The sequence below is a fragment of the Ailuropoda melanoleuca genome, chromosome 4, assembly GCF_002007445.2.
Source record: "Ailuropoda melanoleuca isolate Jingjing chromosome 4, ASM200744v2, whole genome shotgun sequence".
In the NCBI taxonomy this organism is placed as follows: domain Eukaryota; kingdom Metazoa; phylum Chordata; class Mammalia; order Carnivora; family Ursidae; genus Ailuropoda; species Ailuropoda melanoleuca.
The window spans coordinates 104,424,621-104,496,709 of NC_048221.1; the positions used below are offsets into that span (position 1 = coordinate 104,424,621).

Consider the following 72,089-nt stretch of genomic DNA (forward strand, 5'->3'; position numbering starts at 1 on the left):
CCGGCTGTCTCATCTCTCATCCTCCCCTCCCCCACCCATAAGTCCAATGACTCACCAGGTACCGTCCAGGTCACTCCTTACAGATCTCTCAGACCTGTGCGTCCACCCTCTTCTCTCTCCTGCCACATTCTGGCCCGAGAAACCATCAGCCCTCGGCAGCATTAATGCAATAAACTGCTGACCGCTCTCCTGCAGCCACACAGGGGCCAGAAAGCTTTCTCGAAAATGCAGATGCAGTTACTTCAAATTCCTCAAGAGCTTCACTGCTCTTGGAATAAAGGGCCAAAGTCTCAACTCGGCCTTCAAGGTCTCTTCTCATCCTAATTCTCCAGCTTCATCGGTGGCACATTTCTTCACCCTGGTCCATTTAAGAAACTAGAGGGGAAAAGGGGACACATTGTGGCATAACCATGCGAGGGGGTAGAAGGCAGCAATACGCAGGAGTGAACTGTGGACACGTGCCCTGGTCTGGAACATCACAGAAACTATGCTGAATGAGGCCGACATTAAAGATGCTATACTAAGTGACTCCCTTCATCTAAATGTCTAGGACAGACACAAGTAATCGAAGATGAATATAGTACACCTGTTGGGTAGGCGAGAATGGAACTTTCTGGGATGATGGAAATATTCTGTGTCATGAGAAGGATGTGGTTACATAGTTTCATCCATTTGTCAGATGTGTTTGGTTAAGAAACAGCCATTTCTTCTTGGATATATGAGTATATCCATGAGTACGTTTTGCCTCCACAAAACAACTGTAACAATAGCTCTGGGGGTCCTAGGGGGAGGAGGTGACTAGAGGTATAGATCATAGGACAAGAGCAGGACAAGAGCAGAATGTCGATCATTTTCAAAGCTGGGTGATGAGTAGAAGGGGTTCTTTATTTTATTGTAATTATTTTGCAAATGCTTCAGTTTCTGGGACGATAGTTCTGAAAAATACACTGGGGGAGCACCTGGGTGGCTCGGTCAGTTAAGCAACTGACTCCTGATTTCGGCTCAGGCCATGATCTCAGGGTCATGAGATTGAGCCCCACATGGGCTCCACACTGGGCATGGAGCCTGCTTAAGATTCTCCCTCTCCCTCTCCCCCGTGCTTTCCAAAAAAAANGCTTAAAAAAAAAAAAAAAAAAAAAAAAAAAATGCACTGGGGTCATGAGTGGAATTTTCATTCTTGGCTTTGTAAAAATGAAATCAGAGAAAACACAACCAAGTATCTCTCCTGCTGCTGTTTGAGCCGCTGGGACCAGAGGTGGTGGAAGTCGGTGGGAGGAGAGAGGGAAGAGATGGTCAGGAGGGAGTGGTTTCACAAGGCCCTGGGAGGGGTGGGGAGAAGTGTGGGGGAGGGAGGGTGGGGTGGGAGAGAGAAGAAAGGGTCGAGAGGGCACTGAGTTTGCTGGTGTAGCGACAGGAACAGAGCTGTGAGGCAAGAGTTGTCTTGGGATGGACGTTCAGGGGACAGGACAGGGGGCCGAGCCAGGCCCAGAGCAGCCTGGAGTCAGGAGTGGGCCCTCAAAAGCATCTCTTCTGGTCGGGTCACCTGCCCCTCATCTGAATAGTGTTCCTGTCACAAAGCCTCAGTTAGACAAAAGGATATGTTTGCCTCATAGAGACCTTGAGGTCTGTCACAGGCAGTGCCTTCCTCCCTAGCCATCGGTGTCAGCCTGGGCTGCTCCCCCCCAGCACAGCAGGAGGCAAGGTCAGTTTATGAGCAATGCCAAGCCCCAGCCAAGCCCAGTGTAAAGAGTACCCTCACATATCCCGTGAGGTACCCTGTGGGATGGGGGTCATTACCCCACTCTCAAGATGAGGAAACATCTATGAGCGGGAACTAAAGACTGACCCAAAGCCCATCACCATGTGTCCCTTGGTCCAGGCAGAACCCTTTTGTGCCTAACACCTGCTCTTTGTGCCCTCAGCAGCCTGGGCATGGTCATGGGAGCTCCAAAAGCACCTGTCTCCCCTGCCCCCCTACATCTCCCCCAGCCCCTCCCAGGGCTCACTGCCCCAAAGACCCAGTGTTCCTTTCCCTCCTCGAGGTGAGCTCTTCCCCTCTCCCTGCCTTTGCCTGGGCGCTCGGCCTGCTGCCTGGCTGGTACCTTCTCAGCCTCCAGGTCCCAACTCATAGCCCCCTCCCCAGGAAGGCCTCCCCAGACAGTCTATCTTCAGGGCCTTCTCCCTAATATGCTGTGTATTTCCTTCAGGGCAGTTACACAATTGGAGAATATCCACTGAAATTGCTTCTTGTTAACAAGCTCCCTTTTAAATGAAAGTAGGATGGCTAACCATTTTCCTGGGTTTTTTGCAGCAGATGTCTTAAATCTCAAGCAAAGAAAAGTAGGCTCTGGATGGGGAAGGGGAGAGCCCTCTGCAGAACCACAGAAAAACACCGCACTACGGAAAACCTTCCATTTCTCAAGTGAAACCCAGGTGAGCTTCTGCCTGGAATCCTGCTGCTGCTGCTGCCAGTGGCGCTGACAACGATTAAGTTGCCTTATTACCTGCTCTAATCCTCGACACGGCCCTGCAAGAGAGTGCCGTTAACACGGACACGGGAGGAAACTGAATCAGAAGAGAACTAAGGTCACTCTGCGTCTAAGATAATTAGACCAATGCCACACTGACATTTTTACAGCCTCATTCTCTCCAAAGTTTGTTACCATGTTCTCCACAGAGCCCATTAAAACCCACACAACAACCCCCACTCCTCCATTTCTCCCACTCTCCCTCTCCCCTCCTGGTCAGGTCAAGAAAAAGCTCCGAAAGCATATTCAAATCAAATGGTAGGTTTATTGGCTGTTACGCAAGGAGGTGGAGACATCTCAGTATCGGACGTTCGGAACCTCGTTTTGGCTTCCTGTTGTATTGCAGCCCAGCAACAGGCAGCCAGGCTGACAATCAGGGACAACAGAAGCAAACTGCGGCTGCTTCACATTGCCATAATGATTCATTCCAGAGGTTTAGGGAACTTCTTGTTTTCTCTTTCATAGCATCTTCCTCTTTTCGAACTCCTTCAGAAACAGAGAAGAGAGACAGGATAAAAAGATTTAAGATTCAGGGGTGCCTGGGTGGCGCAGTCGTTAAGCGTCTGCCTTCAGCTCAGGGCGTGATCCCGGCGTTACGGGATCGAGCCCCGCATCAGGCTCCTCCGCTATGAGCCTGCTTCTTCCTCTCCCACTCCCCCTGCTTGTGTTCCCTCTCTTGCTGGCTGTCTCTATCTCTGTCAAATAAATAAATAAAATCTTTAAAAAAAAAAAAGATTTAAGATTCAAATTACATTTCTGGTCAAAGTGATTCTGAAACCTCTTATCTTTAGGATCCTTTGAACAACCAAAAATGATAGAAGTGAAATGAACCAGGATGAGGGTGTTGAACACAACAGAACAGCTTTCAAATCAGGCTGTGTCAGCTTGAACTTCCGGAAACGAGATGCAGAGCCTCAACTTTACGTCTCCCAAACACAGAGGCTGAGAGACTTTGAACTGTAGTTATTTTCTACAGCAGTATTATTATTAAGAGCTGACAAACTTGACTACTTATGCAGAGCCTTCAAGGCCACACATGAACCACACTGGCCTTTTCAAAAAGGCAATGGAAACAGCTTTGCTTAGTTTCTCCAAGAAAGAGACTAAACGCAGATTCAGTTAAGATTTGAACTGAATGTCAAGCACCTCAGAAATATCTGAAAAGGATCCTTAACAATACTGAAAATCACATCTCTCTAGATTGTAATTAGAATACGACCCATGTGTAGTTGCCTGGTGCCACTTACTGGAGCAAAATGGTAATGCATGTCTCCAAAGTGAATGTAAGCATTCACTTCACCCCCCTTTTCCTGCCCCCACCCCCTTACACACACTCACTAACCACCCGGAATGTGACACATAGTATCTTGCTTCAAAGTAGGGTCATGCAAAGATTCAATAAAACAAGGAGCAAGGCGGGGGCAAAAAAGATTGAGCCAAAACATGGTTCCCTCCTGGGGATACAATTTGTGCCTATTCTCACCATGCTTAAAATGTCTGGTTTTTGCTTCGCTTTTTTTTTTTTTCCAAAGCTATAACCATCATAAAAATAAAAAGAAAGAGCCTTAAATGATCACTTAAAGAGACAGGCTAAAACTCACTGCAAAGAGATTACAGAAGATACCATCATTTAGAACATTTTAAACCATGATGTCCCATTAAAAAGGAAAAGCAAAGCATATCGTTAAGAAGTCTCTCCTCCAGCCTGCAAACGATGGCATCCCAACACAGACAGGGCCCGAAGCTACCGGCTGGAAACCCCCACCCTCTTCTTCGATCCCTCTTCCCCACTCCCCATCAACTCCCTTGTCAGCCAGTTTTCATTTCTTGTCACTCAGCCCCTTTCCCCAGAAAGAGAAACCTATGAGATGAGGGTAGCGATTACCCCAAAGGCCCTCCCTCAGTGAAAAAAAAGAAATGTAAGGCAATGCCCTGCAGTACCCCCAGATGAGATTTCTGGTACTTACGGCCTCTGAAACACTTTCTTGTAGATTGTATTTTGTCCCCCACAAAAGAGCAAATCCCAATGTTTAAAGAAGTAAGTTTTTTCAAATCAGAACATTATTCCTGGTCATGCCCAATTAGGACCCTGGGACGTGAATGGAGCTGATACAGACACTTACGCTGCACACCAGAAAGAAAGAACAGTAAGACCCAGAAGAAAGGACCATGGTTTCTGGGCACTGGTGCGGCCCTGCGTGACAAGGCCTGTAACTTCAGAGCACCCAGGCCACTGTCAGAGCTCACCTTGTAGATGGTGGTTCCCAGCTGTGCAGGAGACATGCTGACCACAACTCCCGCACTCTGGAGGGCAGAGATCTTTTCTTTGGCGCCACCTTTCCCTCCAGCAATAATCGCGCCCGCGTGACCCATTCTCCTGCCGGGAGGAGCAGTTAAACCAGCGATGAAGGACACCACAGGCTTGGCCTTGGGACCCTGGAAAGTGATATTTCAAACATTCTAATGAAGAAGTTGACCAAAACTGGATGTCAAATTCACGACTCTGAAAGGAAATGGCAAATGGCATGGGCAGGGCCCATCACTCATCCTCATGGAGAAAAATCAACACGCACATGAAGCTGTAATTGAAACCCCTGTATTCACCTTTGACATGACTCACCTTTTCATACAAACTCAGGGAAACAATCCTGAGCAAAGTTTTTGTCTGTTTAGATATTAAATGCCACAAGTTATTTTACCAAAATATATATGATTCTTTCATTTGAAAAACAAAAGCATACTAGAAAACATATGTCATTTGTGATAATAACGAATTAAGACACTAGATCAGGTTGTTTTATTTCAACCTGATTTTATGTCTTAATTCATTATTAGTTTACCCATACTAGATTTGCTAGAAGAAAAAGATGAGGTGGGAGGTATATTGGAAAAGATGAAGGACTGGAAGTCGCTAGATTCAATTTTCCGTTGACTAAAGCTGGTTCACCTTGGACAAGCACATCAGCTCTGTAAACCTCTGATTCCTCGTCTATGAAATGAAGTGGCTAAACCAGAATGATGGCCAAGGGTCCTTTCTCCTCTGAAGTTCTATTCAAGTCTAAGGAAGGTCAGGACTAGTTTTATTTATCCATTCTAATACTCAACCGCTACATAGCTAAAGAGCATGTACCAGATTCTGAGGTTAAAAATAAAAATCCACACAGGAAGTAAAAGGATTCCTGTGCTCTGGACTTAAAATACAGTTACAGAAATAATATCAAATTTTATCAATTAGTTGAGATACCAAAAATTTTTTTGACTACATGGCTAAATTTCACAGTGAATGAAATACCATGTTCATCATAGGAATCCAGAGGTAGCAAGGTATCCAGAGAGGCCTGTACGAAGCAGAACGTGAACACAAGCGGAACCTGAGTGCCTTCATTCAGGCACCATCACCTTCCCCTCGGCCAGCAATTCTCAAATCATTTGGTCTTAGAACCCCTTACACTCACAAAAATCACTGAGAATCCCAAAGAACTATTATGGATGTAGATTATATCTGATACTTCCTGTACCGGAAGTGAAAACTAATAAATTATATAAATATTCATTTTAAAATAAGAACTTAAAAACTATTTTAAAAAACATTCTAATAGGAAGTGTGGTGCTGTTTTATATTTTTGTAACTCTTGAATGTCAAATTTAACAAAAGGCAAATGGGTTCTGATATCTGCTTTTGCATTCAATCTATTACGATATGTTCTTTTGGCTGAACTAAGAGAAAATGTGGGCTCACACACATACATGGCTGGAAAAGGGGAAGAATTTTAATAGTCTGTCAGATAATTGTGGATATTCTTCTTTGATACTATATGAACTTCTTCAAGTGGTAATTTCTTAAAGGTTCGTTGCAATATTGGAATCCGAAACCACAGCAATGAACTTTCTGTCCTTTGTTACTTTAAAATCCATTGAATGGATCTTTTACCTATAATGATTTTGTAACATTCATTGGTCAGATGAAAAATACAGGTTTACTGAGTTATGTACATCTTCTAAATGCGGACACATTTCATTATTCAATACCAACAAATCATGTCATCATTATCAGGTTCAATCAAAGTCTTTAGTAGGAGGAAGTCATCGAGTTCACAGTGGCTGGAACAACTTCTCCAAAATATGGATATTCACTTGAAAGCTCAAATTTTATCACCGTCAACAAATACTATAAGTTGTTTTCCTTGCCATGGCAGGTTCACTCTGTTCATTTTTGAGAAAAGGTCTGCCAAATACCCCAGTCTGAACAACCAGTTTGTCTGCCAGCCGTTCTTGAGAGTAAAATTGGTGTTCCATGAGAAAAGCAGCTAGTTCAGCTCACAACTCAATTGGGAAGGTGCTTTACTTCCCACTTCATCATAAAATACAGACTCATGGGTCAGGATTTAATATAACTAGTACTTTTTACTGCTTTTACCTAGAATCTCGTACATAGTAGGTCCTTAATAAAAATTTGTCCCATGAGAACTAGCCAGGAATAGGAAAACATGTGCCAAATGAAATAAAATATATATGCTTAGCTTTCCCCAATAAATTCTAAGCTATTCAAGAGATCCAGAGTTGGGCCTAAGTACATTTTAAAATTCATTTTAACATAGCATCATGTCACATTAACCTAAATCTTTCCTAAAGTCAATTTTTATTTAAATTTCAAACTTTTGAACTTTTCTGAATTTAAGAGACTCTAGTAACATTTTACCCCAAACTTCTGACAATCCTACTTTATTCCTCCTTATCCACCACTTACTGGTGTCTAATGTGCAAGGGGACTGGGCTGGGCACCAAGGTACCAGTCCCCGTTGTCCCTGATACAGAGGCAATATTAAGAATGCCTCGCAGAAGGAATAAGTAAAGGCAAGTGAGAATGAAAACAACTGGCAGGTCAAATAGGACATGGATGTGAAGAAGAGGGTTAGGGAGGTGTGAAGGGACTGGAATCCCATGCTAAGTCCACACTTTATCCTACGTGTAATGGGAAACTGTCATGGTTTAAAACCAGGGGGTCTGAGGCGCCGATGTCTGTTTCAGAAAGGCAGGTGATTTGGGTGGCCGGGAGCCTGATGGCCTGGGAGAGAAGGAAGGGGTGGTGGCTGAGGAACGGGAGTAGAGATTATCAGGAAGAAACTACTGACATGGTCCAGGGGAGAGAAGATGGTAGCTTGAACCAGAGCAGAGGGACAAATTACAGATGATGCTCTGAATCCCAACATACTACTGAGGACAGACATTGGTCACTGAGGAAACAGGTGATGAGAGGGAAGTACAGAGGCTTCTGCAGTTTCTGTCTTGGAAACTACATGAAGAATGATGTTTACATACAAGAATCATTCACACTGAAGGAATAAGCCACAGAAAGTAAATCCAGGGAAAAATTAAGATGAGAAGAAACAGGAGAAAAACCAAGAGGATAGAGAGGATGAAGAAAGCATGGAGGCTGCCGGTAGCCTCTGCAAAAGCGACATCAGGGGAGTGGGATTCAACAGCAGCACAGCAGTGACGAGCTCGTGCGGTGCCTACTGTGTGTGGAGAGCTGTGTTTTTCCAAACCCAAACTTACTGAATTATGTTGCTTCAAAAATTCTGCAGCATTTTCTTCTGCATTACCACCAATTTCACCAATCAATATGATGCCTTCCGTGGCAGGATCATTCAGAAAGATTTCAAGGCAGTCAATAAAATCCGTGCCATTAAAAGGATCACCTCCAATGCCTGAAAAAGTCAGAGTATCAACACCAGGTGAAAATTTAAGGATGAACCATAAAAATCAGGCCAAGAAATGTTGTTTCAACTCAGTTTGCCTCCCCCTCTCACCAGTGTTTTAAAATGTATCATCACTCTTGCATTTAACATTTTAAAAAATCACAAAAGTGCTACGTTTATTTCTGTTGCTAATTATTCCATGAATGCTAAATGGTGGTTGATTTCGGATATTCACAAAGACAACCTTATTTTTGTTTTAGCTCTTTTATCAAGCTCCTTTCCTCCCATGAAATTATTCCCAAACAACTTTTTCAAAATGGGCATTTAAAAAAAAAAAGGGTGTTTATGCTGCAAGGAAGCAAGACTGTCTCTTCTCTGATTAAACACTTTACAAACATCTTTGCACAAAGTAACCATTAGATGAGGCCCCTGCAGAGAAACCACACACAAGTCCTAACACACAAGTCCAAACGAGGGACAGAGTTGAGGGTGCACTGACCCCTCTTCCCTTATATCCAGGGTGGGTGATAACCACTACTTGGATAGTAAAGGAATTGCTCCCAACAGACCGGCTGCCACTTTTTTTATTTTTACATGATAAAGCTGCCCCCTAGCGCAGCCCACCACGCATCAGTCTCATATTTTTACATTAGAAGCGTACTGAAAGCAGGATTGATTTCCTACTCTTCAATGCACCTCTGAAGAACGAAGTTGAGGAAGAGAAGCAGCATTTATTAAGTGCCAACTGTGTGTCAAGTACCATGACTCAGCACATGTTAGACCTGCCATGTCCTAATTCTTCCAACCTCTCTGTGAATTGGGCTTTAGTATTAACAATTTACAAATTAAAGACAGAGGCTGGAGAATATGAATTTTGCAATTCTGTTTCAAACCTTTTCTGATGCTCCATCACACTAAGTTACTTTGTGGCTAAGATTGTGCTTTGTACATAGGGAAGCTCAATTACTGTTTCCAATACTGATTTTATGGATCTGAATCCTAATGAAAATCGTCCAGGCTTTATTTTATAATTTATTATGAAAAGCTATTTTTGAAAGGCTTTTAAAATTTGAAAAAATATTTATAAAAATGAGCAACCTGCCTCGCTTCTGGCAACAAATACTAAAATTATTTTAAAATGTAAAACCTTTTTACTTTTAAAAGTGGTAGGTGATAAAATGTGTAAAAAGAGAAGTTCTGGGGAGCTCAACCGTCCTCAACATAGATTTTTCTCACAAATAAAACTATAGTAGTACAACTTTTCAGCTCAAAGGTGCCTCAGAGGGTTGCCTTAAGAATGAGATGATAAATGGCACAGAATTCAGTAACCGGGAAGCACTGAATGATAGTTTATAATGATAACAAAATGATAATTATAGTATTTAAAGCCCTAACATGAAGAACGATTTCTTCACAACAAGTGAGGGAAGTGATGTTTGCAGGCACCAAGGCTCTTCCGGGGCCACATGTCCCACGATTCCTGTTCCTCGACATGCAAGTCAAACCCTGGCCCGCGAATCTTGAAAATATTTATAGTGGTGCTTCACGCTGAAGCTAATTAAATTCAAGATCATAACATCTGTTTTAACAATGGTTATCAAAATCTCCTGCAAATAACCAAAACAATAATTATTACTGCACCCATTCAATGAAGATACTGCATTATAATAAAATTATTCTATCAAAAATCTCTCACCAACACACAAAGACTGCCCCAATCCAACTTGTGTCGTTTGGTGAACTGCTTCATAAGTCAGGGTGCCAGATCTGGACACAATACCTTAAAGGAAGAGAATTTAAAAATATCAGATTGTGTTCATCTCACAGATTATCATATTACAGATACAAGTATATAAAAAAATCTACCCCACAACTTGTCGTCCAAATCAACAAGTCTACGAATGGTGCATGAATACCTATCTTCTCACTATGAACTCAGGTGTGTGTAACCAGATCCTCTGCACCACTAGGTCAAATGGAAAGACGTGCGTATTGTGGTCACCGCTAGACAGCGGTGGAACACCGTCCAACTGCTCTCTTAGATTAACTTCACCAGACAGCAGCCGCTGCACCACTCGGTGAGGACTGCCCATTCCACACAGAACCCTGCACGGACTCCACAGCCCAGCTCCGGGCCAGCCTACCTCTCCAGACTTATTTCCCATTACTTCCCTACTCCAGCGAAACCAATTTTTTTTTAAAGATTGTATGTATTTATTTGACAGAGAGAGGGAACACAAGCAAGGGGAGTGTGAGAGGGAGAAGCAGGCTTCCCGCAGAGTAGGGAGCCCGATGCGGGGCTCGATCCCATAACGCCGGGATCATGACCTGAGCCGAAGACAGACGCTTAACGGCTGAGCCATCCAGGCGCCCCATAGTGAAACCAATTTATTCCCCAATTAGTCATGTTGGTTCTGCCTAAAACGGAGCCCCTCACCTCCTCAAATGCCACTCTCCTTTGACGTCTTTCCTGATTCCTCAAATACGAATACTGTTCTCTTGCCATCTGGTTCAGTAAGAGACCACCAATGGTGTTTAAGATTCTGTGTCTTCCTTGCTATCCCGTAACCTCCAGGAGCTTGGTAAACAAGACTGCTTCCCCCACTCCTGTGTTCCCAGTATTGAATACAGATCCTGCACAGAAGGAGCGCAATACTTACCTGAATGGATCAAAACTGAAAACCCTTCAATGGAATACAACCATCCTCTTAAGCAAAACCTAATTCCAATAGTTTTAAGGACAGCCAATCACTGTACCCTAATTCACGACAAATGACAATCACTACCACTATCTCCCCTCTGTCTCATTCATCAGTTTTTCCCTACTCTCTGAGCTTTCTTTCCATCTACATACTGTCTCACTACAGTCCTTCCTCTGCGGGACCTTTCATAACTGAGAAGGCTGGGTAGGTAATACCTACCTACCTATGTACTCAGTACATTTAGCTTTGTTTAAACAAAGTATAGGTGGCAATTTCTTAGTTGTACTTTCTGTGTTCAATTATCTAGTCTCCTTTCCACTCCTTCTACTTGATTCTTGTGGTACGATTAAGGTCCAGGTGTCCACCCAACAACCTAGATTACTGGGAAAAACAACTATTTAATTTATTCTAGTCTGGTGATGGATCAGTATAATAGCCAGCGAAAACTAACACCAGGATGTTATCATTCTTTTAAGGGGCTTTCATCTGATTATATAAATGATATGTAAATTATATAAATGCAAACTGCATACACTGAAGGTAATGAAAGCCATGTTTTTAGGGTAGATTACTCCTGTCACTCTTAAAGTATATATAGTAAAAGACACTATCACTTAAAAATACCTATCACAAGGACACTTCTGCTTCTGAAAAGTACAAGTACTTTCCTCTATTCTTCCTGTTAAGTACAACTAAAAACCCTGGGCATTATATGTAAAATAAATACAAATACAAGAAATCACCAGAAGATGAAGAAGGCAAAGTGGCTGGGATCCTCGAGACTTGAGGAATGATACACTGGTGAGCTCCCTGGGTTTTCTTTTGCCTCATGCATCCCAGATATGGAGCCAAAGAAGCCAGCATCCCAGAAACACAGAAGGGTACAGAAAAAAAAAATTTCCCCAAAAGCCTGCTCACTCTAGCAGGAGAACCAAGGACAGCCTAGCAAAACAGAAAACTTTTTTTTTAAAGATTTATTTGAGAGAGAGAGAGCACAAAAGTAGGCAGAGTGGCAGGCAGAGGGAGAGGGAGAAGCAGACTCCCTGCTGAGCAGGGAGCCTGACATGGAACCCGATCCCAGGACCCTGACCAGGATCATGACCTAAACTGAAGGCACACGCTTAACTGACTGAGCCACCCTGGTGCCCCAAAACAGAAAACTTTTGAGATTCATAACCACTCCATACCAACCAAGCACTACAGAAAATAACTGTGCCTCCACCCTCGCTCACATGAGAAAAGGCCAAAAGGGACTCCTAGACTTCCACATGTAGGAGGCCGCACTGAGGCACCCCAACATGCCGGCCAGACTGGTGAAAGAGAGGGCCAAGCAGGCAGTCAGGACTTTCATCTCTGCCAGCTGATAATGAGTTCCTCTTCACCCCCACAATGTTAATTTAGTTATTTCCTCGAGGAACTAAACAAGTAGGAGAATTTTCACAAGACATTTTGAGAGAGGTTGTGATATCCTAGAGGGCAAAGTCATTTGAAGACAGGATTTTAGAAAGACTAACAATAAAAATCTTCAAAGCACTTATGTAGCACATACAAAGGACTTATATCCAGAATATTTATAGAACCCCTTGCCTTGGTCAACAATAAAAAGACAACCCAATAAAAAATGTGCAAAAAACTTGAACCAGTAATTACAAAAGAAGATATATAAACAGCCAATAACTCACGCGACAGTGCTCTTCATCATTAGCTGTAGATTGAGTAGAAACTCAAATGAAAACCACAAGACGCCATTTCACTCCTAGCAGAATGGCTAAAGCGAAAGACTGAGAACACTTTGTGAAGATGTGGGACTGAAACTTTCATCCATTGATGGTGGAAATGTAAAACGAACAGCCACTTCGCAGAACTATTTGGCGATTTCTTAAAAAGTTCCACATACGGGACACCTGGGTGTCTCAGTCGATGAAGCATCTGCCTTCAGCTCAGGGCACGATCCCAGGGTCCTGGGATCAAGGCCCGCATCAGGCTCCTTCCTCCGCAGGGAGCCCACTTCTCCCTCTGCCTGCAGCTTCCCCCTGCTAGTGCGCGCGCTCTCTCTCTCTCGCTCTCTCTCTCTCTCTCTCTCTCTCTCGCCCCCTCTCTGACAAATAAATAATCTAAAAAAAAAAAAGAAGTTGCACATACTTCAAACCTATGACTTAGTGATTCCATGCATAAGTATTTTACCCAAGAGAAATGAAAATGGGTACACAGAAAGACCTATACACAAATGTCACCTTAGCCCTATTCATAATGATTCAAACCTGGAAATAATCCAAAAAATTTTTTTTTAAGATTTTATTTATTTATTTGACAGAGAGAGAGACAGCCAGCGAGAGAGGGAACACAAGCAGGGGGAGTGGGAGAGGAAGAAGCAGGCTCCCAGCGGAGGAGGGAGCCCGATGCGGGCCTCGATCCCAGGGTCCTGGGATCACGCCCTGCGCTGAAGGCAGATGCTTAACTACTGAGCCACCCAGGCGCCCCCCCCAAATGTTCATCAATAGGTGAATGGACAAATTGTGGTAGAATCACACAACAGAATATTACTTAGCAGTAAAATGAAATGAACTATTGATACATGCAAACACATGGAAGAATCCACAGCATGCTGAGCAGGAAAAGAATCTTTAAAACCTCCAAAAAATATCTTCATTGACTCTGCAGAATTATTATAGATTCTTAATCTCATCCAACTCAGGATACAGAACTGATTCACTACAGAATTCCCTGGTAAATTCCACCACAGTTAATTAAAATGAATGAGATTTGCACAGTCACAAATTCTCCTGGCGAATTCTGAGCTTAGGGCAAAGAATTTTTCTTTTTTAATCTATATGAAAAATACTCACCAATTCTTCCTTTCTTGTGAATATGGCCAGGCATGATGCCGATTTTGCATTCTCCAGGCTGAGGGAAAGGAAATCACGGTTTCAGAAAAGTGAAAAAAAAAAAAAAACACAACCGGTAACTAACAGGTAGGTCATAACACAAACACACTTGGACTGACTGAAAGCCAGCTAGCCAGGCCTGTTTGTGTCTTCCACTCACATTGATGATTCCCGGGCAGTTAGGCCCAATCAGCCTCGTCTTCCCCTGGCGCAGCAGTTTGTGCTTGACCCGCACCATGTCCTGCTGCGGGATGCCTTCAGTAATGCACACGACCAACGGCACTTCCGCCTCGACAGCTTCATTGATGGCAGCAGCGGCGAACGGAGGAGGGACATAAATGACAGAGGCTGTCGCTCCTGTCTCTTCTTTGGCCTGAAATGTTACCCATGAAGCACTTTATTATGGGTTAAGTTGTAAACACTGTAAAATGCATTCAATACCATGATTTTAATAACGTCTTGGGATCAGGAAAGGACACCACCAGGAGACACTGGATGTCTTCATTCTTCCCATTAGCAAGTTCACTGCGCTGTCTGAAAAGAGCAGAATCAAGCAGGGCCTCCTCTCTGCACTGCCCCCCTCCCCTGCCCCGGGGACTGCCACTCTGAATCGAAAGGTTCTATGACCCTGTTCCCTCAGGCGAGGGCATGTCAGGAAAGCGGAAGGCACTGCCCGATTCAAGATAGTGTCCTCTCATTCCTGTGGCCGGGTTTTTGTTGCCCTACAAGACACTGCATCACCTATTCCTACAGCTCCCCAGGAGAAAAGGGGTGAGTCAGCTGCTGAGCTGCTTCTGCAGCTCTCAAACACTGTTCAAAACATATCATTCTTGATAAATATCGCTCACAATTTTTACTCTAAATGCAATGTTAGTTAAAAAACTAAAATACAAATGCATAAATGGCCATAGAATGAGAATGTGGGCCAAATATGCATTAGGGTCTACTCTACATCACCCCCCACAAATGCAAAGCACTTAAGACCATCAGTTTGACCTCAGTTCTCTCCGTGGTCTCCCCTTGCCCTCCACATATATCAATACAATGTCTCCTACCCACCTCTATGTGTGTCACGTCTCTTCCAATGTAACGGAAGCTCCTTGAAGACAGAGATTGTCAGTGATCTCTGACTCTCCAAGAGAAACAGTACCTGTTTTCTGAGAGGCCCTGCAAGAGGGCTCAAGACAGGTCTTATTAAGGCCTCACCACAACCCTGTATGCTTAGTATCCCCATCTACAATCAAGACGCCGTGGCCAAAAGACAGTAAATAACTTACACGAGGTCACATAGCTAGGAAGTGAGTGGCAGAGCCAAGATTCAGATCTAAGAATCTCTGATTCCAAAGTGTCTGTTCTTTTCAGTGACAGCAGGGTGCCTCCCTATAAATGTTAAAATATAACTTAATCAAGATATAAATCAAACCTTTAGGAAGGCTGTGGCATGGGCTTTTACAATGGCTAGAGATACTAAGCTGTAGAGCACACAGGTACACCTAGAAGGGACCAAAGTAAAAGGCCGTGTCTCTCAGAATCATCCCTGAATGACACCCCAATCCCCAGAGACCGAGTAGCTTTCTCTACAGTATCCCAAATAAAAAGAGGTATCTTGACGCTAACAGAAGAACAGAGTCAAAGGATGCCGACAGATCATCAACAAACAATGCCAGGGGTTAAAAATAATTTTTTTTTCAAAACTCTGTTCAAGGTGATAACAGAGACAGGGGTACAAAAACAAACAAACAAACAAACAAAAAAACACCTAGGTTGGAACCAAAAGGAGTTAGATCATAGGCATGAAGGCATTTTTCTGGAAAGTAAATCCTGCAGTTTTCTACCTCCTAAGGCTACGAATACTGCCAGAAGCCGACTATGACAACGGGGTCTGTGCTAACAAGCGACACCAGATGAAAGGTATCCATCCTGCTCATTGAGAAAGCTCTTTGTATGTGCTGAACAGGTGAGAAATATAGTATCTGTCAGAGAACTTACAAAACACTGCAAATGTCATATCTATTTGTATCATGATGAATAATAAATGAGTTGCTTAGCAACAAAAACTTTCTTTAAAAGAAAGCAAAAAAGGCTCATGAAAAAGTCAAAACTACCTAGAGGAACAGCTCTTCTCCGTATTTTGAGGTCATAGGAGAACTTAAGGGGTGCAGGGAAACACCAAGAATTTAAAGCAAGAAGACTTTAAATGATTCTTTTATAGAACATATGACTTTAAATGATTCTTTTATAGAACATATGACTTTAAATGATTCTTTTATAGAACATATGATTTTAACTTTTTTTTTACTCTAAAATACAGCACACCTAAAACATACATACACACATATACTACACCCTGTTTTCAAGTTTAAAGTGAAGTGAAAATTCCACATTTGAATATTTGTTTTATCCTACATTTTAGGATCAAGAATACAAATCAACTTCAATTTGAAGTTAGTATTCTAAAAAAGGTATTAAGTCTGTAAATTGTACTTTTAAAAAAATGTGATACTTTAAAACATGCCTCAAAACTATGTTTAAGAAGAGGGGAGGGATACATCTTTTTTCATCAATACATCAGTCCCAAGTACTAAGTTTATTTCCTAGATTCTTTTTTATTATATAGGCAAGATTTTTGTACCATAGTTTCTTTTATAATACTATTATTTTTCTATATATTCATGCAAGTATAGAAAGAGAATGAAGGAATACACACGGAGCTTAATGAGCTCTCTAGAAAGGCAAAATCTGAGACGTGGAAAGCACTATAAAATTTAATTTTACATACATTTATATCATCTGAGTTTTTACAATAAGCACATATTAATTTTGCAACATAGAATTAAAGTTTTGTTCAAAATACTTTAAAAAGTATTAACAGATCAGCAATTTGGGGAAGGGCTCTGTGATTTGTCCGTCTGACTTCATGGCTCAGTTTTTTCAGGCAGGATCTGACTACCATCCTACTTACCCTGAGCCGTGCTAAGTCTGCCACTTTGCAGCTATGAACTATGGGCAGGACCCTTGACCTCTCTGCACGTGTAGTGTCCTTGTCTTCAGAATGGGGATGGTGATAGCACTGCACCTCAGGGGGCCATGGGGAGGCCCGAATGAAGCAATGTCTATAAAGCACCTGGCACGGTGCCTGGCAAACAGCCCGTTCTCAGTCAGGTTAGGGGCTGGATGTTGACACGTGCACTGCTAATATCCTGGAAGAAGAAAGAGTACGGAAAGGAGAAGAAGCCAAATGGAAGCCAAGCTATAGCACTTTTTCTCTTCACGCTGATCTATGCCTATAAACAAGAGGACACAGGCGTGGGAAGGCATCCTGACTGTGTGTGACTGAAGTGAACCCAGAGGTTTTTACTGGGATTCAAATTTCTTCATGTTACTGGATTTTAAAATAGCAGTGACTCTCCCAAAAGGGACACAATTAAGATCTCCAACCAAAATATGCTTGCTCTTCTCCTGCTTTTCTTTACTTAACAAACTCAGTACCATTAATTACCTCCTTCACAGTATTAAAGACTGGTAAGCCCAGATGAGTCTGGCCTCCTTTCCCTGGAGTGGTTCCTCCAACCAGCTGGGTGCCATAATCCAATGCCTGCTGGCTGTGAAAGGTGCCCTGTGGGGGGTGGAAAACACAAGGCTCAGGAGAAATGGCAGGCTGGGAAGCCTGAAGGCAATCTTCAGCAACTTGGAAAAGAAAAACAAATAGATTAACGATTTCGCAAAATGTGACAAACACATATATCCAGCAAACTCAACAACTTGCTAAACCTAGCTTTGAACCTTGAAACAATATAATCCTCTGAAAAGCCAAAACAGCTTTTTTTTTTTTAAGGAGGATCTTTTTTCATTCCATCTTCAAATTTGACTGATGGTCTAAAACACCCGTGTTTACTTAAAAAAAAAAAAACAACCCTCCTTTTCACTGTTCTCTGTCAACTCCTGATGTCCTCACATCCCTCTTTTATGGAGTATAAAATCCATGGTCAGTCGTTATAAACACACAACAACACTGGTTCTCTCACTTCAACTTCCGCATCTGGCAAAACCACAGTCTTGGTTAAACCCAGTCACCTACCTACTCTAAGACTGCACATGTGCGGCCAAGCAGAAGCTGGAGAAAAAAACAGAACCATGATAACTGGTCTTTAAATCCATGATCACTAACCTTAGGTGAGCTTTTAGTGCTGCCCAGCCAATATCCTGTAGTTCCCTATCCGTTCACTCTCCCTCCTCAACCTCGGCACTACAGACATTTGGTCACATGGATTCGCTGTTATGGGAGCCTGTCCCCTGCTTTGGACAATGTTTAGCAGCATCCCTGGCTCCTACTCAGTAGATTCCAGTACCATGCCCTCCTCTCCACCCCAATCAGCTGTTGTGACAACCAAAAATGTCTCCACAAATTGAAAGATTATTTTTCACTAGGCTTCAAGGGCTCTACCTCCCCTTCTCTTTTTCTCTCCTTAGACTTCTCTTTTCACCTAAATTTCTGCTCTTGGTAACCTCATCCCTTTTCACGGCAATAAATATCATCCATATGGCGATCCCTCCCATTCTCTCTCTCTCTCTCTCTCACACACACACACCCATATCCAGCCCAGACCTTTGCTTTGAGCTCTAAACTCACACTGTCGACTGCCTATATCACATCTCCACTTGGAGAACTAGTAGGTATCTCGAACTTAATGTGCCCAAAACCAAATTCCTAATCACTCCTCTCCACACTCCACACTTGGTTAATGACAATTCCACTCCTAACAGACATTCAGACCAAAAACACTGAAGTCATCCTTGATTCTCTGTTATATCTCACATCAGATACACTACTGCCCCACCTTTAAAATATAATTGACAATGTCTCAATCCCTTCTACTGCTACCACCATAGTCTAAGTCATCATCAACTCTTGACAGAATGTTGCCCCTGGCTCCCTTTCACCTATTTCCAACACAGCAGCCAGAGTAATCCTGTTAAAACATAAGCAAGATCATATCATTCCTCTGATCATACCTCTCCAGTGGTTTTCCACTTCGTTCACAGTAAAAGCCCAACTCCTTATACTGGCTCATAAGTCAATATTCAACCTACACCCTCACATCCAAACTCCTTACCTTCCTGGCCTCATTTACTGCTCTCCCATTGCTCATTTCACTCCAGTCACACTGGCCTTATGGCTTCCATACACAACAGGCACATTCCTGCCTCACGGCCTTGCTCTCCCCTTTGCCTTGAATGCACTTCCCTTCATATCCACCTGCTTTATTCCCGTATCTCCCTTAGATCTTGACTAAGGTCAGGCTTCCCCTGACCACCTGACATAAAATCTTCCCTCCCCCAACCTGGACACCACCACAACTCCACACACAGTCACACATTTCTATCTCTGGTTTATTTTTTCCATAGCATTTATACTTTCTCATCTACCACATAATCTAGTCATTGATTTTGTTGCTATGTTTCTCTCCCTCCCACCACTAATGTGTAAATTCCACGAAGGCAGTGATTCTGTCTACTGAGAGGTGGCACCTAACCCAACACGTGACACACAGTAGACACTCGATGAGCAGTTGTTGAAACCGAATGGATCTATGTGGTCATTCTACAGGGACCTAAACATGATGACCCAACTACTCAAGTTCTATTAAAGGCATAATAGTTGGGGTTAAGAGGGACTTCAGAAATTTTTGTTTTGAAAGCTAACGTTCTCCTTTTAAGCAGTGCTATTCAAACTGTAGTCTGTAGACTCTAAATTTCAAACCTCATTGTTACCTCTACACTAAGAGAATCTTAACTAACAAATCTGAGACAAGTAAGACTCCCAATTACTTAAAAAAAAAACAACAGTGAATGAGAAGCAATGTACTTGCAGGTAACTGAAAGACACTGAAACCAACCTTGGATTTCAATATTTAGACAAACCATCACTTAATTCAGGAAGCAGAGACAGTTCCAAATATTGCTTACACCATGGACAATGGTTCTTTTAAAAAAAGGTCAGAGGTTAAGATGTCACAGGATCATATAAAATTTAGCAAACAAACAAAAACATCACATATAATAAGCTTATGTGGAGAATTTGGATTAATCAAACATTTGATTATATGCCAACACAATTAACATATAACCAAAAAGGGACTGAATATGGTTTTAATTGGCAGAGGAATGATAAAATGTACTTCAAATCTTAAATGAGCATCAATTTTCTTTAGAATATATAGATGTTGAAGTGATACTCATAAAATATATGGCTATCAAAATAAGTAAACCAAATACCTAGGAACAAAACTTCAAGGTTTTGGGTGTTCCTTTTTTTGCTGGTGTGGATTGTTTTTTTTAAGATAGCAGAGGAATAGAAGAAGAAAAAGTCCAGTTATTTCAGAAAAATAACACATTTTTGTGTTCAATTACTTCAGAAAAAAGTCAAAAAGTGAAAGGATATTTTATATGAAACAACCTTCTAACCAAATTCATAAAAAAAAAAAAACCTACAGAATTTTAAAGCAATTTAAAAACAAAAGTTACAGAAATTTGGATATTTAGGTATTATCCTATAGATCAAAGTGCGGAAAACTATGGCCTAAAGGTCTGGCCTGCCACTGGTTTTATAAACTGTTTTATTGGTATACAATCACTCCCATTCATTGACATATTGTCTACAGCTGCTTTTGCTGTTACAATGCTATTGAGTAGTTGATACAAACTGCATGGCCTACTAAGCCTAACATTTACAGTCTGGTCCTTTCCCAGAATAAAGTTGTAGACTCCTGCTCTAGATACCAAAATACCACAGAATGGACATGACAACTCTTTTAATTAGAGAAAAATCATTAACTTTTACATCACACACAAAAAATCATTAACTGTTTTTATTTTGCCATGTCTTCTTTTAACAATGAAAGGGATACTCCGGGTTAAGACTCAGGGCATCTTCTAATTGATTTGGTAGCACTCCTTTGCTTTAAAAACATCCGAATCTACACTGGTGGAACAACAAATTTATACAAATATTTTAAAGGGTAACTTAGCGATAGCTGTTAAAATTTTAAATACACAGAACCCTGACATTCATTTTTCTTTTTGAATCTACTTCATAGATTATATATAAATGTAGCATATACATTATAGAGTAAAATGATAGATATGATCATTTTATGGTGTTACGTTGTATTCTACTGTGGAATCACATTGCCAATATATTTAAAACTTAGCAAATTCTACGATGCAAGCAGGGATAGGGAGAGAATGAATATAAGTGAATGAGAACAAATTAAAACACTTCAGGCAATTTTGCCGGCTAGTCCCCTCAAAGACCATTTGCCTAGAGAGAGTGTAAGATGAGAAAAGTCAGTGTGCTGCTGCTTCTGCCCATCTCCGTTCCCAAGAGCCTCTCTGGGCTGGCGCGTTTCCCCACACTGATCCGTGTTTTACTGGGCACATTTTTGCAAAGGGCCTAAACGCAAGCCATTTACTTTACCTAGTTTTTAATTAACCAAACAGTAATCTACTCCAAAGCTGGAGGAAAACCCGTGGTGTTAAACTTGCTGAAAAGAGAGTATGTGGGTTTCCAACATAACGGGCTCCAAGAAGGGATTTTCGAGGTAAGTTTAAACATAATTTTCTTTTTTTTTNATTAACCAAACAGTAATCTACTCCAAAGCTGGAGGAAAACCCGTGGTGTTAAACTTGCTGAAAAGAGAGCATGTGGGTTTCCAACATAACGGGCTCCAAGAAGGGATTTTCGAGGTAAGTTTAAACATAATTTTCTTTTTTTAAAAATTTAATAATATTTTTATTATATTATTATAAATTATATATTTATTATATTATATGGTAGTCACCATACAGTACATCCCTAGTTTTTGATGTAAAGTTCCATGATTCATTATTTTCATCTTACACCCTATCACACCGAAATCCCTCCTAAGATACAACTCCATTGCTGTACTGTATACTTTTCTGCAACAATCGTTTAACTTCTGTGATTATTAAAAAAATAGAAAATAGTTAAATATTTCTGTATCTGTAAGATGCATCTTTACAAAACATCTTGACACATACCTGCTTACCAGTGAAACCCTGGCAAATAACCTTCGTATTTTTATCAACATAGAGATGTTTCCGGGAAGCTATATAGGAACAATGCCGAATTCCATTCTGTTGCACTGAAAAGTAAAGAAAATATGACACATTGTAATTTCTCCAAACTTTTGGACCATGAATTGAACTTAGCGACACACACACACAAAATCCTCTAAGAGAGGGGCTATCTTGTGGTCATGGCAACTTCAAATGAGACACAAAGACTACAGAAATAGAAAAACAAAGACAACTTCCTATTCTCCAGAAGCCCCCCTTTACCGAGAACCACAATATTGCAGCTTGTTCTAAATGTACAAAGAAAAGCTTAAATTTATAATTGTAATTCCTCAGAAGGAAAACTGGGGCTCGCCAACAAATGGCTCAAAATTAAACCCAGGGACAGGAAACTAGGTATCACTTGTACTAACAATGTTTACAAAACAGCCACATCCTTTGCCCATTTTACTCAACCTTTTTTTTTTTTAAGTTATTTATTTTCTTAGTAATCTCTACACCCAGTGTAGGACTCAAACTCACAACCCCAAGATCAAGAGTCACATGCTCTTCAACTAAGCCAGGCAGGCGCCCTTTACCCAACCTGTTTCAGTTCAACATCTATAAATAATAGGTGAGCAAATAAGAGAACTTGTAGGAACTACTCTGCAACTCATTCCCCAAAATATTAAATGTTAACATTAAATATTAAGATTAAATCTTAAGTCAGAGAGAAAGCTTGTCTAATATGTATAATCCAAAGTTACTTAATTTGGTATCCTCTGATGTTAAGACACCAGAACTTACATATAGATGAAATAGGGAAAATAAAATAAATAGATGAGGGAAAGACATGTAATAAATATCTTATTTTCAGCAATCTACCTCAATGAAAACTGAGAAATCTATGTAGTTATTTACTACCAGCTCACCGTATTTCAAAAGTCAGTAGAAAGTAGGGCATGATGAATTAAAATTCATNTATGTAGTTATTTACTACCAGCTCACCGTATTTCAAAAGTCAGTAGAAAGTAGGGCATGATGAATTAAAATTGTGGGNAGCAATCTACCTCAATGAAAACTGAGAAATCTATGTAGTTATTTACTACCAGCTCACCGTATTTCAAAAGTCAGTAGAAAGTAGGGCATGATGAATTAAAATTCATCTACTTTCTGACTACTTTTAAACCTTCATTTCAGCCCCATGTTGCCGTCTCTGTAGCCCATCCCTGGCCCTTCTGAACTGTCAGGCCTTCCTCCTACCGCTGAGGTAGCCCATAAGAGCTAGCTCCAGAAAAGAATCTCTCATCACATATTTGTCTAGGGTCCATTCATACTTTGTCTTGAATCACTGCCTCACGGCCTCCTAAATCCTCAGAACTGAGGTTCCATCATCGATTGTATCTGGCCCTCTGGGCACCTCTCAAATTGTCTTCCACTCCCGTGTTGACGTCAGCTTCTAACAACTTTGAATTTTGGAATACCCTGTACCTCTAGGGAAGAAACAGGCCAAGATTTCACCCTTACCAACTGGAAGAGTGTTCTGTGTGCACACGGATCTCCTGGGTAACAGACAGCTGAATTCCTGGACTAGATTATGCTGAACAAGGGGCCATGAGGCGGCACTGAGGGTCAAGTCCTGCCACAGTGAGCACAGCTAAGCACTTGAACCTGGGACAAGAGACACTACAAAGTGAATTTGCAGTGTCAGGGCCCACCCTAGCCAGTGTTGTCACTTAAGGCTCATTCTTGCCTGTGGCTCCCACTTCTCCCAGCTGGAAGTATTCCTGTGTGCTACGTGTGGAAGTATTCCTGCTGCTATTCCTGGCAGAATCTGTCCACCTGTCCTTTCCATTCCTGGAATCTTCAATACATGGTCCATCTATCAGGAATTTTCAGACAGGATAGCAGATTTGATTATAAGATCCAATTAAAGATATCTGGAGCGCACACTTGCTAAAAGGAAATCCCTGCTTTTTGAAGGTAAAGTTGGGCCTCCACAAGTATTCTTATACTCACTCTTACGAAAGGAGCAATCAGACAGTTCACCTCTCCTTCCACAGGGGCAGGAGTGGCCTGGTCATCCTGAGAAAAGACAGGTCTGCCTACATCCATAAAGCATGGCTCCATAGCAGAACAACTAAGATCACTCTCTTCTACTCTACTCCAGACTTCCTAGATCAACCCTATGGAGCTCAGGACTTCACAACCCAAGATCTCTGGTACCCACAGAAACTGCATCAGGAAGTGTGATGACTAGCAATTCACCTTCCAGTTTCCTAGCCATTTGGTACCGCTCAGCCTGTGCAGTGACCCTGACACTCTAAACCTCTGTGGAAGTCGATCTGGGGAAACCTGCCATGTGTATGTGTGTGCACGTGTGTACACGTTTGCATGTGATCTCCCATCTACCATATAAGCCCAGGCTCATAAGACTTAGCTGCAGGGAAGCTAGCACTAATAGACTATCATCACCTTTGGCCCAAACCCAAAATCTATATTCAAACATAAGAAATTCCTGATCATATTCCTGACAAGAAACCTACATGATGCCAGACCAGGTACCACAGGTACTGAAATGAGAGGATGCTAGAATAATCACACATATCCCAGTTCTTAGAGTTGTCATCATTTGTTTATTCAATCAACATTGTGGAACACCTATGCCAAGTCACGATGCCAGGTATCAAGGATAAAGTGTTGAATAAGACAGTCTCAGCCCTCAAGGAACTCACAACCTACCTGAACTGACATAAAACAGGCGTAAGTGCACAGTGTGAAAAGTACTGTGGTAGGAATAAGCTGCGGACATTTGGGGCAGGTACACTCTCCTGCTCTAAGTAAGTCTGTATGTGTTGGGGGTGGGGGAGGGTTTGGGGAATACAGCCTCAGAGTGGGTAGGATTAAAGGATGGATTCCTTACTGGGGCTTCGTCCAAAATGAGCCCAGGACTCCCNTTCGTCCAAAATGAGCCCAGGACTTCCAGCAGGACTTCACTCCTAAAATCCCCGATACTTGACCTCCAACCTCCTAAAGAAAGTGAAGAGGTTGTTTGGTTCCTGGCCATGGCTGTAATCTCTCCACAACTAAAAACTCTCTTCACCTCTGCCCTAGTCCCAGCCCGTGCAACCCAACTTGGCCCCAGATCAGCCAACCGGACACCTGTGCCTGTATGATAAAGATCAACATGTCACAGGAGATCCTAGATAAGGAACCACTGATTACAGTCCTCTTTTTCTGCTCTAGGACTGAATGAGAAATGCCGGCAATCAAAATGGCCTCTGGGGCACCTGGGTGGCTCAGTCGGTTAAGCATCTGCTTTCAGCTCAGGTCATGATCTCAGGGTCCTGGAATGGAGCCCCAGTCAGGCTCCCTGCTTAGAGGAGTGTCTGCTTCTCCATCTCCCTCTGCCCCTCCCCCCATCCTGTTCACGCTCTCTCTCTCTCAAATAAATAAATAAAATCCTTTTTAAAAAATGGCTTCTGAAACCCAGAGGAAAACCTGAGGCACCCGCAGCAAGCCATGATGGTACTCGATAATCACCACAAATGCTCTTTTAATCCCAGAAATTCGCCGCATACCAGATGAACCTGCCCTATCCCTGGCCCTTACACCAAGCACACTCTCCCAGCTACCATGGCTGTGAGGAGGACCTAACTGTACAGGCTGACTGTAGACTACAATTCTCCTCACCTTAATTTCTGCCTCCTCTACAGCTTTAGGATGGAAATAATGCAAAATATGCTTATACTCCAAGTCAAACCCATCAAATTCTAAGTTACTTGTACCATTTTCCTCATTCTTCCCTACTTTATAATATACAAGTCCAGAATCACAGGTTGGATGCTCCCCATGAAAGCAGCCGGTCCTCAACCCCACCCTTGCACCTGTTCACCTTCCCTCCCACAATCCCACCACTCTCTTTCACGTGGGCTGGTAGACTGCAAACTCCTAGCTGCTGTAAACATTAAATCTGTCAGACCAGCTCTTTGCATTTTCTTTCCCTACTTGATTTACTCTCCACCCAAACCAAATGCCTTAAGTAATGAAAAATGGCCTCTTCCACCTCTGCTGAAGAATGCAAAGTAGTTCATGGTACAAACCTTCAATTGTCTGTCCACTGCTAAAAGATGTTCAATCATATTTTGGTTTTAAATACAAACCTGACTCTATGATAAAACTACAAAGTAACTAGAATAAGTTATTCTGGAAAGCCAAAAATCAAGAACATAGGGCATACAACAGTGGTCAAACCATCTTGCAAATATCTCTCACATTTCAATGACAGAGTCAATGTACTCAACAACTCCGAGAATTTCACTGGCATTAATTCATATAAGTTCACATTTAAATAAAACACTGCACAGTGAGGAATCCTTAAATCCTCACATGACATTCCCGACTTGTGACTATAATGGGAGGTGTTTAGGGGATCTGAGATTAAGAAGAATGGAACCTGCAAACACTTCCATGTGGTATATAGTACTTATGCCACACGCCGTATGTAGAGGGGTGCACACATTTTGTTACTTTGTTTACTCCATTATTTCTAAGAAAAATTATTTAAGTTTAGTTCAAGATTATTTCAAGTATCATCTCAATACTCTAGAACTTCTAAGTGAAAATACCACGGCTATAAGGCCCACGTCGTGTACATCGTGGTGTCTCCCATATGGTACAGTGCCTTGCAGAGTTGGGGTACAAGAAATGTTTCATTGAATTTTAGGCCAAGAGATGGTCTATAAAAAACACACATATATTAAGCTAAATGTCGTAAGTTCCATCTCTTTTTTCCCACTTAGGAGAAAAACCTACATCAATTTTTGTGCATGCAAAGATCATAGGTCGCCCTAAAATTCTTAGAAAGATTGTACAGAAGTCCAGCCCTAAAGGCTATTAGCAATCCTCAAAGCTCTTATCTTAATCTAGTACAAATTCTATACAAACTTTTTTTAAAAAATAATAAAATCCAGAAGCACTAATGTAATACAAATGGACTATTTCAACAAGAGAGTTAAGGCGGTGACAGACCAGGAAGAGTGTTTTCATAACATGTAACAGACAAGGAATTAATTTGGGCAACATGAAGCGCCAACAAGGTAGAGCCCAAAGCCTAACAGAAAAGCGGGATAAAGGCCATGAACGAGAAACAAAGCTAAAGACAGACAAATGATAAATCAATAGATGATGAAACACCTAACTTAACTAATGTTAAGAAAATGAGCATTTTAATTTAAATATTATGGCAGCAGGAAGACCTGAGGTTGGACACCAGGAAGAATTTCCCAATGATGAAGGTTGTTGCTGCCACACCTTGGGCCACCTCCAGGGAATGTGGTGGTGTCGCCTTCTCTTCAGGTTCTTAGGAATCAGCGGGCCTAAGCTTGGGACTGTATCCCAGGAGCATCTGAGAACTGCTCTGAGGAGTCAGACAGGCCTGGGCCTGAGTTTATGCTCTGCTGCTCACCAAACACTGAGCTGGGACAGATCTTTCGATCTCCCTTAACCTCAGTCTTCCCATCTGTAAATGGAATAACAGCTGCCCACAAGGATTCTGTGATGTTGATATGAGATGAGGACTGTAAATTGGGTAGCAAAGTAGAGGGTATGCTCCCAATATTGGGTTCACATCCTACATGAACAAAAAGGTAAACCATTTCCTAAAAAAAGAGAACATATAATTCATATTTTAAAATCAGTTCAACATTGAGGCACCTGGGTGGCTCAGTTGGTTAAGCATTCGACTCTTAATTTCCGTTCAGTCATGATCTCAGGGTTGTGAGATGGAGCCCCGTGTCGGGCTCTGAGCTGAGCATGGAGCCTGCTTAAAATTCTCTCTCCTTTTCTTTTTGCTCCTCCCTTCCTTCCCTTTCTTTCTCCCTCTCTCTNAAAAAAAAAAAAAAAAAAAAAAAAAAAATCCAACGAGAAATGTTTTATATAGTCTTCATGCATAGCCTATGTTTATCTATAAATATACTAATCCATGTCTACATACAACATGCGGTATGTACACACATACTTGTAAATTTTTACCATATGAAACATTTTTAAAGGTGCAGCCTCACTGTAAAAAAAAAATGGGGATATTTATACTATGTACCTCTTAGGTGATATGAGAATTAAACGAGTTCATAATATTAAGAACACATAGAACAATGCCTAGAGTACAGCGAGTGCTATTTCACTATTAGCTATCTATTATCATTATGATTACCAATGCGGAATGAGAAAACCATACTCCTTTGAGGTACTCTTTGTGCCAAGCTATCTGCCAGGTACTAGGAATTCATGAGCAAACAAAATGAACTCAGGTCCTACCCATGTGAAACACCCTACCCTGTAAGACTGCTAAATATTAAACAAAGAAACACGAAACTACAAAAGTTGCAAACTGTAACAAAGCCTAGGAAGGATAAGGCCTTCAAGAAGGGTGATAAATTTGTATCAGTTAGCTACATGCTGAGTCCTCTTCCCCAAAGAGAGCAATGGCAGCATTTGTGAGATGGCTATGGGATGCACGTGAGGTATGGCCAGAGAGCGCAAGCCCAGATGGGACTCAACACACAGCCTTATATGACGAATACTACACTCCCAACCAATAATCTGAGACTTTGTTCATGAAAATACTCCTCTTCCAACGTCACCTCACAAACTGTGTCCTTGTTACTCATTTATTTGTGCATGCACTCATCAATTTAATAAGTGGTTATTTATTAATCACATGTATTATGTATACATAATATATATAGGCTATCGCAGTCCCTACCTATAGAACCTTATAGCAGAGTAACTCAGCAGCCACTTACTCCCAAACCCCAAACAATCCACTGTTCAAAGGCAAAATTATATATTCATTTAACATTTACTTACAAATGAAGCTTAGTTGGCCAAAACTGTCATATTTCATCAAATCTAAAATATCACTTAAGTACTAGTAAGTACTAGTAAGAAAGAAAAAAAATGCTGCCAATTTATTGTGGATACTATCAATTGCGACACATCCCAATTTTAGAAATGTTATAATGTTAAAAAAAAAAGTGTGTCTATAGCAACAACATCCCTTTCCTTTAGTAAAATGAAACTGTTCTCCTATACTTACAGAAATTATTTTGAACATCCCCAATTATTTTTCTATAAAAGAATGAGTCTGAGGTGAGAAAGTCAAATTGCCTTCTCATGGCTACACTGGTACATTTAGATTAAGACCATTCTGTACTTCTGAAATAGAGATTTAGTTCTTGGATGCAATGGCAACAGACACACTGTTGAGGGTCCCCTTTTCCCAACTACACTTCTAAATGCCTGATTCCAACAGTGGCCTACAAAACTTGGCAAACACATGGAAAAGGCAGGTGGCACCTTTGAGCAAAACAACAAGGTGGCCAAAAAGGAAAAAAAAATGAAAAAGAAAAAGAAAGGAAGAAAGACCAGATCTTCAAAAAAGGAGACTCACAGTATCACACAATATGTAATACTAGCAAGGACACTGAAGAGTCAGAAGATCTGAGTTCTAATACCCATTCTGATATTGGCCAGGAAATTTCTGGGTTTATTTCTTCATTTGCCAACAGATATGAGACCAGCCGGATTGTAAGGTTCACTTTCTGGCATTAAAACACAGTAATTCAGAGGCCCAAAAATACTGGCTCCTGTTCCCTACTTACTCTACAAGACCTAATTTATAGGAATTCCTGGCTTATGTTTAAAATGACCTTGCGTAGCTTTATATTTCTTTTTTTTTTTTTTAAGATTTTTTTTATTTATTTATTTGACAGAGATAGAGACAGCCAGCGAGAGAGGGAACACAAGCAGGGGGAGTGGGAGAGGAAGAAGCAGGCTCACAGCAGAGGAGCCTGATGTGGGGCTCGATCCCACAACGCCGGGATCACGCCCTGAGCCGAAGGCAGACGCCCAACCGCTGTGCCACCCAGGCGCCCCAGCTTTATATTTCTTGAAAAACTTTACTATCTTAACTTCAAGTGTGCTTATAAAATCCTTAAACTTCCTCATGGATGAAATCTTCCCTATTTTTCATTTTATTTTCTCTCCCTACTTCAACTGGATTCTGTCCCTTTTTTCATAATCTATAAAACTGGTTTAGTTTGTTTTTTTGGCTCAAAAACTTCTAAACATTCCAACAGAGACGTCTACAAGCGTCTGGAAGACGTCTACAAGCGTTTGAGTTTTGTTTTTGTTTTTTCTAACTCAAATCAATATTGCAACACTTGTGACCTTTAGCACAAATGTACCATCAACTGAAACTTAATAAAACAGAGGTAACAAAACTCCCTAGCCATCTCCAAGTCTATTACTAACCTTAGATCCTAAATAATTTGTGACCACCCTTTTAAAAAGTTTGTAAGGTGATATCGTTGTGGTTGTTTTCCTAGTAGGAGTGGAAATGGGCTTAAACGTGTGGCATGAGAAAGAGAAGATTTGGGGATTTAGGTTTTTCTGCATTAAACACTATCGTCTGTAAGCCCTCTAATACAGGAGATAACTTAGTTTAGATCTCAGACCTCTCAGACCCTTAATAACACATTAATCACATGACTAGGATAAATGAGGAGCACTCCAGTATCAGAAAGCTAAACTAGATGATCCTTTAAGGCCTCGTAGCCCTGAAAGTCTAGAAAACAAAAAACAAAAACCTTCTAGTTCTGTAAGAAAAGGATTGCTAAATATTGCGAAGGGCAGATTAAAGATTCTGATTCTTTAGACACTTTGCTAGACTCTTCTACTACTGAGAGAGAGGACCTATCTGAGGCTAGGATTTTTCAGAAACTCGGATGAGCAGGACCCCAGGCAAGAATGACATGGTTGTAACAAATCCCTTTTTCCCTTCTGCCTAGGACACCTTCAACTGTCCTTTAAATTATACAATAAGAATCTCCAGAAAACTTTCCCAAATAAACCCAACTTCTTCCTATTTGCCAAAGTTACCTAGCCATATGTTTGTCCTCATGTGGTCTGGTAAGTAAGGGCAGCTATTGAGTGCACACTTCTCCTTGCACACTTTTGGAATGTGATCTTCTCAAGAAATAAATTAACTCTTGTCCAATATTCAGTACAAGCAGAATTGGGAGTAAAGTGTAAGAGAGGAAGACAGAAGAAAACGAGCTTTAGTTGAGTGTATATTACATCCCACATGCCTTACGTAAATTGTTTCAATTATTCTGTACAGGAACCCAGATTATCCTGTACTTCACCATTTCCAGGATGCGCATTTTTTCACTTTTTAACATCTCTTAAATCTGGATGCATCTGACAACTAATGGCGTCTCACAATTTTAATTAGCGATCATCTTCTACTGTTAGTAGTAGACAAAATAATGGTGCACCTTACAAGTGATGGTGTCTCAGATTCATTAAAATATTATTTTTATGCAACCGGAAACAGAAATTGAGAAACGGATTAAGAAAAGTGCCCAGGGTTATTACACAGACTGTAAGGGACTAGCCAGACTTCAAACGTGATTTGGTTTGATTCCAAAGTCTCTTTCTATACAGCCTTCCTAACACAGAGACTTTGAACACAGCAAGAATTTTCAACAGTCAGCGTTATTCAAAAACTAGCAACCTTGGGTATTCTAAGTTTTCAGGAACTGAGGAGTTCACACCGCCTGGTGGAGACACTGCAAATAGTTGGTTCAAGTCCCAGCCAACCCTAAACTTCTAGGAGTCTTCTGGGCTTTGCTGACTCTGGGGTGCAGAGCCCACCTTTCTGCTAAGCCTACAATCTGCAGGAAAAACAAACAAACAAACACAAACCAGAGACAGCCTTACCCTCTCCCCTCAATTTGCTACTGAGACATTCCTCCTCCTACCTCTCAATCCTGACACTCACTCTCCCAGCTGAGTTAATCCTGGACCACCCCACCTCTCACTCCCAAACAGGGACAGTCTAGATGCCGCCCCCATCCGGCCAGTCATTATCGCGGAGGGTAGAGCATGCCCCCCAGTTCTGCAGGGCTCCCACACCCGAATCTTGGCTCGGCCACGCTACTTAGGCCAGCTGTCCAGGTCATGTCCCCATCCCACAAATCCAGCAAAGCTCCTTCCACCCCAGAAGGTCCCCGGCTTGGAGCCGCACTCTCGCGGCTCCCAGGCCCCCGTCAAGGTCCGGCCCCGGAGGGCCCAGCCGCGGCCTGGACCAGGACGTTGGGCCCGACGAGGCCAGGAACTCTCGGAGGCCTGGAGGAGAGAGTCTCGGCTGGACTCACGGAGGAAGGAGCGCGATAGGAGGCGGGCGGCTGCCAGGCCGCTGCTGCCAGAGGCCATGGTCGCGGTGACAGCGGCAGCAGCAAGACCTGCGGTCATCCACCAATGACACTCCCAAGCCCCCGAGGACCTGGCAGGGGCCGAGGCTCGAAGAGGAAGTGGGTGGCCATAGCAGTTGCCTGAATGAATTTCCCGCAGCGGAGGCCTCTTCGCCGAACACTGGGGATCGCAGGTGGAGGAGAAAAAAGGTAGCTGGACGTAGAAGTGGATAACAACTCAGCCGTTCCCCAGAAATATGGCTTTGATCTAACATTAATTACAACGGCAGCTTAGGGAAAACTCTACGCGAGGCCTGTCGGCCCGTAAGCATTATGGGAAATGTAGTTTGGTGACCTCGACCTGTTTGTAGTTTAAGTGGAGGTTTGCGGGAGGCGGAGCGAGCCGCAAAGAGGGTACGCATACCCAGGCGATGGGGTGGCAAGAGAAATGAGGAGCCCGTGGCGTGGTGCGAAGAGCAGTGCAGAACTTTCGTGTCCCTAAACCAATCTGCACTTTCCTTTAGCTCGCTTGGCACGTGGAGAGGCTCATACTCCTCACCGGCCCCGCCCTCTGAGGACCTAGAAGAATTAGCGATGGTAACAAAGTAAGTTCATGCTATAGTCCGATGAAGGTAAGGAAGTGACGAGAAAGACCAAAAGCTACCTTACTTACTTAATTTCTTGGAATTAAGAATTGGAGTTTTGGTTAAACAAGCTATGATACAGCCTCTGAGTAGCACTAAGTGAATGAGTGACTCTTTCCTGGGGATCCTGGAGAACTGAAGTTATAGATCAAATGTGACTGCTCCCTGTTTAAACAAACCGCCCACTCCTGTAAGAGCTTTAGAAGGAATCTCAGAGTCCCAGAGTCAAAAGGTAAACAGGAGATAGAGTAATCCATCTCTCTGTCTCCAACCATGTTCCTGAGATTCCTCATCGTACTCATAGTGAATTACGATCCTAATTTACTGAAGTAGTAATTATAATTTACACTGAGCTGTCTGATGTGTGAGTAGGATTACCCAACAGAGATTGCCCAATATTTCCTCTTTGACCCAGATACTGTCAGCCCCAGGTTGGACTTGACTACTCAGAATTCCCTCCTTCATCTAATGTATTGTGTCCTTGCAATCATTTATTTAAATACTATTAGTGGTTTCCACACAGGCCCAGTATGAAGACCCATTTTCAATAGCAAAGTTCTTCCTGAGCCTTCACATTATAATAGTTATATTTTCAGTTTTAGTTAACTGGTAAAATGCATGATGACAAAAAAAATATAATTCTGGTATGATTTTAATGAATTTTTATTCCCACAAGGACAGGGATTTTAGTTTGTTTTGTGTACTGATATATCCCCACCTGGCACAAAAAGAGAACTCATTATTTGTTGAGGTATTTGTTGAGCATTATTTGTTGAATTGATAGATAAGAAATAGTATATACATTTATTTATTGAATCCACACACAATGTTTGATGGACCTGAGGGTATTTCAGTCACTCACAATAACTACACCTCCACCGTAATTCTATAGCTCATTAGTGGGAGACAGTTGCAGTAGATAAAATTATACTACCCATTTTTATATGCAGATTGATTTTGGAGTCAAACAGATCCGGATTCAAATTCCAATTCTGATGCCGATTTATGTGACCTCTGGGTCTCAGGCTTTCTCACTGAGATGGGTATGAAAATCCTTATCTCATAATAGTGTTGTGAGCAGTTAATGCATTAATATGTAAAGTTCTTTGTACCTTGTAAACATTCAGTAAATGGTAGTTACTACTGTTAAAGATGAGAACTTTCTTCTTCACATGGCAGGATGATGTTTTGAAGTTTTTAGTGATGTGAGTAGCCAGATGTGGAATAGGACATTTCCATTTATATCAGAACTTTAGCTAAAGCCCCAAAGCTGAGGGCAACAGGACATAAGTAACTCCACATTCTAAGGAGGGCAGCCTAGGAGCTACCTCCCTCCAGATTTTGGTAAGAGGAGGTCAAACTTATCTTTGGATTCTCACACTCACACCCTAACAGCTCAAATAAGCAAAAGACTGGAATTCATTGAACGAGGGAATTCTGGGTCATGAGTTGTCCCCTGAATGTTCCCCTCTTCCCTCACCCCCAGACAAGTTGGTGGCAGAGGCTCCTTACAAAAAGGACTGGCATTAAATCCACGCTAAATCCCTGCAGAACCCCAGAATCCATGAGCCTACCTCAGTGCCCGAGAGCAGATAAAGTCAAAGAGCGCTCAGGAAAACTTGAGTTTGGATGTCAGACTTAAACATACAGACTGATGCCTGGTTTCTGACTGGAGAACTCAAGGCTGGAGGCTGGCTAGAGCAACCTCGTTTGCAGGCAGGGCATTGTTTGGTATGGTAAGATGTGTAATATTCCCATGGGTAAAACTGATTCCAGAAAAGAAAGCTGAGCTTCCGTCTAAGCATCCTCTGCTGGGGATTTCCTCTCCATCTCTCTCTCTCTCTCTCTCTTTCTTGGGGGCAACAAGTTCCTGGTCTATGGACCAAGTTACCTTCCCCTTCCAAATTCATATTTTGAAGTCCTAACCCCCAGTTTGACTGTATTCAGAGTAAAGAAGTAATTAGGGTTAAATTAAGTAAGTTAGAATTAAACACCAATGTTATTAGTGTTCTTATAAAAAGAAATACCAGAGAGCTCCCTCTTTCCACCATGTGAGGACATAGTGAGAAAGCAGCCATCTGCAAGCCAGCAGGAGAATTCTTACCAGGACACGAATCAGCCAGGACCTTGACCTTCGACTTTCAGAGCTCAGAACTGTGAGAAATAAATCTGTGTTGTTTAAGCCACCCAGTCTGTAATGCTTTATGGCAAACTCAACACACTAATACAGCCTGCTTCATATAACCTTTTTGGTGATTCTTTTGAGTACTCACCTGTCTCCACCTTCAAGCAGAGGGACGAGGGCGAATCAACACCTAAGCTCTCCTGCTCCCTGCCTCTTTCCTAGCCTGGGATCCTTTTCTGGTCTTGGAAACATTAACTCATAGTTTTGGCCTAAATCTAAGTTGTTTTTGTCATTCTCAGGGGCTTTCAGAAGGTACACATTCCTTTCCTGGGCAATGGACTGAGAAGACCAAAAAGAAATTGATGAGGGGAAGGAGTAGAAATATCAGGGAGATGGGGCGCCTGGGTGGCACAGCGGTTAAGCGTCTGCCTTTGGCTCAGGGCGTGATCCCGGCATTATGGGATTGAGCCCCACATCAGGCTCTTCCGCTATGAGCCTGCTTCTTCCTCTCCCACTCCCCCTGCTTGTGTACCCTCTCTCCCTGGCTGTCTCTATCTCTGTCGAATAAATAAATAGAATCTTTAAAAAAAAAAAAAAGAAATATCAGGGAGAAGAGGGTCCAAGAATAGAAGATACTGGAAGGAAAAGCATCAGTTAATATTACAGATTACCTTCCTGCTACAATGTGGACGTGCCGAAGCTTTGTGTGTGCTCATCTAGGCAGTCTGACTGCCCCATGGAAATGGAACAAAAAGAACCTTCTCCAGTGCCTTAGTTCAGGCTGCTTTAGCAAAACACCACAGCCTGAGTAGTTTATAAACAACAGAGATTTATTTCTCACATTTCTGGAGAATGGATGTCTAAGATCAGGGTGCCAGCATGGTGAGGTGCTGGCAAGGGCCCTCTTCTGGGCTGTCCTCTTAATAACCTCACCTGGCAGAAAGAGGGCAAGACAGTGCTCTGAAGTCCCTTTTATAAGGACCCTGATCCCATTCGTGGGGTTCCACCCTCATGACCTCATTACCTCCCAAAGGCACCACCCCCTCCTCCCATCATCATATTGGAGGCTAGGTCTCAACATAGGAATAGGGGTCTTGGCCTACTTCTGCCACCTTCTTTCTGGGGAAAAAACAAAACCACCAGCTGCCTTCCAAAAGGAGAAAAGCTGCCTCATCCTCGGTGATACAGGCACGCTTGAAGAGAAACATATTGTAGCCAAGAGAGGCTGGGGGGGCCTTTGGGGCCAATGATCCAGCCTGAGCCCTCAGGCGCCACTGTCGGTATGACTAATCTCTTCATAAAACAAATGTAGAGAATAGGAGCTTGTATTCTTGCCCTTACTTATGGAAGATGGCATAGCACAAATCAGAAACACGTGACCTCAGACACAGCTTCAGCCTTTGGAAATGAGTCAGAAAGACTGGGGATTATTTTCATCTCAAGTGCAGCTTCAAAGAGAGGTAGAATCGCACAGCACAATCCTAAGAAAGAACCAGCTAACACCACAGGCCGACTTGAGCAGAGACAGGCTCTTTCCCTCCCCCCTTACAGGGACAGGCAGTGCCACCATGGCTGTCCTGAGGGCAAAGAACTTTCTGAAATGCACTTGCATGGCCCTCCTGAAACCTTCTTACACTTCTTTGAATGACTGATCCACTCAGCACCTGCGAAGGGGAGATTTCATCTGCACTGGATCCTTACAGGAGTGTCAAGAGCTTTGACCTCCCCTTTAGAGGAAGTGGTTTCCAAATAGAATTTCTTTTCCCCATACTTGAGCCCTATTGCAGAATTCGTGCCTTCAACACCCTGGACAAAGAGTATCCTGGGACCCAGCTCCTGCAGAAGGGTAGGGAAGAGAGCAAGGTTGGCAAGAGGGAGAGGTCCAGCTTTGTGCGGGTCCAATAATAGTCTTGGCCAATGTCCTTCAGAATGGCCTTGAATTGGGCAAGATGGTCAGGCTTCTATACCCCTGCATGGATTGTCACCAAGGGGTGAGCAGCTCTGGGAAGGGTATGATCATGTGGTATGGTTGAGGCAGCCGTCTGTGTTCAGGAAATTCCTGAAAGGGTTGGGGGAGCTGAAGACTCTCTACCAACAGCATTCCCATTAGGAGGGCAGCGTGTCCTTCACTGAAGGGGCATCTGGGTGGTGCATCACAGTATCCACCAGAGGCCCCTTCCAGGAGAAAGTCTGATAGGAAAGCAAGAGTCAGTCCTCAGCAAAACCATAAAGAAGACAGCTTGGTTTGAGTGTCCCTCTTTTCCCCTTCTTTTGAAGGCTGACTCTTCTCCTTTTCCCTAGATAGCCAGTGCTCTCACGCTGCCCAGTGCTGGACCCAGCCATTCTCTCACCACCTCTAAGAACTTTTCAGGGCAATGCTGTCTCCTAGGGATTAAATACACTAGGACTTTGGCCTCCTTTGATAGTCCCTCCCAAATTACATGTTTGTTGTCCATTTTAACAGAGATTGCCAATGTCTTCACACAAATGAGCAATTCATGTTGAGCATTTCTGGAATTATATCCAGGAAAGCTGTTTTTCCGCCTGTCTCTGATCCTTCTAGAATAACTTTCCTTCTTCATCAAGTACATCTTCTGGAAGTTCTCTCTCTCTCTCTCTCTCTCTCTCTGTGTGTGTGTGTGCGTGTGTATTAATTTTTTGTAGCAGATGAAAATCCAGAGTACCAGGAGAGAACAAGATTCCCTGAGACTCTGGAATGTAGCTGAAGACATTGTGACATGTGTCCCACTCTGCAGCCTGGTAGAGGGGCAAAGAAGAGTCCCAGTAATTAGTACTAAAAGGAGAGAAAGCAGGGCTTTGAGGTCTATGGAAAGGAAAGAAGAGGATTCTTGGGAAGCTGGTTGTGGCCTGAGAAAGGAGGAGATCCATGTTCCTGGAAGACCAAGCACTCCACAAAAAACAACTCCGACAGCTACCAGGTTATGGTGACTCTGGCCCAGGCTCCATCACTCATCTGTGGGCAGCATTGTCATTGCATGGAGCTACGAAGCCTGCCTTTTCCACCGGGGTTTCATATATTTGTGCAAAAAGAGACAGTGTTGGGCTTTGAAGTCCAATATCCCAACAGAAGTTGAAAGGAACTCCGTGGACCCAAAAGGATGCACACCTTTCAATCCATTCTGGAACATTGTCTAACATGCCCTCCAAATTATTCCTTCATTCTCTAGAAAGATGAACCTTTATTTAACTTCTTTCATGGTTAATACAAAAGTAATATACTTGTTCATTATAAATTTTGCAGGTAATTTCTACTTTGGGATTTATTCTTTTCAATATCTTCCATGTGTTCTCCAAGGTTAACATTATTTTTATAACCAGAAAAAAAAATCGATAGTTTTTGTTCTTTTATGCATGAAATGATAGGATTAGGACCCAAACTGTGTGAAGTTCTCTGTTAACTTGTAGATTTTTGTCTGGTAGAGATGTAAATTGTTTCTATCTGGCAGAAAACTCAACCCTCAAAGTTTATGTTATCATTACCCTGTTGGATATTTCCCAGTTGTATATGTCACTTGGAAATCTCTGTGCCTCACTTTCTCTTATCAGTAGGGATAATAATAGTACCTATAGGTTTGTTGTGTGGATTAAATGAGATACTCCACATAAAATACTTAGAAAAAAGACTATAATCAATAGTAAACACTCAATGAATGTTGCCTGTTATTAGAAGTTCATTTAACTGAAAAATCTAGGGTGTATCCTTTAGGTATAGTGTGAGTAAGTCATGAGGTCTTGTGTCTTCAGAATTCCAACCGAACCCTTCACTAAGAGCTTGTGTCTGTCCTGGTTCCTCTAGCAAGAATGCTGGGACTACGTGATTGGACAGCCGTGGGTGCAGTCTTCAGTGCAGGGGCCAGTGGGGCGGGCAGCAGTGGGCAGCAGGTGTTCCAGGTAGAGGCAAAGGCACACAAGGGACTCCATACCCTGGAATCTGTGTCCTGTTAGCATGGATTAAGACCCTAAAGTTGTACACAACCCCAATTGTCCTGCTTATCTCTGCTGCATGATTTTAGGCTAAGACTTTCAAATGCTTAATAACAACTAACATGGTATCTTTCCTTAAAAATGAGTCTCTATGTACTTAGCCCAAAGATAGGCAAGATGAAATGGTAAACAGGAAGGAAACAAGATTTAAATTGAAGAACAAATGAAAATATCCTCTATGTGTCCACCCAGTTCTGGTGCAGGGGACACAGCTAACAAACATATGGAACAGAATATACATGGGCTTCACCGTCAGACAGTCCAGTGCTCTGCCCTGGCACTCACAGCAGTATCAGCTTGGAAAAATCGCCTCCTTTCTCTGAATCTCAGATTCCTCAGTTATTTTTAATGAAGTTCAAGGAGCGACTGCTAAGGTCTGCTTTGTTGCCAATGTGCAGAAAACAGCAAGGAGATCTGATTTTCTGTTCCTCTTGATGCTTATGACAGTCTGAAGGGGACAAAAAATGCTCCAACTGGCTGTTTCTCTGACAGAAATAGGTGACAGTGGTCCAGGCTGTGGAAGACCATGTTGTCAGGCAACACTGATTGCCAAGCCCCCCTTTCCTCCCAAGCAGTGTCCCAGTGACCCTGGAGTACTGGTTCAAGACTAGTCCACCTTACAGATCCACCACCCTCTGTTGCTGGTGACCTGCAATTCCCAAACGATTGTCGCCCCTCTACACCTGCCTCTAAGAGAGGCCCCACCCTACGATCCCGGGGAGGTCCACCCTACTCATCTAAGGGAAGCTGATTCCAAAAGTTCCCAGGTGATTTCTTGCCTCTGCTTTTGCCGTGACGTAGGTGGCAGTTCTCTTGCTAAAGAAGGGGAGAATACCACCCTCCCCCCCGTACACATGCATACCTTCACAGATTTAATCTCTGGGGAGTACATCTCTTGTACTGCTTCCACAAACCATACATTTTTTGCTTAAAATATGGATCATAACACCTCCCTCCCAGGGTTATCATAAGGAATAGAAGCAACAATATGTACGAAAAGTACATTGCACACTTCCTGGCACATATAAGCTCCCTGGTACTGTTAGTTCACCTCCCCTCTGATCCAACTAGTTATTTTTATGGTGGTGATGTCTCTGGGTAAAATAGATGATCAAAAGTTTTGGATCTTCCTGAAAGTGACACAAAACCAGTCAAGCACTTAATGTATCAAGCTATTGAATATGATCAACTCATTTTTAAAAAGATAGAGAGGGGCGCCTGGCTGACTCAGTTGGAAGAGCTGTAACTCTTGATCTCGGGGTTGTAGGTTTGAGCCCCATGTTGGGGATAGAGGTTACTTATAAATAAAATCTTTAAAAAAATAAAAAATAAAAAGAGAGAGTGCAACCTGTTGCCTCCTGAGGAAGCTGACGGTGGGTTGTCTTCCTGGAGCCTTAAGCCCACCTGGGGGATCTGTGCAGCCCAGTTGTCCTCACTCATGACAGGAGCAACCCCAGACCCACAGCTCTGTTGTTTCCAACAACTACTGTCTGGAGGCCGCTCCTCGGAACAGACTTGAGTGTCACTCTCAGGGCCTGGCAGGTGCGGCTCTGAACGGCACTCCAGGTTTTGCAGTGAGTTTGTTCTTGCTGTCAGAGGCAATCACAGTGTTCCAAGAGTACAGCTTCCGTGTAGAGGCCGAGGAGAGCCTCCATACCTCCCTCCCTGGCTGGCTGGCTCCTGCCAGCAGGATTCAGGCCCCCAAGAGGAAGCAGTTAAGAACACAGGTGTCAGACACAGGAGAGGTGGCCAACACAAGGCAGTGAGGGCAACAGGTTTTATTGAACTCCAGGTTCTTCTCGCACTCCATTCTATTCTGAAATTTAGTCAGAACTGGGGAAGCAAAACCTCTGTCATCAAAAACAATATGTGAACGCGAGTGAAGAGAAATGACATGCCCTAAGTCATGTATTTAGAAAGGAACAGATCAAGGATTATCACAGACATCTCTTAATCTTGTCCACTCTGAGTCAAAGCAACTGTTGGAGCCAACAGGAACCACTGGGGCACTGGCTCAGGGATGCTTCTTCAAGATCTAAGCTATCAGAATCTCACAAGTGAGGCATCTCAGGAATTTATATTTTTAAAAAGCTCCCCAAATGATCCTCATGTAGCCCCTGGCATGTGGCAGCTCCCTGGTTTTGACCAGCAGTTCTTAGGAGTTCATACTTAACCCCCTGGTTGTACTCTTTGTGCCATACTCTTGAGCCCGGTGAGCTGGTACTGAGGACAACAGAATGTTGCAAAGAGAAACAGTGTTTCAAAGTATTTACCAATTGAGAAACAATTAGATATTGGCTCAATCGTGTTGCATTATTCTCTCTATCTCTTTGATGCCCTCCCCCCACCCCCATATACAGTCATCTGGCATGATCATGAGATGTCAAGAAAGAAGACAGCAAAGTCTTTAAGTTGTTTTTTGTTTTTGTTTTTAACTTTTGTTTTGAAAGAATTACAGATTTATGGGAAATGCAATGATAGTTCAGGAGGTGGAGGATGTCTTGTTACTACTGAATGGTGGTGAAAGTTCCGGCTTCCCACTTGGCCAATTCTGACACCATCCAGGAAGGGAGGGGGAAGGGTGCCTCACTATTGCTGGGTGGGGATGGAAGTCCAGCATACCACATGGCTTTCACCAATACCCTTTTGGGGGAGGGGGAGCTTCATTATTACTGAGTAGGAATGAAAGGGCCAGCTCCCCACCAGGTCTTCTTTGAGGGGGCAGGGGGTACCATGAGCAAGGATGGAAGTTTAGGTCACCCCCTTGGCCTTTGTTGACAGGCGTGGGGATGGGCCCTGTTTTTTCTCCATGTTGTTTGGCTGGGGTAGAGTGGTGTCTTTGTTCAGAATACTGTAAAAGAATACCATAGACTGGGTGGCTTACAAACAAGAGAAACTTATTTCTCACAGTCTGGAGGCTGGGAAGTCCAAGATCAAGGGGGCTGGCAGATTCACTGATGAGCGCTCACTTCCAGGTTCATAGACAGATGTGTCTCCATGTTCAGAAATCTTCAGTCACCATAGGATAAATGTTTGTGAGATACTAAGTGCTAAAAAAGAAATTAAAACTGTGTTTTTACACAATATCAACTTGGTGAGATAAAGTAAAAAATATTTCATCTTAACTGCTAGCACTTCACCTCAAACTCTCTTTTCTGCCTCATTTCCCATTACAGACATTAGCTTATCCTACATGTATCTTTACACTACTCAATCTCTCAAGCATATCCTAACATTTTCACAATTCTGTGACTTGTACCTTTGCTTCAATTATAAAATAAAAGGATACCTTGAGAGGTCATCAGTGGTGAATAAGCCTTAAATGATACCAAAATAAACGTGAAGTTTTAGAAAAATGTAAGGAGCTATTGAAGTCTCCCCCCTGACGTGGGAAAGAGGATACGAAGCCAAGGGACAGGAAAGAATTCTTGAGATGTCTTTGGTGCAAAAAGGTGGTTGTATTAAAGCACGGAGACAGCACCCCTGGGCAGAAAGAGCTGTAGTGGGGTCAGGAGGAGTGGCCCATTGTATACTTTCAAGTTGGGAGGGGGTTAGGGACAGCATAAGCCTCCCAGGTATTTTGGCAACAAGGTTTCCAGGACCCTGAGGGGGCTAGCTATTGTTGGGGAAAGGTCATTTTTTACTGTTTGGTAAACTCTTAGTCATGAGACCCTTCTGATGTATATCCATGGGTTATATGCTTGGGGGATGATTGCCAGCGTGTGTCTTGAGGGGTAGAGATAAAGGAAGTTTCCAAAGGAATTTTTGTATGTTAAAGTAGACTTACAAGATCCTGGGGGTCTGGCAAAAATTGCCTATTGCCCTTAGCAACGTATTAACAAAGAGCTGAGTCCCTAGAGGAATGTCACTCTGCCTGTTTCAAGTACTTGTAAATGGGCTGTAAGCAGTAAGGAAATTTAATAGTTTTTCTTCGGCCTTTGTTTCCGACATCACCCCAGCCCCTTTTCAGCTATCCTCACCCCTCAGTCTGCAGACTGCTTGCCTGTCTGTTACTTCCTACACCTCAAGCTTCCTGCTGTTTACTATAACCTCCTGCCACTTGGGTGCAGTGGGGGAAGGGAGGGAGGGGAAGAGCACACTGTGATTGCCCAAGGCCTTAATCTGCCTCACCACTTTGAGCTGGAAAAAGTAAGGAAAGGGCCTCCAAAAGGAGGTGCCTAGAGCTTGATAAGTAGCTGAATTATCTTGTCTACTGGTTAATAGCTAACTGGCTTGCCTCCTTTATTGCCCAGGCCGACTCGGCTATCTTCCAGGGTTGCGTGGCTGTTTGCCTTTCCCATGGCAAGAAAGGAAGAGTTTTCTTTCACTGCAAATGCAATATGAGAACAAAACATTGAGCAGATAAAGGACAAAGATGCCAAAGGAAACCTGTTCTACAAAACTATCTGGATTCAGTGGTCGAGAAGGAATAAAATGATTAGAACCAATCAATCATTTGTTCGTTCATCAAATATTTATTCAGGATCGCCTCTGGGTCTGGGATCAATGCACGGTGGTGAGTTAAATAGTGAGCAAGGAGGCTTTCTGGAAAGGCTCCAGCTGGGGGCGCCAAAGGAGTCAGTAACAGCCAGACCACAAGTTGGACATTTACCTTAGCTTCACACAGGTTTTCATTTCTCTTTATTACTCATTCACCATGGACAGAAGTAGCAGCAGATAAGGTCTGGGGGTTAGGAGACCTGGGATTTTGGTCCTGGTACTGATTAAGACTTTTAAAGGTATAACTTCTGTATGCATTAAACTTCCCCTCTGTCAAATGGTAACATGTTTCCTGCCTCTCCTATATTGTTCAGCACTATTTTGAGGATCAAATGTGGACATAATAGGAGATGCTGAGTAAATAGATATTATCACATTAGCTAAATGCCTCCAGTTCAGTCACCCCAGTGTTACATGGCACTGCCTCAGCTTTATAATGAATGAATGAGAAAACCCAACTTATCCCTGACAGCTTGAGAAACTGCGATGTTATTCATGCCTCATAGCCACATGGAGTCTGGTTCATACTGTATCCCTGGATGACAAAAAGCAATTCTTGCAGAGCCAATGAGCCATTGCCTCTGATCCTTGGATGGTACAGACAGAACCCAAATTTATTTCCTGCATTAAAGCCATAGACAACGCAGGAAAGATTTGTTGCTCATTCCCAAGCACTTGCAGACACTCAACAAATGATGCTAATGATACTGGCCATGAATTAGGGGCCTGAAGTCTGCCCTTGATGAAATCCTGCCAGACTTTCACAAACGTGATTTGGGCCCATTGAAAGAAGCAGCCAGAGAGCAAAGAACAAACAGCCTCCTTTCCTGCATCAGCAAGGAGAGCTGAGGTCAGCCTGATGCTGAGCTCTTCGGACCTGGTACCAAGTCCCTGCCTATGATGAAAACTGCAGAGGAAAGTACATCTCTGGGGACAAAATCTACACTAGGACATCATCACCCTGTGGGATATTTATACGGGTCAAAGCTGTCTTTTTAAAGGGGTTCTGTCTCTTCTTTTCTTTGTTAACTGACACACTCTAAAGACTCCAGCCCACTTTTATACTCAGTTTGAGAATAGACATGAAATGAAAATTGTCCCAAGAAAATAATTCACATGATTATCATTAGTTATTTAAATATTTCTTGAAAGCTTAGTCTGCCTTACCCCCCTAGTCAGAGGACAGGAGCTACATTTTATACTTATGTTTCTTTTGGGTATCTGCCCTCCTACATCTCCCCCCCAACCCCCACTTCTACCCCTATGCTATGTACACAATAGGGAGTTAATAAATGCTTGTTGGATTTTTTTTAAGATTTTACTTATTTATTTATGAGAGAGAGCACAAGCCAGGTGAGGGGCAGAGGGAGAGGGACAAGCAGACTCCCCGCTGAGCAGGAAGACAGACACGGGGCTCAATCCCAGGACCCTGGGATCATGACCTGAGCCGAAGGCAGATGCCCAACTGGCCAAGCCACCCAGGTGCCCCAATAAATGCTTGTTAATAACTAACTGTAAAAACTCGAATGTTTATAAGCAACATTATTCATAATAGCCAGGAAGCGGAGACAACCCTCATGTCCATCAACTGATGACTAGATAAAATGTGGTCTATCCATACAATGGAATATTATTCAGCAATAAAAAGAAATGAAGTACATGGTGCATCATGGGTGAGACTTGAAAATGCTGTGCATAGTGAAATAAGCCAGTCCCTAAAGACCATATGGCGAGCAGAAGGCTGGCTGAAGACGAAGCATAAACTGACACCCTGCAACCCTCCCCCACCCCCTACTCCTGGGTGGAACCTGTGTGACATTCTTCCAGCAAGCCCCCAACCATCTTAATGCTAATACCTTGCTAGAGGGAAAAACACCTTAACTTGACAATTGCAAGGCCTCCCAGTATCCTTTGAGTCTTCTTTAACATATGAAAGTACTTTCCCAACCTCCCAGTTTCCTAACCTCCCCCAACCCCATAGTATAGAATCAGTCACCCCTCACAACCTGGGGCAGCAGCTCTTCGGCCCAAGGGTCCTGTCCCTGTGCTTTAATAAACCACCATTTTGCACCAAAGATGCCTCAAGAATTCTTTCTTGCTCGTTGGCTCTGGACTCCACCCCACTGAACCTCACCTGTATTCCAAAACCACATCAGTATGATCCCTTTTATGTGAGACGTCCAGAATACGCCTATCTATAGAGATGGAACTAGACCGGTAGTTGCCTAGGACTGGAGAGAATGGGGGATGAGTGGTAAAGGATATAGGATTTCTTTTTGAGGTGTCTGAAAAGGTTCTAAGATCAACTGATAATTGTCGCACAATTCTGTGACTGTATAAAAACCATTGAATTATACACTTTACATGAGTGATTGTATGATATGTGAATTATAGGTCAATAAAGGTGTTACTTTAAAAGAAGAACAATGCAGACATGTTTACAAAGATGGGCACAGAAAAGTAAGAACTGGTCTAGATGCCCAAAGGTAGGAATACTAGGCAGGTATCCTCATTTCCTGGGGTGTCAGTAACACATTACCACCAACTTAGTGACTAAAAAACAACACAAGTTTATTCTCTTTCTGTTCTGGAGGTCAGCAGTCTGAAATCAAGGTGCTGGCAGTGCTGCGTCCCTCACGGAGGCTCAGAAGGAGAACCCTTTTCTTTTCTAGCTTGCACAGGTCACCCATGGTCCTTGGCGCGTGACCCTTTCTCTCATCTTCCAAGTGCACCACACCCAACCTCTGCCTCCCTATCACTCTTTTTTCTAACTCTGGCCCTCCTGCCTCCCTCTTATAAGGACCCCGACGATGGGCCCACCTCAATGATCCAGGATGCTTCCTCCCATCTCAAGCTCCTTAATCACACCTGCGAAGGACGCATAGGTGTGTAGAAAACCACCAAACTGTTTTCCAAAGTGACTCCCTTTTTGGATTCCCACCAGCCATGTGTGAGAGCTGCGGTTCCAGCTGTGTTTTCCGGGTTTTAGTCTGCTTACTTTGGTTGCTGTAGCAGGCACACTTTCCCATGTGGCATCTTTCTGCCTTTACTTCATTGTTAGTAGAACTCTCTGGCGGGTGGGGGAGGCAGGATATGTCTAGCCCTAGGTAATGGATCATGATAGTTCCAAGTCACTGATGACAATTCTGTTCCCTACCTGCTCAGCCTCCCTTTAAGCTAGATGTAATCTTTGGCCCCAGTTCTGGCCAATGAGATGTGAGAAGAGATGTTATCTAATATAGAACCTTCTGGAAGGGCTTTTGCTTTTTCACTTCAAGGAGACAAATATCCTTTGATTTTACTTCCTTATTTCTGTCTTGAATGTGGACATGATGGCTGGGACTGCAGCAACCCTATTGCCATCATAATGAAAAGGCCAAGAGAATCATAGAAACACCTAACATCCATGACCCCCCCCCCACAATCACCCTGTTTAATTAAGCAACTGTTGTGGTGTTCTGTTACCTGCTATTAAATACAATCCTAATGGATACAGCCTCTTCCCTTCACTAACGTGTGGAAGGCAAGCACTGTTAGTTAATGCACAGGATTTTCCTTTCTTTCCCTTCATCTTTGTTTTGTGACCTACATATTTATCTTTCAGACATATTACTTTGGAGTTTATTTTAGGGAGGACCCCATTGTGAGAGATAATGAAAAGTTAGTGTATTCTGGGTCTGCCATGTTCAATGAAATTTCATGGATTTTTACCTTCATGAGTTGTGCTATCCTTATTTTAAAAAGGGAAACCCAAACTGACTTGGAAACTTTCTGGATATAGAGTATAGATTTAAAAAGCAGACCTATAGAAGAGGGAATACCATTTGTGAGGCCCACCAGGACAAGCCGATTACAAATAACTATTCAAACTTATGCTTTTTAAAAAAGTGTTGGAGTTTATTGACTCATACAACCAAACTTTGGCAAAAAAAAATATATATATATATATATATCCCTAGAGATAATGGATCTTGGCATGAAAAGTCATTGGGACTCCAGACTTAAAAGTCCATTTTTCATCTCTATGTGGCCAACTTTGGCCCTCCCTTTCCAGAGGGGAATATGGATTCCAGGAGCTGCAGGCTCATATTCTAATAGCACCATGGCTAGAGAGGAAGAGAGGATTCTCTCACTCAGATCCACTCTTTGAAATCCAAGAGAAAGACTCTGATCATCCCAACTTAACTCATATGCTTACCTCTCAGTTTGGTTTTCCTATTTGAATGTTGCTTTCTGTCTTTTGTGTGGGAGATCTTCCATGATTTGTCTAGTAATCCTTAGTTGTCTGCTTATTTTTGAGAAGGAAGGTCTAAAAACATGATTGAAACCTCTACACACCCAGGTGGAACTTAGTTACTGTGAGCTTCACCTCAAAGTTAATTTGGCCGGACCACTTGATGGAAGAACCTTCACTGTCTCTGTATTCAGATATTTCCCCTTGGGCTGGTCAGATTCCCCAGAGAAGATTCTCCTGGTTTCCTGCCCAGAAGTGTCTAACTGACAATGTTTTGAAACTAGGATAACTAACTCATCCTGGTTTGTTCAGGACTGTCCTGGTTTTAAAACTGAAAGTTCCTATCCTAGGAACACCTATAGTCCCAGGAAAATTGAGATGGTTGCACAGACAATGCCATTATCCTGGGAATTGAGTAGTGAAAGAGGGTTGGGTGATCTCATCACCTTGTGTGTACACATTCAGGTAATCCACTGTTTTCATTATGGTACCCCACCACCATATATACTTAGTGCCCCTTAGTCTAGAGCCCTTCTGTCTGACCCATTCCAGAGAATAAATTTCCAGTCTTCTTCTGGGATTGGGGAGGGTAGAACAGACCTGAAGAACTGACAACTTCCTGAACAGACTGTCAACCAATCTCCTTATTCAAGTCCCCTATTTCCAGAAATGTCTGGTACCACCAATTCCAGAGTCTTTGGGGCTTCCATAATGTGTATCAAGTTGGTTATTATCTTTCCCCACCATTGCTAAGATTCTACCTTTTTTTTTTTTTTAAGATTTTATTTATTTATTTGACAGAGAGACAGCCAGCCAGATAAAACACAAGCAGGGGGAGTGAGAAAAGAAGAAGCAGGCTTCCAGTGGAGGAGCCTGATGTGGGGCTCGATCCCATAATGCCGGGATCACGCCCTGAGCTGAAGGCAGACGCTTAACAACTGCGCTACCCAGGCGCCCCAAGAATCTACCCTTTTTGTGTTTGTTTAATCACTTACCACTCATATTTCTGCTTTCCCGAGTCCAAATTTTTATAGCTATTGTCCCTTCTCCCATTCTCCTAATTTCTCTGAGTTTATAAGTTGAAAAAAATCCTTTTAGTAGGGCTTTAGGGGGAAATGAAAGTGATCAGGTATAATCAAAATGCCATATTTGCCTTCCAGTCTTTTTAAACACCTTTTATCGCAATATCTCAGTGCCTTGGGGAATGTAGGTCTCAGAGCTCCCTGCTATTGTCTGCTGTGTGTCGCTATCTTCTACCGTTTGAAAGTACAACTTATTGACTCTTTATGGTATTAGCTTACTGATCATGCCTTAACACTATAAAAAAAGATACAGACCATAAAATCACAACCGAGGTAAAAGTTGACAGCAATAAGGAGTTTCCTAGAAGTCTTCATCTACTCAACTCTTATAGTACAAAGAGAGCCATAATAAATAAATAAATGGGTGTGGCTGTGGTCCAATAACACTTTCTTTTTAAAAAACAGGAAGCCATCTGGATTTTACCCATAGGACAGGATTTGTTAACCTCTGTTCTACACTATCAAGATTCTGGCTCCCATTCCAGAGTATATGGATTTGCGGGAAGGAGTCCCACACCAACACAGAATTCTTGGACATCGCTGGGCGTCCCAGAATTCATCTCAATTCTGACTCTATTTATGTGGAACCTGTGACAGATCCCACAGGTTAAGGACTCAGTACCACAAGACTGTCCATATCCCCATCTTGACTCTAGCCACAGACCCATGTTACCACCTGTGATCTTGATGGACCACCAATACACCGGTGGTTCCAACATTCAATTAATTCCTGCAGTTCAATTAATTTGTTAGAGCAGCTCACATAACTCAGAGAAACGTTGTACTTACTAGACCACCATTTTATTATGAAAGGATATAATTCAGGAACAGCCAGATGGAAGAGATGCCCTGGGCAAGGTAGGGAGAAAGCATGCAGAGCTTTCTTGTTCTCTCTCTCCAAATCTCCGAGTGTTCCCTAACCAGGGAGCTCTCTAAACCCTGTCCTTTCAGGTTTTGGTGGAGGTTTTACTACATAGGCATGGTTGATTAAGTCGTTGGCGGTTGGCAACTGATTCAACCTCCAGCCCCTCCCACCTTCCCAGGTGTTAGCAGGGTGGGAACTAAAATTTCCCACCCTCTAATTACATGGCTGGTTCTCCTGGCAACCAGACCCTAACTGTGTGCATTTGAAATGTCGTCTCATCAATCTAACAGAAGACACTTTTAGGGCTCTCATCACTTAAGAAATTCTAAAGGTTTGAAGAACTCTGTGGCAGAAAGAGTGGATGAAGACCAAACATATATTTTTTATTATAAATCACAATATCACGACTATATAGAGACAATATATTACATATACAGATTTTATACTATACGTATAGATTACATACCATACACATTTTTTAACAAAATGGGTTAACACTGTGCATAATATTCTGAAACTCACATTTTTTTTTAAAGATTTTATTTATTTATTTGACAGAGAGACAGCCAACAAGAGAGGGAACACAAGCAGGGGCAGTGGGAGAGGAAGAAGCAGGCTCCTAGCGGAGGAGCCTGATGTGGGGCTCGATCCCAGAGCACCGGGATCACGCCCTGAGCCGAAGGCAGACGCTTAATGCCTGCGCCACCCAGGCACCCCTGAAACTCACATTTTTACTTAATATATTGAGTACACTTCCCCATGTCATACATACAGCTTTACTTCATTGTTTTAATTGGCTACACCAATTAAACATGTATCATAGTTTGGATATTATATTTTATTTAAATGTGGCTTTAATAAAAATCTGTGTGCCCTTGATCAAATATTTTTAAGGTAGATTTCTGAGAGAGAAATCATCTCCAAAGGGTATGCATAACTTTAAAAAAAATCAAGAAAGTCTGCAAAGTTTTTCTTCAAAATATTGTGCCAGTTTGAACTCTGTGATCAAGAACCTTGGCCAGACCCAGATGACTTAAACTCCTGGAGTTGGAGTTATAGAGTGAAAGGGTGGGCCCCTGGCTGGCTCGGTCTATGGGACATCCTGACTCTTGATCTTGGGGTTGTGAGCTCAAACCTCACGTTGGACGTAGAGAATACTTAAAAAAAACCCAAAACTTAAAAAATAAAGTTTAAAGGGTCATCATTATAGATGCCAGAAGATCCACTATGCAGTGAGACAGATGGTCCAAGAGGAAGCTGGCATGGGATGGCCTTGGTACACACAACAGCTTCAGGCCCAAACATGGATAAAGGGGTGGGTAGTCAGCTCAGACTGCTATAACTAAATACTGTAGTCTTAAACAATGGACACTTATTTTTCACAGTTCTGGGGGCTAGAAACTCCCAGATCAAGTCGCTGGCCAGTTCAGTTTCTAATGAGAACACTCTTTCTGGCTTGCAGATGGCTATATTCACGGGGTGGGGGAATGGGGAGAGAGAGAGAGAGAAACCAAGCTCTCTACTGTCTCTTCTTGTAAAGGCACTGATCCCATCATGAAGGCCTCACTTTTATGATCTCATATAAACCTAACCACCTCCTGAAGGCCCCATCTCCAAATACCATCACACTGGGGGTTAGAGCTTCAACATATGCATTTTAGGGGGACACAAATATTCAGTCCATAACAAGGGTGAGAAGCTAAGATTAGATATTCAGGAATAAATGAAGATAAATAAATGAATAAATAAATAAATATTCACAGCAGGAGAACTGATCTAGGACGAAGCCAGGACTGGTTGCTTGTTCAGTTGTAAGAGTCCAGGACAGTAGTCAAGCCCTCCTGCCTGGGCAAACAGGCATCTGTTATGTGGTTAGGCACGAGTAACTAAGGCCTCACTGAGAAAGACAGGCTTGGAGACAAAGGCAGGACGGAGTGGACAGGCTGAGAGCAGGGGCACCCCCTACAGCCAAACTGAGGGAAGAGCTGTCTCTGCTGAAGGATGTGGTCCTAGGAGAAGGGCCTGGGAGGGACAGAAATCTGACCCCACTGGGAGCACAGACCCCATCCCCCTCAGCCCAGGGCTCCCGTGGTGGTCTCTCTCAGCTCAGGACAACATCAGCAGTCACATGCGAAAGACCTGAAGCCCTGGGACCATCAGCATTGATTTGTTTGCTCGATCTAGCTTCTCTATTATTCACCATTTAACAAAGATCCTGACTAATGTCTGATTTCCAGGAAGAAAAAGGAGCCATTAATAGAATTTCTAGATAAAGGAATGTCATTTTCCTACTATGCTCATTGTGTCACACCATGTCTAGAAACTCCCTTGCAGTTCCAAAAGCCATTTTTAGTGTAGAATTACTAGGCATTCTGCAAACATATCCTACATAGACTAAGGAGACTGGAAGATCAGGAGGGAGGGATTCAAAGAAGGAAGATTAAAGGAAGAACATTTCTGCCTTCCAATATTTGAAAAGATCATGGGGGCAGTTTGCAGAACTGGCAAGAAAGTAGATTTCGTCATCTACTTAAAAAAGAATTTTCAGACAATTAGAACTTTCCAACCCTGGCATAGAAGTCATACATTTCCTGTAACTGGAACTGATAAAAAAGTGACAAACCTGCCTTTCAGACACCATTCCTGTCTTGTGTATCCAGTGGACCTATTGGACACCCATTCACTTCTCTTCAACAGCACTACTCAGATTTGATATGCAATGAACCACCTGGGAATTATTAAAATGCAGACCAATCCGGAGGTGTGGGGCAGGACCTGAGATTCTGCATATCTAACAAGCTCCCAGGTGATGCCAAGGCTGCTGGTCTGTGCATCACACCTTAAATAGCAAGGCCCTGTGGCTGAGGCTCTCGGACTTATTGTCCATTGGAGTCACCTGGGAAAGGGGCACTAGGGGAAAAGGTAATGATGCCTGGGTCTCTCACTCAGAGAGTTTAATTAGCATGAGTCTGGCCTGGGCATCAGGAGTTTTCAAAGCTCTCCAAGTGGTCCCAAGACACAGCTAAGTTTAAAGACCACTGCTCTTAGCCTTTCAAAATCATTCAACACTAGCTCAGAGATTATTTCTGCCAAGATCTTTAATTGAAATGCAATTATCTGCGGTTAGCCAGGTCTTCTTACTTACGCATAGTTAACCCAGCGTCAACATTTTGGAGGGAAAATGTAGTAATTATTAATTCCCACCATATGTGGGACATTAGACCACAGAATACCTCAAGTCCCTTCTGAATCTAAGATAACTATGGCGCGAATTCAAAATCTGTGATTCGAAACCTCCTTTGGCAGTACATCCATTTAACCACAAGGTGGTGATAAAGTAACAAAATGTGATCCAACCAATCTCTCAGAAACCTGGGCTCCTGTGACCTACGCTTGCAGAGCATGTAGTTTCCAACTCTGAGAGACCACTGGTCACAGAGACCACTGGTCACAGATTCATTTGAGAATCTAACAGCTTTCGACAAACATACACCCACCAATGTGAATGCAGTTTTAAGCAGTTCACAGACCCTGAAATTAAACTTCAGCCAAGGCTAAAGATGAGTTCCTCCCTCCCACCTCATCTCCCCATATAAATTTTAGGCAGCCTCTAGCTCTCGTACCTCCACCCATCTCAGCAGCTGACCCACCTCCTGCTTCAGAGAGAAGAAGAAGAAATCAGAGCCAAATCCACCAATTTACCTAAGCCACTCCCACGTTCCTTCCATCTGTGTGGAATGAGGTGCCTTGTCTTTTTGCAGAAAGCCAAATCCTCCACCAGCACTCCTAATCTTTGCCTTGGCCTCCAGGTAGGTTCATGGTACCTCCACTCTATGTTCTTATATTTTCTTGTGCTAATTTTAAAATAACTCTCATTTTTCTCAATACCAAAACAGTTATGGTTTTTATTTTTAAATATACAGAAAAGCAAAGGGCATAACAGAAAATACCAGTAAATCTCATAAACATTTATGTCTTTATTCCAGATGGTTGCTGTTTATATACATTCTGTGCTTATAAAAATATGATCATGTTATGCAAACTGTTTGAGACCTGACTAACTTAATATAATTGAACATCTTTTAATCTTCATACATTTTCACCGGCAGATATTGTTCTTAACCAAACATGTTCATTTGATTCATCTATAAGGGATTTTTAAGCATATATTTGGATGTCAATTACTGAGATTCTTATTTACCAGGTCTGGTGTGAAGCCTGGAAATACGTATATTTAGAAAGCCTTACTTGTTCTTTTGAAATGTAACACTAGGAATATAATTTTTAATTCAATTTTATTGAGTTATAATTTACATATACTAAAATGCACATATTCTAAGATTTACAGTTCAGTGAGTTTTGACAAGCTTATGTACCTCTATAACCACCCAAATAACCAAGATATAAAACATTTCCATCACTCCAAAAAATTTCTTTGTTCCCCTTGCCAATCCTCTACCCCAGTCCTAGCTCCAGGAAACAACCGATCTACTTCCTGTCACTACAAATTAGATTTATCTTTCCTAGAGATTCATGTAATTGTAATTAGACAATAGGTACTCTTTTGTGTCTGTCTTATTTTGCTCAGTCTACTGTTTTGTTTTTAAAGATTTTATTTATTTATTTGACAGAGAGAAAGACAGCCAGCTAGAGAGGGAACACAAGCAGGGGGAGTGGGAGAGGAAGAAGCAGGCTCCCAGCAGAGGAGACTGATGCGGGGCTCGATCCCAGGACTCTGGGATCACACGCTGAGCCGAAGGCAGCCGTTTAACAACTGAGCCACCCAGGCGCCCCTCAGTCTACTGTTTTTCAAATTCAGCCAATGTTGCATGCACCAACAGCTTGTCCCTTTCTATTGGTGGGTAGAATTCCAAGTATGGATGTACCAAAATTTGCCTATCTACTCAGTTGCTGGTGGACATTTGGGTTGTTTTCCAGGCTTTGGCTATTACAAATAAAGCTTCTAGGAACATTCATGTACAAGTCTTTCATTTCTCTTGGGAAATACTCAGGAATTGAATGCCTGAGTCATGTGGTGACTGTTTTCCCATTTACTTGGCAATTTACTGGCTGTATACCCTTGGGAGAGTAACTTTACCTCTCTGAAACTTGATTGTAAATGGGATTATCAACCCAGAATTTTAAACCCAGAATTCTCTACCACAGGCTATTAGGGAATATTTGGAACAATAAAAACAAGTTGGCGAGTTGGCTTTTTATAAGCTTAGAAAATTAGGAGAGTATTATGTTTTTATGAGTAGACATAACTATAATTTAGCAGTAAAAGCATTATTGAATAACGAGAGGTCTACTATTAGGATAAAAAGCAAGGAGGGAGCTGTTAGGGGTGATAAGTCTATCTGGGCAATCTAGCAGAATGTGCCTTTAGAATTGGGGCCACAGACCCAATGACCATCCTTGGAAAGCCACATGGCTCCTAGCTTTCATACTCTCCCCACCCCTTGGCATGCTGCCCACCTCCCTATAATAAGGCCCCTCTCTTTCTAGGTCTGCTGATCCTCACTGTGAACTCCAGGCTGTGTTTGCTGTGTGCAGCAATGCTCTTCCATACAGGGGAGATGTTTGGATCTCAACTTGCACAGGCCACCAATCAGGTCCTCAAATGAATAAAACAAATCGTCCAGATCCTCTAGGCTGCATTCTGCACTCCCCAAAGCTCTCTTAGAGACCAGCTACTATAGCTGGGATATTTCTCCCACCTCTCTTGAATCTGTAGGCTGACTTACCCACCAGTCCCATGCCCAGCTCACTAACAGGATTCTCCTCCTTGCTTCTTTGGCACCATCACTGGTCATCATCTGGTCTTAGACTTTCAGCCTAACCTTTTCAGAGCTACCTGGCCCCTAACTTCCTGCTTTTTAAGAAAATATCCCCAAAAAAGACTTGTTACTGTGCATAAAGCACTACCATTTATTTGTCTGCCTCCTTTTACATGTGTTTGACCTACAAATTCTAAAAGACAGATTGATTGATTTATTTTTTTTTTAAAGATTTTATTTATTTATTCGACAGAGATAGAGACAGCCAGCGAGAGAGGGAACACAAGCAGGGGGAGTGGGAGAGGAAGAAGCAGGCTCCCATCGGAGGAGCCTGATGTGGGGCTCGATCCTGCAACGCCGGGATCACGCCCTGAGCCGAAGGCAGACGCCCAACCGCTGTGCCACCCAGGCGCCCCAAGACAGATTGATTTATAAAGAAGTCTGCTCAAGTTCAAAACTTCAGAGAAATTGGTTTTATACTGGGTGATTTTATGAGGTTGTGAAAAACATCCTGAATTAAGCAAAGGCATCCTGCTCCTTGAGAGACTTGGTGAGCAGTGGTTCGAAAGCAGGGGAGATAAACAAGAGTGCTCTGCCCAGATCCAGGGTCCCATCTCAGCACTGGCTCTGCTACCCATGTTCTACTTTTATTTCTTTAAACAACCACAGTCCTCAGTGATGCAGGTTCCTTTCTACTTCTGGTTTCATTTCATTGTTTTTTCGGCCCCTGAAGGTTCCCTTATTTCTGTAATCTCTGCAGTGCAGTTAAAATAATGTGCCTTGGAGTTGATCCATATACATGAGTATTTTGCTTCTGGAATTTTTTAGAATACAGTCCAATATAGCCAGTAGTAGAATTCCCTGACTCAATATTCTTGCTCTAGAATCTTATAGAAATTTGACTATTTAAGTTGATGGATCTGAATTTGTATCTCAGCGTGGCCACTTACTACCTCTAAGTGATTTGGGTAAGTCGTGTAATCTTTTTAAACCTCAATATCCCTGGGGCATCTGGGTGGTTCAGTCGGTTAAGCGTCTGCCTTCGGCTCAGGTCATGATCCCGGGGTCCTGGGATCAAGCCCCGCAACGGGCTCCCTGCTGCGGGGGGAGAATCTGCTCCTCCCTCTCCCTCTGCCTGCCTCTCCCCCTGCTTGTGCTCTTTCTCTCTGTCAAATAAAATCTTTTAAAAAAAATCCTCAATATCCCTATTAGTGGAACAGGTACAATGATACCTCTAAAATAACAGAAAGTTGTTGCAATGATTAATATTATGGTGATAAGTACTTCACAAAGGGCCCAGAATATAAATCTTAACTGAATGCCCAACAAATTTTAACCATTTTTACTTTTACTGTTAAAGATGTGACCTTTTATAACCTAATTCTTATAAATCTTTCATGGCTCTTCAGCTATGGAATGAAAATTTCAGTTTTGTTGGAATTTTTTGAGAGAACAAATGCAAAATACCTAACATAGTACCTGGCACATAGAGAGCAGCCAATAAATCATAAGGATTATTATCTATAGTAACTATGAAAAAAATCAACAGGGTACACATAAAATGCTTTGTCTGCACTAATTTAGTAAATATTAAGTTGATAATAAAGATGATATCTTGCCACATTAAGAAATAAGCTTGGAGAGATTTGATGAGTAGCTTCTAATATACCAATACGTTTACTAAACTCTATGTGTCAATGTCTTCTACCCCTCACTTTCCTTGGCTCTTAGAATGCTCTCTGCTGCATAAGGTAACATTAGAATACAATTACCTTCATCAACTAAAAAAAAAATTCTGGGACTAAGAAGCAATGGCCTTTGTCTCTACTACGGAAATGTTGAAGGGAACAGATTATTCACTGCACATCTGAAATGAAATTCATTTTATAAATGTGTCTAACACTGCATATTATTCTGATTTTATGTTTTGATGTATTGGATTGGCTTTAATTTTTTTAATTACTAGTTTATATAAATTATTATATTTTATTGGCTCTGATTGGCTTAATGTGTACCTTTTATCTCTGGTGAATTAGTATTTATGCTTACATTTGAGTTGTTTTTGAATTGTTTCTAAACTGAAGTTACTCCCTTGATGTTTCCAGTATCTGACTAGGGATTAGGAGATCTGTATTCTAAATTTTGTCTCTGCCATGACTAGCTGCCTAACCTGGAGTAAATTACTCGCTCGCGCTCTCTCTCTCTCTGGGTCTCAGTTCTTTTATTAACCAAATAGAGGAGCTGGATTAAGTGATCCGCAATCTCCATCCCAGCTCTATTGATATGTGATTCTCTACCCTATAGGTGGTGTCCTATCTAGCATGTAAAATACCTACTTGAATATATTAAGATTGAGAAAATGCGGGTTGTCTGATAGGTCAAGCACTTCATATAGGATTTGGCATTCAAGGCAAGAAACAAATATCAAAGTTAAAAAAAAAAAAAAAGAGGGACCAAAAAGCACAAAAGAAGATGATGAGTTCCAGCAGTGATTATGTCATTTTGGAGGAGAGGCTGAAAACCAGGACTCTGCCATCTGGTGTAACATATCCTCAAGGCAGGTGAAAGGGTTGCTTCCCCTGATCACTAACTGGGATAAGACATCTTCAGTAAGCAACCTGCATCGGGCTTCGATGGGGTCGGCTCCACAAAGCATTAGCAGCAATCGTTTGGGGACTTAATTAGGTGGGCCTAAACGCCAGGAACAAGATCCAGAGTCTGCTTTGGTAAGGAGAGCGCGAGACCAAGAAATACGGGCTCATGCTGTGCCTGACACTAGGTTATTTTCCACGTGGAAGAGAACATTAGTTGAAAGGACACGGTGGGGTTGGAGAGGAAGAACAGCCCACATTCCTTCCTTACTCCCGGGAGGAGGCTGGTGGGTGGTGGGTGGGCACAGAAATGCTGGATGGTCGCTCCCCTGCACCTTTCGAGAGCGGAACCGAACTGTCTATACAAGACATCTCCCTCTCTGGAGATTCTTGATTCTTCTAACTAGAGAAAGTTAGATTAAAGGAACCGTCAAGTCAGTCTCGTGCCTCATGAAGGGAAACAGACTGCCGTAGGAGAAGGGAGGGAGCAAACACAGCTAGTCACCTCCTTTCACTGCCCTGCCTACCGGCCTAAACAGCAGTGGTCAGTCGCCGGCACCGAGGAGCGACCACTCAGGTCCAGTGGGTGTTCTCCACCAACCAGCGGCGTAGAAATGTTTCGGAGGCATTGATTGGTTCAATTGGCCGGCGGGCTCAGGGACTCAGAGCTGCGGTTGGCTGAGGTGTTGCCGTGGCGACAGGTCCCGCACAGGCGCATTGCAAGTCGGTAGAGGCCGGGTGGCTGCTAGGCAACAGCAAACATTCTGGACTACAGTCAACTTTCTACTACCAGACCTGGTTTTGCTGTCTCTGGAGACCCTCGGCAGCGGTAGCTGTGGCTGCCCAAGGCTGACTTGGTGAGTCCTGAGGCATAGAGCTGTGGGACTGGACTCCGACTTCTAGGCCAGGAAGTCCGCTTGGCTTTCGGAGCACGTAAGGATAAGGCTCAGAGAAGCAGAGAAAGTCAGTGGAAAAGCATTCAGTGGCCTTTTACTACCTACTTATCATTTTAGAGGGGTGGAAAGTGAGAAATAGAGGTGTCAGGAGATTTGTGGAAGATCTCCCACGGAGTGATCAGATCTGGACTGCGCTAATCAATATGGTAGCCACTAGTGGCGAGTCTGAGTTGAGATCTCTAAATGTGAAGTCGAAGATGTAGTAACAAACAATGAAATAAAACATTAATAAGTTTTATATTGATTACACGTTGAAATGAGAATGTTTTGGATACGTTAAATAAAGCACATTGTTAAAATTTATTTTAACAATCCTTTTTTTGGGTTTTTTAATATGGCTACTTGGAAAATTAGAATTGCAGAGGAGATTCTGATGGGCCAGCACAGATCTAGACTAAAACCCAGGCCTGCCGACACCTGTTTCAACACCGTATGTGCTATGGTATTATTTTGAAGGAAAGTGTTTCCACCCATCTGGTGGGGTGGGATTGTGAGTGGTGGAGGATGCAAGACCACTACTAGAGGCTCATAGTTCTAGTGTTATGAATCAGAATGTGCATTTTAACAATTTCCTCATGCATATGAGAGCTCCAGGAGCAGTGTTTTAGGATTTAGTCCTCAACTCCTATTTTTCCCTTTGGTTGTTTCTTGTTTCAGTTTTGGGTTTTGGAGTACCTAGGCTGTATTTCTCAGATTGCCTGCATTAAAATTACCTGCATTTTGAACAAGCTCCCCTGGAGATATTTTGCATACCGAAGCATGAAAAACATTGATCTCAATACTAATTACAATTCTTTTCATCCTTCCAAATCTAGACCAGTATGGTCCCCAAATAAGTGACATCTGCAACATCCAATAACTTGTTAGAAATGCAAACTCCTGGATGCCAGCTACTTGAAGGCCAGGCATTTTCATTTCTCTGATTCAAATCCTTAGTTTGGAAGAAATGGGTAACTTTGTGGGTTTTCTTTAGAGGTGAGCAAATTCAGCACTCCTTAGCTCTTAAGTCACTTCCACTAGTCCCATTTCCCCAGTTCTTATGCTCTACTTTTCATTTTTCTTTTGCTGGCCCTACTCTTTGCAGGAGTGAGAATGGCTTTTCACACCTCAGAGAAAGATATCGAACTGAAAAATATTGAAGAGCTGGTGGAAAACCCTGCCCTTGCAAGACTGAACAGTATAACAGCAAAGGGAAGACTGAGTTTTGTAGTACCCACAGAAAATGAATCTGACACACAATTCCTGACGTTTAGCCATATTACCAAAGCTCAAGAGAGAACGAGAAAACGACAGCAGCCTATAAAACTAGAGCCTCTGGTAAGTTCAAAAACCAGCACTTAACCACTTTTAGCTGCACAGGAGGCTGAAAAATTTCTATGGGGGATGGTCATTTCCAGACTCTTAATTGACAAAGAAGGGATGAAAGCCTAAAAGTTTGTTTATGAAGCTGTAAACACTGTAAACATTTGTTAAAAAAAAAAAAACAACTGAGTTGTAGGCACTGTTCAAGGTGGGGGGATACAGTTGTGAACAAAGTTTTCTAGTGGATAAATCCTCTCTAGGATTATGTACAATACAAGTAATTATGTAAGTTGTAAGGCTCTTTGAGATATTACAGTACCATTTAATATTGGTACCTCAGGAAGAGTAATATATATGTTATATACATATAGTTATATCAATTTATTACTTTTAAAGTAAATGCCTATTGTCCTGAAAATTTTTATGCATGTCTGAAAATACTTAATTTTAAGAATCCATTTGTGCTCTTGGATAATTCTAAATCCATGGAAAGGAGCAGTGAATGTGCATAAAGTAAAAAGTGAAAGTTATCACTCCCACCCTGGGACATTACTTACTGCTGTTAGCGGTTGCCCTGTAGGCTGTTTATATGTTTACTCAAGTGTGCGCGCGCACGCGCACGTAAAAACATATATAACTCTAAAATAAGATTATACAATACATGCTGATTTTCAAAGTGAAGCAAACATACAGAAATTTTTCCAATCCATGCATAATGAGCTATCTTTTCTAACAGTGGCTCCGTATTTTGTTGCATGGGTGTGCCATAATAGAGTATCCATTAACTGGGGTTCTATTGATGGCAGTTCAGCTTATCTGCTACTTGTTTTGTTATTGTTTTTTATTTTGTGATTACAGATAATGCTGCATCGAATGGCCTTGCCCTTGTACATATAAAGATGGATTCCTAGAAGTGTCATTGTATAGGTCATAGACTTCTGTACCTTTTTAATTTTGAAAAATATTGCTCAATTGCAGTTGAGATTTAGCCAGTTTAGCTTTCTACCTACAGCGTAGAAGAAGGCCCATTTGGGGCACCTGGGTGGCTCAGTCGAGTAAGCATCTGCCTTCGCTCAGGTCATGATCCTGGGGTCCTGGGATCGCTCCCTGCTCAGCGGAGAGCCTGCTTCTCCCCTTCCCCTCACCCTGCTCATGCTCTCTCTCGCTCTCACTCTCTCTCTCAAGTAAATAAATAAAATCTTAAAAAAAAGAAGAAGAAGGCCCATTTGCCCACATCTTCACTAAACCTGACATTCAGTTCTTTTATTTTTGCTAGACTGATAGGTTAAAATGGCATCACATTCTTGTAATTTGCATCTTATTAGTAAAGCGTATTTTCATTCATTCATTGGCATATTACTATTTTGTGGATTCTGTTCATAACCTTTGGCCACTTTAAAATTAGATTGTTGGGGCACCTGGCTGGCTCAGCGGGTGGAGCGTGCAACTCTTGATCTCAGGGTTGGGAGTTCAGGCCCGTGTTGGGTGTAGAGTTTGCTTAAAAATAAAATCTTAAAAAAAAAATCAGATTGTTTACCTTTTTCCCTATCAATTTATGAGTTTTAAATATATATATATTCTGAAGATTAACCCTTATTCCAATGTTTCTCAAACTTCAGTACTCATTCCTTTTGAAGGAAGACATTCCTGAGCTTCCATAGTTCTGATTTGTTCTTTTAATTTTAGGTTACTTTATGGCGCTGACCTCTGCTGTCTCTTCTAGGGAGTTCATTCCGTGGGCCTCTACTACATGTGTGGGGCATCAGGGCCTTCCTATCATTTTTCTCCCATGGACTTAGTATGAAAGCTTTTACATTTATTTCTCTGTAGCATATTTACCTTCACTTGGAAAAAGTATAACATTAACCCTTTATGATTAAAGCTGTTCTACTTGTCTTCAGTGCAATTAATTCATGCTTAATGAATGTTTATTATGTACCCACTATGCACCAGGCTTTGGGCCATGCTCTGGGAATATGGCAATGAACAAAGCAGACAAGATTTCTGTTGACATTCTAGTAACCCTAAATAAATAGACTGAATAATGTTATGTAATGATAGGTGTTATTAAGAAAATAATACAGGGGCGCCTGGGTGGCACAGCGGTTAAGCGTCTGCCTTCGGCTCAGGGCGTGATCCTGGCGTTATGGGATCGAGCCCCACATCAGGCTCCTCTGCTATGAGCCTGCTTCTTCCTCTCCCACTCCCCCTGCTTGTGTTCCCTCTCTCGCTGCCTGTCTCTATCTTTGTCGAATAAATAAATAAAATCTTTAAAAAAAAAAAAAAAAGAAAATAATACAGGGAATGTGGTGGACACAAATGGCAGACTACGTTAGGTTGTGTGACTACAAGGGTCTCCTTAAGATGTCATCTGAACAAGTCCCAGACTATAGCCCATATCACCTGCCACACACGTGAATGGACAAGCCATCAGCTGAGTCCAGTCCCCAGCCTTTGAGCTGTCTCAGCTAATGCTCTGATGGAGCAGAGGCAAGCTGTCCCCAGTGAGTTCTGCCTAAATTGTAGATTTTTGAGCAAAATAAATGGAAATGTTTTTTAAGTCATTAAGTTTGGGGCTGTTTGTTAGGCACTAATAGATGACTAGAGCAGTATAACCAATCCATGAATATGGTAATTCATACAGTATTAAAAATAATAAGGAATAGGGGCGCCTGGGTGGCACAGCGGTTAAGCGTCTGCCTTCGGCTCAGGGCGTGATCCCGGCGTTATGGGATCGAGCCCCACATCAGGCTCTTCCGCTATGAGCCTGCTTCTTCCTCTCCCACTCCCCCTGCTTGTGTTCCCTCTCTCGCTGGCTGTCTCTATCTCTGTCAAATAAATAAATAAAATTAAAAAAATAATAATAAGGAATAAAGTGAAAACTATCTGAATTTCCATCATGCAGAAAGTAGCTTTGTATTCAAGTGACTGATTTCATGGGCATGGGTATCTGTGGTTTGATTTGCTCATATAGAGTTAATACTGTGGTCTGTTCTTTTTATGATTGCTACCCCTTCTCTTTTCCCCTCCCCTTCATTTTCCTCTTCTCCTCTTCCTACCCCTTCCCCCTCATTCCTCCTTTCTCTCCCTTCCTCCTTCCCACCCACTTTCTCTCTTCTGTTCTTCTTTCACATTTTTTCCTTGCAATTCTCCCATCTCAGAGCCTCTCGTCTATGGTATCTAAGGTTAACAGCAATCTAGTGTATACCCCTTCTTGCCTTTCTCCACACTCAGTTTTATACAAATGGATAAACACACACAAAACACATATTTAGACTGTTGGACATTTGTCTTAAAACATATTATAAATATAAATATAGTACTTTACATGTTGCTTTTTACACTTAAATATACATTGTAGGACTTCCTCAAGATCAGATGATATTTCTTTTTTTAGAGAGAGAAAGTGCGAGTGTGTGTCAGGGGAGGTGGGGGGGCAGCATGGGGTGTGGAGGGACAGAGAGAATCCCAAATAGGCCCCACACCTGGTGCACCATACCCAGCCTGGAACCTGACATCAGGCTCAGTCTCACAATACTGAGATCATGACCTGAGCCGAAGTCAAGAGTCAGAGGCTTAACTGAGTGAGCCACCCAGAGAGGCCCTTTGGATGATATTTCTGTAACATTCTTTTTAATGGTTGCCTACCCCATTAAAGTATCGCATTGCATGAATATTCCATAATTTATTAAATCATTCTCTTTTGGCACATTTGTTTTGCAAATATTTACAGTGGTGCAGCAAAATCATTGTATTATCCATCCTGACTGGTGCTTATATTCTTGTGGGATAGAGTTCTATGATTGGTATTATTGGGTTAAAGAGAAAAAATGTATCTATGTAATTTTATTTGATTCACACACATTTTACTTGGGGACCAGTTTCTCAAACCAGTGCCTATGTGATGCCTAAATTAAATCTCACTTTCACCCTTTCCTAGGTTTTCCTGCCTTTTACTGCCTGATTAGAAGGGCTGAAACTCTACCCTCACACCACCTACTGCTAATCATCTCTCCCTGCAATAAGTGTTAAGGGGTCCTGTTCTTATCGGAATTGCAGTGTTCTCTTTGTATTGGACTTTCGTTTTCTCTCCATTGACCACGAGTTTATACTCATTCTGTTGACAGCATTTCCCCACATTTTCTTCCATTTTACTCTTCTTTGTTTTTGTACTTTACATTTACAGCTTTAATTCATGTGAACTTTTAAATCTGATGTGAGGAAAGAGACTAACTTCATTTTCTTCAAAATGTTTGGCTAGCACCAAGTTTTTCCCACTAAATTAAAACACCACCTTTATCATGTACAAAATTCTCATATCTGGTGAGGCCTATTTACAGATTTTTGATTCTTTTCTCTACTGATCTAACCACAGTGGCTTTGTGGCATTTTTTTGTTAAGTAGAAGGCAACTGCTTCCTCACTGTTCTTATTTTTTATATATTCTCTGTTTTAGATAGTTATCCTTCCATATAAACTTTAAAATTTGTCCTTCTTAGATGAGTAATAAAATGTACAGAAGTTGCCCAGTTAAAGTCTATTTTCTCTCACTGTCCCTCATCCATCCAGCTTCTTTCTCTGGAGGCAACCAATCCAATGGTAAGCATGTGTTGTGTATGCTTTCAGAGATGTAGTCTGCTGTATAAGCCTAAACTAGCACACTAAACAAATTCTGCCCCTTGCTTTCTTCATTTAATACATAACTTGGAGATCATTTCATATCAGTTCAAAAAGGTTTTTTATATCAATGTTCTTCATAGCTCATGATACCCGACTATAGATGAATGTGCCATGATTTATTTAGCAAGCTCCAAATTTATAGATTACTAGGTTTTTAAAATAGTAATTTTTTGACAACAGTGTTACAGTGAATAATCTTGTACATGTGTCATCTCATACATGTAAGCTTCTATCTGTAGGCAGACTTCCTAGAGATGGGATTGCCAACTCAAAACATATGTACGCTTGTAATTTTGGTTAGTAAATTTTGTTGCTTCAGTAATAGAAGAAAAATGCTATCTCAGAGTAGTTTTAATTTAAATTTCTTTTTTGAATAAGATTGAACATCTTTTCATATGTTTAGGAGTTATTGTTTTTCTGGGGCGCCTGGGTGGCACAGCGGTTAAGCGTCTGCCTTTGGCTCAGGGCGTGATACCAGCCTTATGGGATCGAGCTCCATGTCAGGCTCTTCTGCTATGAGCCTGCTTCTTCGTCTCCCACTCCCCCTGCTTGTGTTCCCTCTCTCGCTGGCTGTCTCTCTCTGTCGAATAAATAAATAAAATCTTTAAAAAAAAAAAGGAGTTATTGTTTTTCTGTTTGTGAACTATATGGATCTTCATGTCTTATTTTCTAATTGGGTAGTTGGTATTTTTCTTATTGATTTGCATGATCTCTTCATATATTAGGAAATAAACCCCTTATCTGCGATAAGCATGATAAAAGTTTCAAGTTTTGTTTTAGTTCCTAATTTTTATGTAATTGAGTAATTTATGTCTTCTGAGTTTTATGTAATACTTAGGCCCTACATTTAGCAAGATTGTATAGATTATCTAGTGATGTCATAGATACTTTTCTTTAAAAATTACCTTAAGAGTATTTTGATTACTTTTGTTATTTTACATTTAAATATTTGATCTATTAAGAATTTTTGCCAGTGTAATGAATGAGAAGATCCAACGTTTTCCCTAATAACTACCCAGTTATGTCATTATTATTTATTGAATAATATAATTTTCCTAAAATTATCACCTTTATTATAGACTCAGTTCCCTTTTATATTTTGGGATCCATTACTGGATTTTCTTTCTTTTTTTTTTTTTTAAGATTTTATTTATTTATTTGTTTGACAGAGAGAGAGGCAGCAAGAGAGGGAACACAAGTAGGGGGAGTGGGAGAGGGAGAAGCAGGCTTCCCGCTAAGCAGGGAGCCCGATGCAGGGCTCGATCTCAGCATTCTGAGATCATGACCTGAGCCGAAGGCAGATGCTTAACAGCTGAGCCACCCAGGCGCCCCCCCCCCATTGCTGGACTTTCTATACTGATTCATTGATATGTTTTCCTATTCATGTGTCCAAAATATACAGTTTTAATTATTGTAGTTTTATAACATTTTAATATCTGGCAGGGCTGGTCTTCATTGATCACTCTTCCCACCTCCCCCAGAACTTTTGTGGCTATTCTTTTTAATTTATTTTTATGTATTAAATTTAGGTTCAGGGGCGCCTGGGTGGCAGAGCGGTTAAGCCGTCTGCCTTCGGCTCAGGGCATGATCCCAGCGTTATGGGATCGAGCCCCACATCAGGCTCCTCCGCTATGAGCCTGCTTCTTCCTCTCCCACTCCCTGCTTGTGTTCCCTCTCTCGCTGGCTGTCTCTATCTCTGTCGAATAAATAAATAAAATCTTTAAAAAAATAATAAATTTAGATTCAGATTGTTTATCCGGGACATCCTGTCAGGATCAAATTAAATTTATAGATTAACTTAAAATTGACTTTTATTATAATTAATTTTCAATTCAAGAACAAAATAGAATTTTATCTGTTTGCTTTTTCTTCCATGACCATCATGAGTGTTTTAAAGTCTTCTTCATATGACTTTTACTTATTCCGTATTAAGTTTATGAACAGGTTTTATTTCTGGATGCTGATTTTGTGCTAGTTTTTTGTTCATTCTCTCAGGTGTTTCAGGCAAACAATAAAATCATCTGATAGTAATGACACTTTTGCCAACTTCTTTCCGATTTTTATATTCATACTGTGTCTTTGGACTATTGCGTTGGCTAATACCTGGAGAATATTAGAAATGACAGTGGGGACAATAGACATTTTTTGTTTTTCTCCTGAGATTAGTAGGAATGTTTCTAAGTCTTCCTCCTTTAAGCATGATATTAGCCATTGAGATTTTTTAGGAAGTATCTGTCCTTTCTTGATTAATGTTTTTATCAAAAATAGATTTTTATTAAAAAAATCATAAATAGGAACACCTAGCTGGCTCAGCCAGAAGAGCATGCTACTCTTGATCTCAGGGTCACGAGTTTGAGCCCCGTGTTGGGTGCGGAGATTACATAAACAAACATAAACTTTAACAAAGTCAAATAGACTTTTATCAAAAATAGTTGAATTTTATCAAATGCTTTTTTGACATATATGGAGATGAGCATGTGATTTTTCCCACAATTAGCATTTGGCATTTCCTTATACTTCTGCAGGTTTTGTTTTTCATTCCCTGTGAGATATTATAGTTTGCTATAATAAAGTCCTGTGTTTTTCTTGTTAAATTGTTAAATATTTCAACCTTAGTTTTTTATTGTGATCCGGTTTCTGTTTATTTTTAAAACAGAGAAAAGCAAATGGATTTTGTATGTTTACTTTGTAACCAGAAACCTCACCAATACTCTTAAATCCTTACAGTTACTTTAGTAGTTAGGCTTTTATTTTTAATGTATGTAGTAAATATCATTGATAGATAATTTTGCCTTTCTTTCCTAGTGTTTACAGCAGTTACTTTATTTTTTAGATTAGGAGTCACTATGGCCTATGGGTCAAATCCAGTCCTACAACCTGTTTTTATAAATAATGTTTTATTGGATCACAGTGGTAACCATTTACTTTCGTATCATCTAAGGCTGCTTTGCTGGTGCGATGGTAGAGTAGTTGTGACAGAGACCATCTGGCCCACAAAGCACAACATATTTACTGTCTGGTCCTTTACAGAAAAAGTTTACCGATCCCTGTTCTAGATGCTTCCGTTTGAGAACTGAAAAATGAAGTTGGTAGTGAAAATAGTGATAGCGATCTTGTTCTTGATTTTCGTACTGGCTTTAGGTTTTTACTATTTAGGGTGATTGAGGTTTGCTGCTGATTTTGCTGAATAGTTATATTAAGAAGTTTTCCTCTGGGGGCGCCTGGGTGGCTCAGTTGTTAAGCGTCTGCCTTCAGCTCAGGTCATGATCCCAGAGGATTCTGGGATTGAGCCCCACGTCGGGCTCCCTGCTCAGCGGGAAGACTGCTTCTCCCTCTCCCATTCCCCCTGCTCATGTTCCCTCTCTCGCTGCCTCTCTCTGTCAAATAAATAATTAAAATCTTAAAAAAAAAAGTTTTCCTCTGTTTCTATTTTATTATTATGAAAATTTCAAATATACAAAAAAGTACAAAGAGAAATATAGTAAATAAGTATGTGTATCCCAAGTTAATAATATTGAATTTTGCTTAGTTTGAGTCAATATCTATTTTTAAAGGAATGTTACAGATATATTTCAAATACCTTTTATACCCCATTTTAGTCTCAATGCCCTTTCTCCTTGCTTGGAGATGATCACTACTATGGTTAATGTGAATCTATCTAATTTTTTGTATTTTTGCCAGTTTGTTTGAGAAATTCAATTTCTCCCAACATTTTACTGTAAAAAGTTTCAAATATACAGAAAAGTTGAAATAATTATAAAATGAATACTTATATACCATCTACCTAGATTCAAAAATTGTTAATATTTTGCCATATTTGCTTTCTTTCTCTTTCTATATGTACATATATGCTTGTTGCTTTGTTATTTAAAAATAAAGTGTAAGGGACTTCTTGAAGCTGAAATGAAAGGGGACTATAATTAGTAACAGGAAAACATGAAAGTATAAATCTCACTGGTAAAGGTGAATATACAGTAAAATTCAGAATGATCTAATGTAAAGGTGGTCGATTAATCACTTATTTATAAAGCTAGTTGAAGGTTAAAAGACAAAAGTAGTAAAAATATAGCTGTAATATTTTGTTGTGAATACACAAGATAAAAAGATATAAATTGTGATATTAAATGTTGACGGGGGTTCCCTTTTCTCCACATTCTCACAAACACTTGTTTCTTGTCTTTTTGATAATAGCCATTCTGACAGGTATAAGGTGGTATCTCATTATGGTTTTGATTTGCATTTCTCTGATGATTAGTGATGTTGAGCATCTTTTCAACTGCTTGCTGGCCATCTGTATGTCTTCTTTAGAAAAAATGTCTGTACAGATCCTCTGCCCATTTTTTAATTGGATTATTTTGTTTTTGCTATTGAGTTCTATGAGTTCTCTTTATATTTTGGGTCTTCACCCCTATCACTATATGATTTGCAAATACTTTCTCCCACTTGTTGATGGTTTCATTTGCCGTGCAGAAACTTTTATCCCACTTCATACCTTGTGATTCTGGTCTGTGTTTCTTTTCCACACTGTTATACAGCTGAGATCCTCTCGCCTCCATCTATGTAGTTTTTCCCTTTCTTCAGTGAGTGGCTCAAGCGAGATTTTTAGCCAAAACCAAATGTAATTTACACACACTTGAAAGCTTAACAGCTGATTCCTCTGCTTACTCCCAAGGTTTTTTTCTCACTCCAGTTGTGAGAAATTAGCTATCATGCTAAAAATCATAATGCTTAGAAACTTAAAGCCATTATGGGGAATTCCTTGCATTAGTGTATCATGTTGAATGCTGGATTTTATTGCATTAATCTGAAATTTGATCAGCCTTATATAATGCCACAATTTCTCTTATTTATTTGTTTATTTTTGGCACAATTTCTTTTGGATCTTCAATCAGTTATAGCTATGGGAATTGATTAATGACTTTTGGGTAGAATGCAAGGATTGTACAGTTCTTCCCACAATAACTGTTGTAGTGAATGGTGGGGGTTTGTAATGCACAATTACTGGATATGTGATTTCATGCTTCTGAGCCTTTTGTGTCAGAATGTTACTCCTAGAAGTACTCATTGGTAATTAAGGGACAGAATTAATAGAAGCCAAATAGAAAAGTCTTAGTCTAGTGATAGACCATGGCCCCATCATGGTGATAACTACCACAATGATTGTGACTTCAATAGGAAATTAGTACAGAGAGATCAATTTCCAACAGGAGTAGTGTCCAAAGTGAAGAATAAGACAAGTTCATGTCAGTATTAAAAAGATTAACATGTCTCTTTATTCCCCAAAGCCTGTGCTAAAAGTCTACCAAGATCATAAGAGACCAGAATACATATATGAGCAGAACCGACTTCGGTTAATCACTTCTGGAATCCTAAAAGCTCCAAGAAGCACTGAAGAAAGAGGTTCTGCCAAAGTGTCTATTCAGTTTCCTGAACACCAAGGTCCTATGGTGAAGAAGAAACAGGTATGCCATTGAAGTATGTAATTGAGCCTTTCACTTTAATTTTCGTTTCCAATAGCATTGCTAACATGCTTTAAACTCATAAGAATAGTTGCAAGACTTTTCTCTATGAGGTTGCACAATACATTTGGGGAATACCATACTTCTCAGTTCTTATTCCAAGAAACTTAGACAGTAGAGGAAAATCATAAAGGAAAACTTGCAGCATCGATTCAGCGTCCTCTGATCTCTTGCATATTAAAAGAAAACATACTAGTGTTTTAAATTTTATTTTACCATTTATGAAATTTTCATCATTATTACCCAGAATGACAATCTTTGAAGACCTTGGAGAAAGGCAATAAAATAGAAACTAAACCAGCTAGAAAGACAACTTCTGTAATTGGTGAGCTGTAGTGTGGGAAGCTGCCTTGAAAGGAATAAGTGAATTGTAGCTCTGGGGAGAAAGCGCCAGAGTGCAGCTTTCTATAAATACTTGTAGATAACTAAACGGAATAGAAGAAGATGTGGACACACCCATGATAAAAATGCCAATAGAGCTGAGAATTCTCTGAGCTTTTTATGGAGAGGATCCTTCGAGACCTGTTAAACATTTCAGTGCTAGTGTCTTTCAGGCTTTGGGCTAGAGTACTAGAGAGGAAGAGATGGAGACAGATTCCATCCTTGAAGACTGCAGAATCTGATGGTGGGTAGAAGGACAAGTGAACACTCAAACTCAGTGGAGTGTGATCAGAGCTCTCGTTGGTCATTTAAGGTGCAAAACTGTGGCAAACTGAACAGAAGGGAATGCTTGCACCTGGTGGTGAGGGGAAGGGTCCGTGGAAAAAATGCCACTGTAGGGAATGGCACTAGGCTGGGAGGAATGAATGGAAAGTTAATAAGGCAGATCAGGTGGGAGAGTGGTGGGTTTGAGAAGCTGGCTGGATGGAGGCTCACTGTGGGTGTGGGTGAGATCACCCTCAAAGAATATTACATGATCAACTGTATGAAATTATAAAGCATCAGTTATTTTCGTTTCTGTGAAGTAGGAAAGGAGAACAAGCTATCTTAAGTAGGGCCAAGAAAGTTCTGACTGCCCATAAATTAGTTTATTTGGTATGAAGTGGGCATCATGATCTTGAATTTAGAGGAGAGGAATGAAATTGTGTGCATCTGAGATGAAGGGAGGGGGCTAAAAGGGAATGTTAAATTGTGTGTTATGCTTGGTTGTAGCTGTAACTAAGTGAAGAATTCAGGAAGAGCTAGGGATTATAGGGAAATGTACAGGAAAGGGGATATTCCATATAAAAGGAGAAGGGTATTCTGAGAAGAGGGTCATTTTGGGGAGATATTGATTTCTCAGAATGACTTTAGAATGGAAATGTACCAATGAAGATTCCCTGGGAGATAAAAGAAGGCAGTTGGAGGCATTGCTTCTGGTAATTAAGGAAGATTGACTTAACAAATTGGACTGGACATCCATCATAGAGAACACTACAGGTGTTCTATACTTTATAAATAAATGCTTCCTGGGGCACCTCGTGGCTCAATAGGTTAAGCATCTGTCTTCTCCTCAGGTCATGATCTCAGGGTCCTGGGATTGAGCCCTGTGTCAGGCTCAGTGGGGAGTCTGCTTCTCCCTCTCTCTCTGCCCCTACCCCCACTTGTGCACCTGCTCAAGTGCGTGCTCTCTCTCTCTCTCTCTCAAATAAATAAAATCTTTAAATACATACATACTT

The 72,089-nt window shown here is 41.7% G+C and overlaps 2 protein-coding genes across 3 annotated transcripts in view; one reads left to right on the plus strand and one right to left on the minus strand.

Annotated features, from left to right (window-relative positions):
* Positions 1-2,773: 2,773 nt before the first annotated feature.
* On the minus strand, positions 2,774-32,264 carry SUCLG1 (succinate-CoA ligase GDP/ADP-forming subunit alpha). Of its 2 annotated transcripts, none has more exons than XM_034659450.1 (9): positions 32,114-32,264; positions 21,876-21,979; positions 17,314-17,430; positions 13,975-14,187; positions 13,776-13,833; positions 9,924-10,007; positions 8,085-8,236; positions 4,776-4,964; positions 2,774-3,014 (listed from the first exon to the last, which is right to left on the minus strand). In XM_034659450.1, exons 1-9 carry the CDS (start codon positions 32,208-32,210, stop codon positions 2,988-2,990), a joined length of 1,041 nt encoding a protein of 346 aa, XP_034515341.1. In that variant the 5' UTR covers positions 32,211-32,264; the 3' UTR covers positions 2,774-2,987. The 2 variants fall into 2 exon arrangements, with proteins under 2 accessions (XP_034515341.1, XP_034515342.1); XM_034659451.1 differs by lacking the exon at positions 32,114-32,264 and adding an exon at positions 30,834-30,870.
* A 26,444-nt stretch (positions 32,265-58,708) lies between these two features.
* The window catches only part of DNAH6 (dynein axonemal heavy chain 6), a 207,358-nt gene continuing 193,977 nt past the window's right edge, over positions 58,709-72,089 (plus strand). The window contains 3 exon segments of the mRNA XM_034659452.1: positions 58,709-58,832; positions 60,016-60,248; positions 70,198-70,374. Coding sequence (XP_034515343.1) covers positions 60,024-60,248; positions 70,198-70,374 — 402 coding nt within the window. The 5' untranslated portion in view covers positions 58,709-58,832; positions 60,016-60,023.

Excerpts from the sequence above, each read along its gene's own strand:
- SUCLG1 (XM_034659450.1), bottom strand. The coding sequence starts at position 32,210 with ATGACCGCAGGTCTTGCTGCTGCCGCTGTCACCGCGACCATGGCCTCT. Across the intron at positions 21,980-32,113 it reads CCTATCGCGCTCCTTCCTCC|TGCAACAGAATGGAATTCGG; the intron begins GTGAGTCCAGCC and ends TTTACTTTTCAG. Across the intron at positions 10,008-13,775 it reads TCACAAGAAAGGAAGAATTG|GTATTGTGTCCAGATCTGGC; the intron begins GTGAGTATTTTT and ends TCTTCCTTTAAG.